Source organism: Camellia sinensis, chromosome 2, assembly GCF_055761805.1.
Source record: "Camellia sinensis isolate YWXY chromosome 2, ASM5576180v1, whole genome shotgun sequence".
In the NCBI taxonomy this organism is placed as follows: Eukaryota; Viridiplantae; Streptophyta; class Magnoliopsida; order Ericales; family Theaceae; genus Camellia; species Camellia sinensis.
Window position 1 is genome coordinate 65,105,722 of NC_138962.1, and position 72,089 is coordinate 65,177,810.

Genomic DNA, 72,089 nt, shown 5'->3' on the forward strand with positions numbered 1-72,089 from the left:
AGTCTTCGCTCGAGCGAGGACTTCTTCGCTCGAGCGAGCAAGGGCGGACAGGTAACTTTGAATGCAATTTTGCATTTTGCTTCGAGGGCGCTGCCCCTCGACCCCGCCGTGGCGCTACCCCGGACCCGCCAAGGGATGCTGCCCCTTGGACCCCCGCGAGCTGACCGGACAGCTCGATCATCGTCATAATCAGCGAAATGGCAATCTTGAAAGCACTGACATCACAAACTTCTCTGCAAGGCACAATTCTGGTTGGATTCGCATCTAAAAACTCATAGCCTCACTGAAATAAAAATGCGAAAACAAATACAACTGAAAGGAGTTTTGTCAAACAGGATTGCCAAGAATAAAAACCTAACAAGAACGAATTACATTAGAATAATTAATGTCAATTTGATTAGCTTAAGCCAAGTTTAATTAAACACCACACCACTAAGCAAGCCTATGTAAGGCTTAAGTTGATTATAAAACTTGACTCACACTCTCATTTTACCATCTTTGAGGCAACAAAACGTAGAGAGAGAGAGGGAGAGAGAGAGAAGAAGAAGAAGAAGAAGAAGAAGAAGAAGAAGAAGAAGAGATTGAGCTCAACTAGGGGAAATTCTTGGAGAATCAAGCTTGAACCCTTTGAATTCACACCTTAGGTATGAGCATTCCTCTTAATTCTTGGAAATAAGGTTCATATGAGGTGAATTCATGAGTCATGTAGGAATATTCACATGAAATTAAAGAGAATAAGTTAGAATGATGTCAATTAAGGAAGAAATGAGCTAATTAACGACATGCATGCATATTTCATGAATTTTGAGTTTGATTTCAACAAATTCTTACATGCAATATGGGAGCTTATTGTGGTTTTGCACCTTAACACTTCATTTGAACATGTTTTGAAAGCTTTAAAGTTGAGAACTTACATTCATGTTATGTTTTCAAAGATTTGAGTTTTGCTTTGCACAATTGACGTGCTTTTGGGCCTTGATTTTTGCGAAATGATCTTCAATTCATGATATTCTACAAGTTTCTAAGTGTTATCTTGAGTTTTGGCCCAGATGAGGAGTTTTGATATGTTAAATTCGAGTTTTAAGCTTGGGAGTACAATCTAGAAATTCTAAAATTCTGCTTCTCCGCTCGAGTGACAGATCTTGCGCTTGAGTGACCACCTTTATTGTTGCACTTCCGCTCGAGCGACCAAAAGTTGGCTCGAGCGTAAAATGCATACTCCTAGAAGTTTCTATATTTTGCAAATTGCTCGAGCTACAAGAGTTGCGCTCGAGCGAGGACCTCAATCTCACGCTCGAGCGAGCGTCAAGCGGAAAAAATCAAGCAACCGGTACTTTTGCAGAGTTTACGGATTGCTCGAGCGAAGGAAGCTACACTCGAGCGACCACTCACAATTTTGAAAGTCCACTCGAAGTTGCGCTCGAGTGAGGCTCATGTTTTCAGCATATTTTCCTAAGTGTTTTTAAATGCATTTTTGCATTCGCATTGCATCCTAGGCATTCCCAAGCCATGATTAAGACACAATAATGAGGATAAAGGCTAGATACACACTAAGAATGAAATGAAATAAGTTGTGTATGACCCGAATGTGTGTTCAATATGTATATCTATATTGTTTGTGTAGGTCACGCGCTGTGAGCTGTTGATCCATTGGTTGCTATCAAAGCTATTTGTGCAATTATCTGTGAGTAATGACTTAGTGAAGCTATGTTTAATATAATGTACTTTCTAAACATTATGATATGATATGAACTATTTTTGAAGGATACGAAAGGATAGGTTATGATTATATGAATGATGATCCACTTCTTTGAAATATATTTGTGGTATCCTTAGTAGAGGCCCTCGTCCAGGGGACATAATACTGTGGTTTATGGTCATGAGGCCCTCGCCCTGGGGAAAAATATCGTGGCATAGGCCCTCGCCCGGGGAAATAATACCGTGGTCCACGTATAAGATATGTTACCTGGTACCGGAGGTTCCTTTATGGAACTTGATACGCTTGACCAAAGAGATACGTTAATGCTAATGGATGTACCACGCATGATTTGAATGTGAATAAGAATATGATTCTGTTTTTGATACGAACATGAATATGATTCCGATTTGCTAAGAGATTTGAAAACTGTTCTAGACATCATTCATAAAACTCTTTACTCTGTTATTATTCACTGAGCTTCGCTCACTATTTATATAAATATGTAGGTGACCAGGCGCGTGACAAGACCTAGAGTTGATGACCTGGAGTCTCTGTTTTGTCAGCCAGCTGTTGTGCCTCCCGAAGAGGTTCCCTTTTGTGATTAAGTCAAGTTTTGTGAGTCATGTGAAAGATGTTTTTGTTTTATTTTTGTCTATCTATACATTGGGTTGAGTCCCTTATGTCACTATATGTATGGTGATGCTTGACGTATAGTAGTTTCACATTATATATATATTTAAGTTTTAAATTTTTCTTTTGTCTCATGTATGTTTACACAACTTTATGGACATCGTATTTTGTACATTTGCTTTCACAACCCCTTATATATTGATAATCTGTTCAGAGGCCTTTGGTAATCCACGGATTACTGGCCGGTTACGACGCTAAACCTATATGGGTGGGTTAGGGCCGTGACATCTGTGTAGCAAAATGGCTAAGGGAAGTTGCAGAGGCAACCCTTGAAGCGGTCAAGTTGTTCAGGTACTTTACTTCAGCGCCGCCATTTCCAGTATTGTCGAAGCCGTTATTTGAACTTGCCGAGAGAAAGAGCAATTGCTGCAACTATGAACCCTCTGCAAACTACTTGTTGAGGCAACACTTATAGCAGTCAAGTTGCTGAGGCATTTTACCTCAGCGCTGCCATTTCCAGTATTGTCGGCACCGCTATTTGAACTTGTCGAGGGAAAGAGCAGCCGCAACAATTACAACTACCGCAGCTACTGACCAAGGAAAGACTCCCTAAGGGTGATAGCATCCTTTGAGGGAGGCTTCCCCTCCACAAGTGGAGGCTCATGCTTGGCACTGATAGCAGGCTCCAAAACATTACCAACTTAGGGTTGATAACAGGCCCCAAGGCATTATTAGCTTGGCACTGATAGCAGGCTCCGAAACTCAATAGCTTGGCATTGATAATAGACCCCAATGCTTATTGATTGGAGTTAATAATAGGCTCAAAGATACCAATATACTGTGGCGACCCTACGAAGATGGAAGTAGGACTGCCTGAAAAGCAAGGGACTTCCTTTCTATTTACCTAGGTCATGAGTTTGCCTTGGTTGCATAGGCAGGACCAAGGAAGCCCCCTTGGGCTTGGTACGAGGCACAACCCTTGTTATGGCCCACGCCTTAGGAAGCTAGGTAATTTGTGATTAGGCGACTAAGGGTGGAGGAGTCGCTAATAATAGGCTATGAAGTCCTAAGAATGCATGTCTTGGCCAAACCGAACTGAGAATGTGTAACAGCAAGTACCACTACTACAAGTGCACCTGCTGAGATTCAAAATGGAAGTTGATGAGGTATGTACCAAGCAAAGAGTATAGTGGCACATGCTGAGGTATTTGTGCTAAATAGATAGTACATAGTACATGCAAAGGAACACGTGGTTACCTCAACATGGTGGTTTAAGACAAAATATTCCATATGATCCTCAAGGACACGTGTCATCACCTTATATGGCCACTTGGTTTGCTTTGGTACTAAGGAAAAACTTATAAATAAGACCCATTTCCCAAGGTTAAGGAGAGAACTTTTTAGGATTTAGGGGATATGCTGCTCATTTGCATATTGCTATTTCTTTCGTCTTGAATCACTTGCTCCACCCTCACCCTCTCATTCTCTGGTTAACCCAGATTTGTTGGCTCATTAATATAGATGGTTCATCAAAACCATTTATGAGTGAATGAGAAGTTAACGTCGTTTTTGGGTTCGTGGAATGAACAATTAAAGAAGTAAATGTGGGTTTCCTTGAAATGGGTTGTCCCACATTGAAACTTTAAGAGAGCTTCTGTGGATATATAAGCTGTTGGTGTACTAACTTGGGTTGGACCCCAAGGGGCACCTTAAGTTTGTAGAAGAAAGGAGTTATGGACAAATGAAACCTTGGCTCAAACCACCACACACACGCCCACGCGCCGCCGGCTGAGCCGTGCCAGGCGCGAGTGTGGGTTGTGGGTCGGGTCGGTTCTAATATTAGTTTTTTGGATAAAATTTATTTTAATTTTTTTTTCAGAAATTCTTAATGAAATTAAATTCCAATTTTGTGTCAAAATTGAAATTAATTTTCTGTCCAATTTTTACCACCTTCTGTCCGAAATTCCTAAACAGATTCAAACTATTTTACAGTTTTATAGCTGCCAGAAACCTGCTGCAATTAACAGATTTGAATCTGTACAGTTCAAATAGATCAATCTGTCCAGCAGATCTGTTAAAATTCAAACAGTACTTGTTCATTCATAAAACCCACCTATTCAGTTTGTTTTTCACACCTGTTCAGGTCTATATATATGAGATCTGTTCCAGCATTTTTTCAGTCCGAAAAATTCATTTCTTTTACCTTCTTTTTGCTCTCTTGCATAAATTATTCTTCATATAATTTTTTAGGAAAAAATTTAGAGAGTATAGAACACAAGTTCTAGTTCGCTGAACAAATTTGTTTGGAGTGCTTCTACAAATTTGTGAAGATTATTGTATCCTGGGAGATAGACGCCATTAGTCTGTAAGTACCGTAGCGGGGCAAATTTGTCTTAAGGACAGAGTGTCACACACTCGACTTGGTATTTTAATTTTTAATTCGGTTCGATAAATAAATTCAGTACGTTATTTATTTTATTTGTTTGGTTTTGTTTCAATTTTTTATTGTACACAAAAGATTGTTCCAACAATCTTAAGACAAATTCGAATTATTCTGTTTACAAAATTTTTCATTTGTTTCCCTTTCTCTTTCTTCTTCTTACAGAAATTATTTTTCTGTGATTTTACAAAAATAATATTCTGGTTGGAAAACAAATAGTAGTAATATACTGTTTGACAGATAGTAGTAATATATTGTCTATTTTCTTTGACAACTAGTAGTAATATACTGGTGTCATGAGCAATTCAGAATATTTATTTGTGAAGTTTGTCAGAAATTAATTTTGGTTTTCTTAAATAATTTCTGAGTGTTCATTAATTAAAAAAATTTATTTTAGTTTTTTAATTATCGAAGTGTTACAGAAATTTAATTTTCTGTGTGGAATTGATTTGGTTAAATAAAATTTTATTTTATTTCCAAATTAATTAAAAAGTAAAAGTTACATTTCTTGTTTCTTTTATTTTTACAGAATTTAATTTTGTGAATTTGGATTAATTTTCTGTGTAGTATAAAATTCTAAATATAATTTTGTTTTATAATTTAGAGTTTATGGCTACTGAAACAAATGCTCAAATGAGTACTGGAATGGTGGCTGCAATTGCGCTAACCCCCTCTCATGTTGTGACAGTACCAGTAAATCACGGTGAGAAGCCAGAGAAGTTCTCTGGAACTGATTTTAAAATATAGTAGCAGAAAATGTTGTTCTATCTTACAACTCTGAACCTGGCTCGTTTTCTCCGTGAGCATGCTCCTACTCTGAACGAGGATGAAACTGACCGGCAAGTGGTTGCTCCGGTCGATGCCTGGAAACATGCTGATTTACTTTGCTGGAACTACATCTTGAATGGACTTGACAACACATTATACAACGTCTACAGTCCTATCAAGACAACAAAGGAACTTTGGAAGTCTTTAGAGAAAAAGTACAAAGCAGAAAATGCTGGCTCAAAGAAATTTGTGGTTGGCAAATTCCTGGATTTTGTGATGGTTGATTCTAAGACGGTGACCAGCCAAGTTTAAGATCTCTAACTCATTCTGCATGACATTCATGCAGAAGGCATGTCTCTCAATGAATCCTTCCAAGTTGCAGCCTTAATTGAAAAATTACCACAAGGCTGGAAGGAATTCAAGAATTACCTCAAACACAAGCGCAAAGAAATGTCTTTAGAAGAATTGATTGTGCGTTTGAGGATTGAAAAGGATAACCGCGATTTTGAAAAGCGGGCTAGTAAGCATCCAATGGAGTCTAAGGCAAATGTGGTGGAACATGCTCCAAAAGCAAAGAAACGGAAGTTTTCTGGAGAAAGTTCATCACAAGGCTCTAAAGTGGGGGAAATTAAAAAGTACAAGTTTAATGGCAAGTGTTACATCTGTGACAAAGAGGGACATCGGGCCAAAGATTGTTGTAGCAAAGGCAAAAGCAAAAGAAGAACAAGCAAGAAGCCTGCTCAAGTCCATATGACCGAAGTGGACAATATTTCCAATGATGTAGCTGACATCAATCTTTCTGCAGTTGTTTCCGAGGCAAACCTTGTCGGAAATCCTAAAGAATGGTGGGTGGACACTGGTGCTACTCGCCATATTCGTGCCGACAAAAAGATGTTCACATCTTATTCTACAGTGGACAATGGTGAACAACTTTTTATGGGCAACTCCTCAACTTCCAAAGTTGAAGGACAAGGAAAGATTGTACTTAATATGACATCTGGAAAGGAACTCACTCTCAACAATGTGCTGCATGTACCAGACATTCGCAAGGATCTTGTTTCCGGATCTTTGTTGAGTAAGAATGGGTTTAGGCTAGTGTTTGAGAGTGATAAATTTGTACTTACTAAGAATGGGATGTATGTAGGAAAAGGTTACATGTTTGATGGCCTTTTCAAGATGAATGTAATGACCGTTGTATCCTCAGTTATTAATAAAAATACATCTTCTTCTTACTTGCTTGAGTCTTCAAATTTATGGCATGGTAGACTAGGACATGTTAATTATAGATCTTTACATAGATTAATTAATATGGAATGTTTACCAAAATTTGACATTGATTTAAATCATAAATGTGAAATTTGCATTGAGGCAAAATGATCCAAAACTCCTTTTTATTTAATTGAAAGAAGTACGGAACCACTTGAATTAATTCATAGTGATATTTGTGATTTTAAATCAATTCAAACTAGAGGTGGGAAAAAGTATTTTATCACTTTCATAGATGACTATACTAGATATAGTTATGTTTATTTAATTCGAACCAATGATGAAGCTTTGGAAACTTTCATTCAATACAAGAACGAAGTTGAAAATCAACTTGGTAAGAAAATTAAGAAACTTAGAAGTGATAGAGATGGTGAATATGAATCACGTTTTGGTGAGTTTTGTAAAGAACATGGAATAATTCATCAAGCCACCGCTCCTTACTCACCTCAGCAAAATGGAATTGCTGAAAGGAAAAATAAGACTTTAAAAGAAATGATGAATGCCATGTTAATAAGTTATGGATTACCTTAGAATTTATGGGGGGAAGCAATACTTTCTGCTAATTATATACTTAATAAAGTACCCCGAAAGAAAATGAATCAAACACCTTATGAAATGTGGCATGGGAGAGTACTATCCTACAAATACTTAAAAGTGTGGGGGTGTTTGGCTAAAGTAGCCATTCCTAGTCCTAAAAAGACTAAGATAGGTCCTAAAACCATTGATTGTATTTTCATTGGTTATGCCAAGAATAGTAGTGCATATCGGTTTTTGATTCATAAATCAGAACATTCTGAAATGCATATAAATATTATTATTGAATCTCGGAATGCATCATTTTTTGAACGTGTATTTCTAAATAAAACTGGACAAGAGACTAGTAATAATAAAAGATCTTTTGATGCTATTACTAGTCAAGATCAAGAACAAGAGCAAGAGTTAGATCAAATTGAGGAAGAAGAACCTAGGCGTAGTAAACGTGCTAGAACCTCAAAATCTTTTGGTCCAGATTTTCTAACATTTTTGTTAGAAAATGAACCTCTAACTTTTAAAGAAGCTATGTCCAGTCCTGAGGCTCCTTTATGGAAAGAAGCTATAAACAGTGAAGTTGAATCCATCTTGCAAAATCACACTTGGGAATTCGTGGATTTGCCACCAGGTTGTAACCCTCTTGGGTACAAGGGGATTTTCAAGAGAAAAATGAAAGCGAATGGATCTATTGACAAATACAAGGCAAGACTTGCAATCAAAGGGTTTAGACAAAAAGAAGGTCTTGATTACTTTGACACATACTCACCGGTTACTAAAATAACATCCATTAGAATGCTAATTGCTATTGCATCGTTGTACAATCTTGAAATTCATCAAATGGATGTGAAAACTGCTTTCTTAAATGGTGAGTTAGATGAAGAAATTTACATGGAACAACTAGAAGGTTTTTCTGTTCCAGGAAAAGAAAAGAAAGTGTGTAAATTGGTTAAATCATTACATGGTTTAAAACAAGCACCAAAACAATGGCATGAGAAATTTGACAAGGCAATGATGTCAAATGGATTTAAAATTAATGAGTGTGACAAATGTGTTTATATTAAAAACACAAACAAAGATTATGTCATTGTATGTCTTTATGTGGATGATATGCTCATCATAGGTAGTACTAATGATATGATTAAAACTACTAAGAAAATGTTGAATAAACATTTTGACATGAAGGACATGGGCATTGTTGATGTAATTCTTGGTATGAAAATTACCAAAACATCAGAAGGTTATGCTTTGTCATAATCTCATTACATTGAGAAAATACTTGACAAATTTAGCAAAGATGATGATAATCTTGCTAGAACACCTGTGGATGTTAACTTGTTTCTTTCTAAGAATGTACATGAAAGTATTTCTCAATTAGAGTATGCCCAAATTATTGGAAGCTGAATGTACTTGATAAACTGCACTCGCCCAGATATAGCTTATGCAGTAAGTAAATTAAGTAGATATACAAGTAATCCAGGAGTAGAATACTGGAAAGCAATTATAAGGGTTCTTAGATATCTCCAATTTACTCGTAACATTGGGCTTAATTATGCTAGATATCCAATAGTACTTGAAGGGTACTGTGATGCAAATTGGATATCGGATACTAGAGACTCAAAGTCCACCAGTGGGTATGTCTTTACTCTTAGTGGGATGGTTGTATCTTGGAAATCTTCCAAACAGACTTGCATTACTATGGAATCAGAATGCAGAGCTTTAGACAAAGCTGGAGAAGAAGCAGAATGGCTTCACCACTTCCTTGAAGATATTCCAATGTGGCCAAAACTAGTGTCTGCTATATGCATACATTATGATAGTCAATCAGCAATTGGTAGAGCACAGAGTCATATGTATAATGGTAAGTCACGACACATTCGTCGTCGACATAACACCGTGAGACAACTACTCTCTAATGGAATTATTTCCATTGAATATCTGAAGTCTAAAGACAACAAAGCAGATCCATTAACCAAAGGGTTAGCAAGAGAGTTAGTTGAAAATTCATCGAGGGGAATGGGACTTAAGCCTATTAAATAAGAGTTACCACAACGGCAACCCAACCTAGTTGACTGGAGATCCCAAGATTTAGGTTCAAAGGGACAACAGAGTTGTGAATGACTAAGAAGGAACACTGGGGAGTCAAACTCCTACCCATTTCTATGATGAAATAGTGATGTCTGTAGCGTTTTAGGTTAAGTAATACTTTTAATGATTCTTATATCTAGGTATACCTAGTGGAGTATGGCAGGATACTCTTTATAAGAATCACCTATGTGAGTGTGAACTGGGCCGGTTCTATGAGATTTGTGAAGGGCGACAATTCTCTAGAACACTCATGAAAGACCAAGTTGTTCAGGGCCAAAATGAACACAATAGTGAGAACTAAACTGTGTCTAGTAATATGCGCTGTGAGTTCCATTGTCTTGGTTTACACAAACGGCTGAACAGTTCAAGACATCATGTTTACTGGTTAGCTAGTAAATCTGATCTCACAAGGGAAGGTTCAAAGCCAAAACCTACCTATCATTTGCAGAAAATTTCCAATTTCTGTACTCTCTATAATTAGATCATGTTGTTGCATTTTCTCTCCGTCAAATTCCATTCATGTGGGGGATTGTTGGAAATTTTGGTTTTATAAGGCTTATTTTGGGCTAACTTTGAGCCCAAAATTGAGTGGGCCCCAAACGTCTTTTGGGGTGGGTCCGAAGAGGTGATGTATTCCTTGCCACATGGTAAGTCACACAGTAAAGATGGTTTGTCAAAACCATTTATGAGTGAATGGGAAGTTGATGTCATTTTCGGGTTCGTGGAATGAACAATTAAAGAAGTAAATGTGGGTTTCCTTGAAATGGGTTGTCTCATATTGAAACTTTAAGAGAACTTTTGTGGGTATATAACCTGTTGGTGTACTAACTTAGGTTGGGCCCCAAGGGGCACCCCAAGTTTGTAAAAGGGAGGAGTTATGGACAAATGGAACCTTGGCTCAAACCACCACACACGCGCTCACGCTACCGCCGCCGTCCGGCCGGCCGAGCCGTGCCGAGTCCGGGTATGGGTTGTGCGTCGGGTCGGTTCTAATATTAATTTTTTGGACAAAATTTATTTGAATTTTTTCTAGAAATTCGTAATGAAATTAAATTCTAATTTTGTGTCAAAATTGAAATTAATTTTCTATCTAATTTTTATCACCTTCTGTCCGAAATTCCTAAACAGATTCAAATTATTTTACAGTTTTATAACTGTAATAAACTGCTGTAGTTAACAGATTTGAATCTGTACAATTCAAACAAATCAATCTGTCCAGCATATCTGTTGAAATTCAAACAGTACATGTTCATTAAAAAAACCCACCTATTCAGTTTGTTTTTCACACCTGTTCGGGTCTATAAATACTAGATCTATTCCAGCATTTTTTCAGTCCGAAAAATTCATTTCTTTTGCATTCTTTTTGCTCTCTTGCATCAATTATTCTTCATTTAATTTTTTAGAAAAAAATTTAGAGAGAATAGAACATAGGTTCTAGTTCGCTGGACAAATTTGTTTGGAGTGCTACTACAAATTTTTGAAGATCATTGTATCCTGGGAGATAGACGCCATTAGTCCGAAAGCACCATAGCGGGGCGAATTTGTCTCAAGGACAGAGTGTCATCTTTTAATTTTTAATTCGATTCGATAAATAAATTTGGTACATTATTTATTTTATTAGTTTGGTTTTGTTTCAATTTATTTATTGTACACAGAGGATTGTTCCAAGAAAACTTACATGGATTTGGCGATGAAAAATCCTCTAGTATTATACTTAGAGCTCTGAACAAGATTTTAACAAATATATGTTGGTGTATATATACATAATACATATATATGTTCAGAAAATAAAAATAAAGAATTATATGATGATTATGATGATGATGATGATAGAATCATAGAATAGAAAAGGAAGCTTGTGACGACCCTAACCTCCAAACTAGTACATTATATAATTTTAATGAGTTTAATTGCATGATTATGTGCTTAATTGTGTGATTACATGTTTAATTCTATAATTATCTGTTGAAATATGGAATATCTGTTTAAATTGACAACTTAGAGTCGGAAATTGAAAGCCTAAACGCCTTCAGAAACTGAAATTGACTAGCCTAATAGGCTAATTAGAATATTTAGAATTTTATGGCAACTTTAATTGAAATTTGATTTGGATCAAAATAATTAGAATAAACTAATTGAATTAGTTAGAATTAAGCCTAATTAATTACTCTTAATCACATTTGATTAGGCTAACTTAATCACACCATATAAATAGCTTTAGATAGCTTATGAGCTCATTTTATACACACACTTAGCTGAGAATTGAGAGAGAGGAGATGAGAGTTCAACATTTAGAGAGAGAAAGAGGAGATTTGTAGAGAATTGGTAGAAGATTCAAAGATTGGAGCCATAACACACTTGAATTCACACATTAGGTATGTAATTCGTTCTAAATTCTTGGAATCAAGCTATGTAGAAGTTGTATTCACCAAGGTTTTGAGTTCATTTGCATTGGATTGTTAAATAGAAGTTTCTATCACCTTGAATTTGAAAGTTAAGAGTTAAACATGTACATGCATGCATAATTTGTGTTGGAATTCATGAAATTCATACATGCATGGCACAATTATACCTTAATCTGGAGAATCCTTCATGTTTTCATGCTCCTTATGTCACTTGATTATGTTTTGAATATGTTTTGAAGAAATATATGCTCAAATTGAATTAAACCTATTTTATAACTTGAAATTGAAGTTTTGGTTATGAATTTGCCATGGTTTCGAATAAATGGTTTCAAATTGGAAGTATTTTCATGTTATACAATGATTCTCCATGTTTTAGTACCAAAAGCACAACATTTGAAGCTTTGAATACCATGCTTGAACTTCAAACACAGTTATGAAAATTCTAGAATTCATGTTGTCCGCTCGAGCGAGGGAAGCCCCGCTTGAGCATGAAAATCGAGCTCCCAGAAGCCTTCTGAAATTTCACAGGTCGCTTGAGCGACCAAAGTGGCGCTCGAGTGAGGACCTTTTTTTTCTCAGTCTTTCGCTTGAGCGACCGTCAAGCGGGAATTTCATGTAACCAGTATTTTTACAGACCGCTCGAGCGACAGAAGTTACGCTCGAGCGACCACCTTTGTTTTTAAACCCTCGCTCGAGCGTAGGAAGTTGCGCTCGAGTGGAGACCCTGTTTTTAGCAAAATTTTACCAACTCTTTTAAGTGCATATTTGCATCCTCATGTCACTCAGAGCATTCTTAGGCACCATTTGAACTCCTATAATCATACAATAAGTTAGAAACACATAAAGAGAATTAAATTAAAATGAAATGGAGTTTCATTTGTACTTTGTTATGTGTTTCGTTTAGGTGGACGCCCGAGGCTTAGTGTCACCACAAACCACTGTGAGTAATAACTTTATAAAGATATGTTCAAGTGATATTTATTTTCAAAAATGTTATTGTTATCAAAATCGATACATGTTTGATTGATCGGATTTATCAAAGTACTACTTTTTACTAATGAATGAAGTTCATTTTTGAAAGTAAACTCGTGGCATCCTTTCGTGAGGCCCTCGCCCGGGGGAAATTAACACCGTGGCCCATTGTTAATAGGCCCTCGCCCGGGGGAAACAATACCGTGGCCCATTATTTAATAGGCCCTTGCCTGGGGGATATAATACCATGGCCCATTGGCCCTCGCCCAGGGGAAACAATACCGTGGCCCATTGGATAATTGAATATAATATATTGATTGACCCTCAAGGTCCCATTGCTACTGATTCATTGTTACTCTATTGGATGTACCATGTAATTTGTCATTGAATGAGAATTGTTATTGGGATAACACGGATCATTGAGAATTAAATTGAAATCAGAATTGTATCGAATATGCTATCGATCAATGGTTTTGTTTATCGTGAACGATTGACATGATGGCTAATGTAATTGATATTTGTACTGTTGTGGAACTTCATTCATATAATCTCTTTATCCTGTTATTGCTCATTGGGTATTAGCTCACTATTTATGTTTATATATATGTAGGTGAGCATGTTGAACATCAAGGATAGAGATTGCCTCAAAGTCACCCCATGGTTAGCCTTTTGTGGAGCTCTCGAGATGGAGCCACTTGGACTCATGACGAGCCAAGCAAGCCTAAACCCCTTTTGTTATGAACTCTTAGTTGAATTTTTGGTATAGGGGTTTTTGTATATGTCTTTTATCTAGTTGAATTGTGGTTGAACCTCTATTTGTTTTATTTTCCTTATTCTTTTGGAAGCTTTTGTAATGTACAAGTACCTACCTTTGGAATGGCTGAACAGTGCTATTGTAAACTTTTTTCATTTATGCACAGCTCGATGGACTTCTTCTATATTTAATTTGCTTCCGCTAAGCCCCGTATTTAATATTGGTTGGATATTTGTATAGAGGCCGTAGGTAATCCGTGATTACTGGCCGGTCATGACGCTAAACTTGTAGGGGCGGGTTTGGGTCTTGACAAAGCCGCTATTCCCACCCCACTTTATTCTAAATACATTTTTTTATTTGTCCTTAATATATATAGTTATTAATCTTACTACACTTTACTCTAAATACACTCACTTCTATGTATAATAAGGACAAAAAAAATGTATTGCTATTTCTTTCATCTTGAATCACTTGCTCCACCCTCACCCGGCTACTCATTCTCTGGTTAACCCAGATTTGTTGGCTCATTAATATAGTTTTCCCTCTCCGATTACTCTTATAATCACCATTTACTTTAGACCCCCTACAATATATATATATATATATATATATATAGAGAGAGAGAGAGAGAGAGAGAACTTACATGGATTTAGCGATGAAAAATCCTCCAGTATTAGCTCTGAACAAGATTTTAACAATTATATGTTGGTGTATATATACATAATATATATATATATGTGTTTAGAAAATAAAAATAAAGAATTATATGATGATGATGATGATGATGATGATAGAATCATAGAATAGAAAAGGAAGCCGCTATTCCCACCCCACTTTATTCTAAATACATTTTCTTATTTGTCCTTAATATATATAGTTACTATTCTTACTACACTTTACTCTAAATACACTCTCTTCTATGTATAATAAGGATAAATAAAAAATAAAAAAAAGGAGTATGTTTTAAGTAAAGTGGAATGAGAATAACGACTCCCATAGAAAAAGAGAAAAAAGAAGAGCACCAAGTCTGCGTCTCTCAATAATTCAAATGAATTTATTTTTTCTCAAAAAAAGTAAATAAAGGTAAGTTAACCTTTTCATAATTTTACTATAATTATATTGAATTTTTTTTAATATTTTAATTAGCATAACAATTAGGGTAAAACGCCAATAAATCTTAAATAGTAATCTTATGAACTATTTAGTCCTTCTTTTTTTTTTCCCCTTATGGATCCAAAAATCTCATTCTAATGTGAATTCCATAAAGGGCCAAGTATAAACACGCGTGTGTTATGTGTTGAGGGACAAATGTGGATTTTCTCATAATGTTGAAATTACTAAATGTAACACTTCAAAAAAACTCCCTAGTGTACTTTTCTCAAATGTAACACTCCGATGTAACATATTAAAAAACTTTTTAGTGTACTTTTCTCAAACATAACACTATAATGTAACATACTAAAAAACTCATTAGTATATTTTTTTCAAACGTAATAACGTAACATTATAAAAAGAACTCTTTAGTGTATTTTTCCCAAATGTAACACTCAAATCAATATAAACACACAAAAATTACTTAGTATACTTTTTTCAAATGTAATACACTAAAAAATTCTTTAGTGTACTTTTTTCAAACGTAACAACATAACATTCTAAAAAAACTCCTTAGTGTATTTTTTTCCAAACTCAACATTCTAATCAATGTAACACACAAAAATTTATTAGTGCACTTTTTCCAAATGTAGCACTCTAATGTAATACTCCAATGTAGCATCAAAAAACCACACTAACAAAAATGTAGATTTCAATACTCGACAACCAACACTTCAACCACCAATCCCTCCAAAAAGATTTTTCCACACCTCACCTTTTCATTCCTATCCCAAAAAGGAATCAGAAAATTAGAAAAATGAACCATAAAAGGACATTCACTAAACTCAAAGGGCACTAAATTGAATAAGAAAAATGCTTGGTAGCTCGAATTTGTGTGACTCAAATGACTCGAATTATAAAAATGATGTCGTTTTACCCGCAAAATAACGTCGTTTTACCCCCAAAATAATGTCGTTTTGAGACATTCGAGCCATTTGGGCTATGAAAATTTGGGCTTACATGCATTGTTGATTAAATAAATACAACTTTCCAAAACAAAAAGGACTAATTGGTTCATAAGAAAACTCTTAGAACTAAATGGATCAACATTCCCCATATGGGATTTATGGATAAATTTTCCTTACTAGTAATCTTATTTTTATTAAAAATTTGTTAGCCATAATATAAATTAAAAAATAATATTATTTCTTTTATACTTAAATGTAAATTTTTTTCTTATTTGTCGTTGTGTTTTTACACCATCTGTATTAGTATCGGTCTCTTTAATTTTACTAAAAAGAAAAGGGTAAATAAATGTAATTATCTCAAAATTGTAAAACTGATTATATATTCTTTAAAGGGTTCTTATTGATAAATCTCATTTAGAGGTGTTCTAACCCAATAAGTTCACTAAGAAAAATTATAACCTAATTAGTCACATATGTTTATATTTTTATTCCATGAGGTCCTTTTTTTCCTGATTTACATTATTTGTTGGACTATTATACCCTTATGTCTATTGTTGATATATATTACATAGAAAAAGGATATACACATTTCTTTTTTGTTACTACCTCTGTTTTGGTAGTTACCATTATTCACGTTTTTATTTTTGATCAGTTTTATTCACATTTATGGTATTGTTTCATTGTACTAGGGTTTCAAAACTCTCTATTGGTAGGGTTTAGAAACTTTAGTTTATACATGGTGGTGAAATAATATTATGTTCCTCCATTATTGTGGTGAAATTTTGTGTTCCTCCATTGTCACTTTCTGTTCGAAGTTCTGTGTTCGTCTATTGTTGCTTTGTGTTCGAAACTCTATATTTCTCCATTGTTGTAAGTCGAAACTCTATTTATATCCAATCAATTTTGTTACAAACATATTTGTCAAAGGTGGGTTTGGTTTGATTTGGATTGGTGGAATGGTGAAATTGCATAGATTGTTAATGATAGTGATAATGATAAAAATGACGATGACGATGAAGATGAGAATGTGGGTGATATTTTTTTGATTTTAGAGTGATTGAGTTTTTTTTTTTTTTTGGATTTTTAATTCTATTGATGCCATTATTTCTATTTTTTTGTCAATCAATGTGAATATTCATATTTCACATTGTTTGAAAGTCCGATAAATAAGTGTTGGAATATAGATATGAACATAGTTATATATTTTGAAGATGTGAATGTTCACATATCATTGGTTAATTGTTACTATACTTATTGTTTGAACAATTATTTTTTGTTACCATTAAACAATTGAAATAATCATTTTTTTTCCTTTCAATTTTGTTTCATGTTGCAGTGTGAATATTCACATTGGTATGAATTTAGTTTTTCTAAGGTTAGATGTATGTTAATTGTAAATTGTGAATATTCACATTATATTTTGGTATGAGTTTTTTTTTTTTTTTTTTATTTTTTCGAAAATAGTTGTATTTTGTTTTTCTTTTACTATACTTGTTGGTTGAACAATCATTTTTGTTACCATTGAACAATTAACATAATCGATTTTTACTTTTTTCAATTTTATTTTATATTTTCACGTTGCAGTGTAAATGTTCACATTGGTATGAGTTTATTTATTTTTTTAAAACTAGTTGTATATTAATTGTAAATTGTGAACATTCATATTGTATTTTAGTATAAGTTTTGTTTTTTCGAAAGTTAATTGTATGTTTGTTGTTTTTGTTACTATTTTTTAGTTGAATAATCATTTTTTGTTAACGTTGAACAATTGAAATAGTCAATTTTCTCTTCTTTTTTTTAATTTTGTTTTATGTTTTCACATTGCAGTGTAAATGTTTACATTGGTTTGAGTTTTTTTTTTAAGGCTAGTTGTATGTTAATTATAAATTGTGAACATTTACATTGTATTTTGGTATGAATTTTATTTTTTCAAAGGTTAGTTGTATGTTTGTTGTTTATTGTGAACATTCACATTGTATTTTAGTATGTGTTTTGTTTTTTCAAAAGTTAGTTGTATGTTTGTTGTTTACTGTGAATATTCACATTGTATTTTGATTTTCATTCATATTTTTTGTTGTGTTACTTTTAAAATTTTCAAATTATAAAAGGTTCAAAATTCATAATTTGATATTTTCTCTATGGAATGCGGAAGATATTTTTTCCTTAGAATAATGGAGAGATTTTTTTCATGGAATAAATGAGGGAGATATTTTCTCCATAAAATGAGGTACTATTATGTATTCGTTTCAAAATAGAAACATATGCAAAAAATTGAAGGATGATTTGGTCATATTACATTAAACACAACTTAGAATATGGTTTAGATGGAATAAAAAACTTAGAAAGAGAATTTATCAAAAAAATGACTCTATTTTAAATTTTAAGAAATAACCATGTAACTTACTGATAAATAAATAAAAGAAAATTTGAGTGATGAGTGACCACAAAAGTCTTTGTAAGCCAGAGCCAAATAAAAGTTATTTATTTGTTTTTATTTTGTAATTTATCCTTATAAAAAGTTAATTTAGTTATGTAAATTGATATGATTTTATCTTCTTTTATAAAGCTTAACCAAACAATATAAGAGAGAAATTATTATTATTATTATTTTCTCTCCTATTCACGCAAATAAGAAGAAGAGAAATCACAATCATTTCTCTTATTTTTTCTCCTAATTTATATAATTATTTATTTATTTTTCTCTCATGAGTTATCAAACATAGTATTAAAGGTAGAAAATTAAAATGCAATGAGACTCATATTTTGAGAACCATTGAGGAAATTAATGCTTTGTTATTATTATTTTTTGTACAATATATAGCATATTACATAAACGACACTGAGTTAGTCATAGTTTTTTCTTTTTAGTTAATAAAATGCAACATTTATAAAGACATTGACAGAATATATAAAAAAACAGTAACTTTAGAAAGTTAGTAATCCAGGATCAATGTATCTCACTACAAGAAATATGAGTTTTGACGATGTTTATTTAACGACGTTTTATTAAACGCCGCATTTTATAATATTTAACGACGTTTTTTAAACGTCGCTTTTTGTTTAAATCAAAATGGCACCATTTCATTAACCAAAGGCGTTTGAAAACGCCTTCGAATATCCTATCTCTCTCCCTCTCTTAAGTGGGCGAGCGGGTGAATATCAAATATAACATTTTGTAGCCCTAATCTCTCAGTCTCTCACCCTCTCATTCGCTCTCTCGCTCTCCTTCATCTCTCGCTGTAGCCCTAATCGAAGTTCTCTCTCTCGATTTCGATTTCAAAATCTATGTTTGGGTGATTCTTTCTCAATTTCGAAGCTTATTTTGAATCTGAGAATAATTGTTAAAGCCTTTGTAAACCCTTATTTTGAATCCTCACGGCTTCAAATCTCGCCTCTCTCTCAACCCTCTCTAAACCCTTATCATTCTCACGATGTTTCTCCAGAGCGGTGTCATCTTTCAGACCGATTTCAATTTCGAAGCTCCACCGCCACCACCGACGAGGTAGCGACCATCATCGGCGAGCGATTTCTATTTCGAAGCTCCAGAGCGGTGTCTCTCTCTCTCTCTAGATCTCTCTCTTCAGCTTTGAGATTTAGAGATTCAGATCGGTCTTAGTGATTTGATCTCAAAGTGATTTCGATTTTGAAGTTCTCTCTCTCGATTTCAAAGTTCTAGTGAGGTATCGATTTCTCTCTCTCTCTCTCTCAAGCCCTTCCTTCCCATCTCTCTCGATTTGGTATTATTTGCTTGGAAACTTGTTCAATTTCTTCTTTTGTTTGCTTTGTCATTCTTCCTTAATATGTTGTTTTTTGTTTTCAGAAAATGCCAGATGTGCTTGTGATTATGAAATTTGTTGGATTCGAGATCATTTACACTCGTATGGTTAAAATCTGGCCGGTAGCTTAGCCAAACTGTGGGAATTTGTTGCGGGAAGATTAGATTTCTGATAACTAGTTGAATTTCAGTTGTGCAGTTAGCATTATTAAACTGAATTTATCTTCTTACTGAGTCAATGGCCTGTTCTGAATAATATTTTTTTGACTCATTTTGTATTTTGTTATCATTTTCATTTTTCATTTTGCATTAATTGCCTAATTTAATGTCTGGACTTTTACTAGTAAATGCAAAAAATCATCTACCACTCTTTCAAATACTGTTAGGTATTTGACATCTCAACTCTACAAATAGAAATAGAACAAATATAGGTGCTGCATACTACATACTCATCAAGTGTGCAACTCATCCCATTGCCTAGTTTAATTGAAGCACTTGAGGAATTGGATTTAAACAACGCACCTAGAGGCCTTTAAACAATGAACGTTTTATATTAGAATAACTCATAAAATAATCATTATTTAGAACGGAGGGAGGAATGAGCTAGGGTTGAAATGTCCTCATATTAGAATGACTGATGGGGATTTATTTTGGTTTTGTAGCGTTTTTCCCCCTCTTTCCTTATGACCTACTATTGGCTAGGGCCTTGTTTTATGAACATTCCTCAAATTTTTGTATCCGTGTTGGGTTTAGCAATGCAATGCAAGTAAGGTCAGCAGTAGTAAAAAGCTATCTAGATGGAGAACTCCACATATACGTTGCCTAAACATATAAACATCATATTAAGGCTCTGTTTTTTCGACTAAAAAAGCCACTTTTTGGCTATTTAAGAAAAAAAAAAAAGAGTTTGTTTTTCAGCTTAAAAAGCTAACAATTGAAAAGAAAGAAGCATCTAAGAGACTTTTCTACTTCAGCAATGCTTCAGGTAAGTTGTCCTTATATGCAGAATTCAATGTGTCATCTTTTCTACTTCAGGACTTTGCAATTACTTACAATAGATTCTTATTCCAGGGAATTGACATTAAAGAAATGCTTGCTGGTGCATCATTGATGGATGAGGCAAATAGGACCACCGTGGTAAAGATTTATTATTCATTCTCTTATTATTATTACTATTATTTTTAAGTCATTGTTGTCTTCTGATAGTAGTTTTGTTACTTGAGTAGCCAAACTATTCTCGTCTTCTCAAGCAACTGAATAATGGACTTTCTACAATTGTGGGAAATGCATTTTCATCTTCTTCACTTTCTTCATCTTCTCATTCTTCTCCTCCATATTTCTTTTTTCTAGCCTTGCAAAGGATGGTCCATCTCTTTCTCGCTATACAAAGGTATTGTTATATTTTGAGGTGTGTGTCTCCCACAATAGTTGCGTATCTTTTGTGTGGTCTATTGAAATTAAATATTATATACAAGAAAAAAATAGGTGAGAATTTGGTGTATTTGCAAAGGTTATTTTTCTTGCATAGTCAATGAAATGGGAGTGGGTGGAGATGTTCATTGGTGTAAACTAATCATGAGGGGGGAAATTAAAGTTAAAAATTGGTTGGTTCTATTTTAAAAAATGATTAATCAAGTCAGTTTAGATTTACTTATTCATTATGAGAAAGCTGTTCGATTAGACCATTATCAAAATTGCACAACCCACTCAAATCTTTCACTGAACTACGAGTTTTGTTTTTCTGTTTCATTCAGAATCTTAAATCCTATGATAACTTGGTCTTTTTTTATTTTGACAAATTGGATTCATTGTATAACTTGGAAAATTAGTGGGGCGTAATGCATTTTCACAAATTTTATGTCATTCCTAGATAGTTGGCCCTTGTTTCTGTGTCATTCTTATAATTGAATGATGAAATTCTAGAAGTTTCATATCTTACAAAGCCATAAGATATGTATCTAGTTCAAAATGCAAAGTTTAGTTTGCTTATCCCTCCATGGCTTCTGGTTAGTTCAAGTGTTCTTTGCATAGTTTTTGTAGTACTTGGACTCTAGGTATTAAAGGCACCGTTATGCACATTCCCCTAGTGTTAGTATTCTTTTTCATATATGAATTGTAGAGACTGTTGGTCACTGCTGCATGTACAAAATTTTGGGATGATGCTCTTCAATCTTTTTGTTCTTTTAACGTTCTAAATTATACATTCTATTTTTAAGCTTATATTGACTATCTTATGCATTTGATATGCTTTGCAGTCATGCAATTCTTAGGTATCTTGCTTGTGCATTTCCTGGAGTAGTTGATCACTGGTGAGAATTGTTGCTTCTTTTTTGCAATTAGTTTGCCTATAAGGTCCTGTGTTATAGCATTGAAATGACAATTCTAGTTGGGCCAAATGGTTCTATTGAAATGACAATTCTAGAAGCTTAAATTTGTTCACTTTAATTTGCACAAATCCCTCCAAAAAATCTGTTGTTGTGTGTACAATATAACATGAGTCTACCATTTGATCAACATATAGGCTATAGTTTGAAAACATCACAATACAAGCTTGTTGTAATACTTTAACTTGAATTGCACATACCCTTCCAAATCGGTTTTTTTTTTTTTTTTTTGGGGGAAAGTTGGGGGTTTTGTTAATTGTGTGATATTGATTGTCTTGTTGTAAGGAGGAATTTTTGGCTTTTGGGTCATACACCCACCCATGTTTCTGATGGCTGAAACTGTTGTGTTGATATGATGAACATGCGTTCTTATGCGGAATTTGAAGATGAATTATTGTGATTTTCAGCACAGCAATGCCTTTATGTCTCCTAATCAGGAGATTATAGGCTCTGTTTCTGTTCCTGATTAGAAGGGTTCGGTTGTTTGTCCAATACCTCGGCGAGTTGCGCTCTTGACTAACAATCCTATGAGGCCTTTGAGATGTCATGTGAGGTTGGATTCAAGTTGTCTGGAAAATTAAACTTTAGTATTATTTCTTGTATATACATATTACAAGAATTATTTCTTGATAATTAAACTTTACTTAATTATCATATTCTCTATCACTTTAGTTTTATTTCTTGTATACATATTACATGCTTAAATAAGAATTATTTAGTCACATATGACAGCCAATGAGTATGGTGTTACCTGGTGTAGTTGGATTCAAGTTGTCTAGAAAATTAAACAATGGTGTCACGGCTACTGATTTGGTTTTAACTGTGACCCAAATGCTAAGGAAGCATGGTGTTGTTGGTAAATTTGTTGAGTTCTATGGTAATAAAAATTTAAGCCTCAGTAATTTTCAACTGCCATGATTTCGTCCACAACAGGTCTAACTCACTAATATGTCCTTCATATAGGAGAAGGCGTGGGTAAAATATCATAAGTTGACAGGGCCACTATTGCCAATATGTCTCCTAAGTATGGTGCAACAATGGGGTTCTTTCCTGTTGACATGGTTACTTTGCAATATCTGAAATTGACTGGAAGAAGTGATGAAACTGTAAGTATTTTCAACCTTCATGTGTGTACATAAATCTAATGACCATGATGTTTGATGTATGTCTCATCTTATTGCTTTTATTTAAATTTTCACGAGGTTGTACTTATCTGTGTTAAAATTCAGGTGGCAATGATTAAAGCATATTTGCGTGCAAATAACATGTTTGTTGGCTATAATGAGGTAAGACTTTCTCCCTTTCTCTTCTCATAATTTACTCCTGTAAGTTCCATTTGGGATATAACTATTTGCCTCTATTTAGCTTTTACGAAATTTTTAACTTACATTGGTTTTAGTAGTATTTCCTAGAATTAAACAAATTTATATTGACTGTAGACTCATGTATATATCAACCGTCACAGGGAAATCTTATTTCGACTCCACCAACCAGTGGGACTATTCTTCTAGGGATCACACGAAAAACTGTCATCGATATTGCCCGTGATCATGGGTTCTAGGTTGTTACTTGCACATAGGCTTGGTTATGTTGTGCTAAAATATGTTCTTTAGATTGGAATTTGGCTCGTAAGAAACTAAATACTCTCTCTGTGTTTGTAATTTGTTATGTCAATTTCTTGAATATGGTATTAAAGCTCATTAAGAATGTACATGAATGAGGCGTGTGGTTGTCTAACATGGTGAGGCAATTTTTGACCTGGTTCTCATTAAGAATGTACATGCCATTAGATTTGTATTTGCATTCATGTTAACATAGTAAATGTGTGTTTTAGTTGCCTTTGTTACTGATGGTGTGACGTGTGTACCTACTTTTCTCTTTGTGCTTTGGCATTAATATTCTTAGTAATTTTTTGTAGTTTATTTTTCTTTTTTCAGAGAAACATTACGTTGAGTATGACATGGGATTGTGTACTTTCTAGTAGTTTGAAATATCCAAGGTTAATTTGACCTAATGTGACTATTTAACATAACATTCAGTAGCTTGAACTTCTCATATATATTTTTGTTATCTATTTACTGCACATCTTTTATTGGCTTTGTTTTTATTATTATTATGTTTTACGATTGGCAGAGACCAAGAGGATTGAAGGTCATGGGAAGCAGCATGGAAAGCGATTTAGAACGACGGTGAAGGATGGATGGGGGTTGGGTGTTTTGGTTCACTTTTTTCTTATTTTTTGTGTTAAAATCCTTTGGATTTTTATTTCTCTTCTTTTTTTTCCTCTGATCTGACTGGGAGATTGGGTGTTTTGCTTTACTTTCTTTTTATTTTTTGTGTTAAATGAAGGAGTGGTGAGAGAGAGATTGAAAGAGAGAGAGAGAAGAGGGTAATGTTATTTTGTGGCTTTGTATATAAGGTAGTAATTTTTTGATTGAGAATTGTGAATTCAATTTTTGAATGTGTTATTTTGTGGGTAATGGTGATTGGATATTAAATTGAATGGGAAAATGAATTAATGTTGTATTTGCTATTTGAATGGGAGTTATTATTTCATATTAGTGTTATTTAGTTTTATTACAGGTGTTCTTTTAGTTTAATCACATAAAATTAGCACAGTTTCAACAAACAAAAAAAAAAGGATAAGACGACATTTTTAAAACGCCACTATAAGGGTTGAAATTTTTAAAATTAAAAAAACCTATGACGGTGTTTTAAAAACATCGCTAAAACAATAGTGACGTCACAGTACCGTTAAGGTAGGACATTTGGCGGCGTTTTTAAAAATGTCGTCTATACTAATACAGCGACGTTTTCCAAACGTCATAAAGCTATAGCGATGGCCGTGTAGTCGACGTTTGGTACTAAACGCCACAAAAAGAATTAGTGACGTTTATAGTACCTATAGTGGCGTTTTTTAAACGCCGCTAAAAGTCTAATTTCCAACAGTGTCTGAATAGTTGGTTTGTACAAAATGACCTACCCAACTTTGTCTGCTTCTCCGATCTTTAAAATAATAATAATAATAAATAAATAAATAACACTTTGTGTACTTCTAGTTCTGCAACCAGTGAAATAAAATGAAGTTGAGGCCAAAAATATAAAAATTATAAAAGAAGAGAAGTGATGATCAGGAGTATTTGTTTAATATTTATGAAGGACGGACATAAACAATAATCGTCCAAAAAAAAAAAAACAATAGGATAAGAATATAGTAAGGATACTATAAAAATATATATATATTATATTATAAGGTGTTTTGGGAAGATGGTTAAAAGCTGGTTTTTGGATTTTAACTAAGCTTTTTGGTTTTTTCAGAAAGTCATTTGGGAAGTTGGTAAAAAAACTATTTTTTTTGGATTTTTTTAATTAATATTTATTTGTGCTGTCACTTCATAATCAAATGACTAAAATACCTCCACCCATTTTAGAAAATAACCACTTTCACCCATGTGGCTCATTTAAACAATATGGAGGGTATAACTGTAATTTCACTGGTAGCTTTTAGCTACCTAGCCAAATGGTTGGGAAATTCTATTTCCACACGCTTACTTACCTTAGTGCACATTATTTCTTAGTATACACATCATGATTAGTAGAGACCGATCTTTGATCGGATGAGTGGGGTGCTCAATTCATGACCTTCCCCTCTCGTACCTAAGTTCCCGAGCCAAGACACTTTGGTGATGACGGACTAATAGCCTTTGGCACGAGTCTTAGGTTTCCTAAATTTTCCAAAAATATTTAGGTGGCGACTCTGAAATCTGGCAAAGCAGTCCATTTTTGGCATTTGATTCAAACATTGATTTTCTAAAAGAATTGCTAGATTTGGACTCTTTTTGTCTTTTCACTGTTTCACATTGCACTTGTGAAATCAGATTCAGAACCACGGTAGTCTGAACTGTGAGGCTATTTATCTTCCAAAAGGAGTACGAAAAGTCGAACCACACTATAGCCTATACCAAACACCCTTGGAGGTGTTCTTCTTCGTGCCTAAACATCGTGATCAGGATAGATCACTTGTTCGGTTGCTTCTTGAGACCTTTGCCATGGAATCAAAAGACGTAGTTATGGTTTCAAGAAGCTGGAAATTTCCATCTCCTCTTTTTGCCGAGGGTGCTGCTACTGTGCCTTGGGTGCTGGTGAGCATCAAAGATTTTTATGGTTTAATAATTTTTGCAGTTCATATGCACTATATTGATCACAAAGCCTTTACTTCTTATGTTCTACAAATCATCGCTCCATAAATACAGATCAACATAACGAGTCTTAGTGCGTGAACCTGCAAGCTCCACAAATAGTTTGTAGGTGTACTGTCGCTGCCTCCTGATCGGCCGAAGTATTGATAGATCAATTTCTCCCATGTGTAACTGTTGTTCCATTGCCGCTTCCTGCCCCCTATGTTGCCTCTGAAGCTCTCGAAGAAGCTTAGGAGATAGGGCCATTGCTGTCCTTAGTACTTGAAGAGGTGAACCAGGAAGGAGTTTGTCAACTAGAGACGATCCTTGTGCGAACTAAATCGTCGGAGTCTTCTGTGCCCGAAATGACTAGGAGACATCGTTTGACCAGGTAATCTGAAGTTATGCGAAGGGTTAGCCATGAGGCCAGTGCACATGGTCAACGCAGATTGGTTGATCGACCACCTGGTGGTGCACTTCCGTCATCAAGTCGCCAATGTATACAAGCTAGCAAGGAGGAGACCGGGGACACAAGAGAAGGTTCTATTGAGTATATTTCAACTAATGGTAGGAGATTGAGCATTGAACACTCATGACTCTATATTCTCCGATGCTGGGGTTACCCTTGCCATGGCGCAAGGTATGCATATTCTCGAAGATATTCACCGCCTGAAGGGACAATCCAATCAACAAATTTTGGGCCATGGAATTCAGAACTTAGTAATGGTAAGACAGTCATGATTTCGAATTTTGATTATGATTATTATGATGATCTAACACTTATGTATGATAATGCAAGTCGTCAACCAATTCATGGAGGCGGGAGTTCGGTTGACTAAAGAGAGAGATCGGTAAGATGAGGAAAAGAGAAAAATGGAGGAGGAGAGAAGGTTAATTATCGATGAAAGAAGCATATAGCGATCGAACAACATAGTTCACGAAAGGAGCTAGTGCTGGCTTAAAGTCGAGTTACCACAGCTGAGTTGGCCCAAATGACGGCCAAATAAAATTTCGAAGTTGCCACCCAGCTGTTTGACAGGCTGATATCGGACCATGAAGCTTTGAAAATCACTATAGAAGAGATTAAGGACCAGCGAGACATTGAATTGAAGGCAAATGCTGAAGCCACATGAAATAAAACAAATGCCGCCTATCTCGATCAAATGAATAAGCTGGAGAATTTCTTTTTTAAAGAGGGCTGGATGGCGACAATAAAGAAAGTGGGAATAGCCAAATCATCTGAGCTATACTCCCAGGTACCTCTATTGAATCCTGAAGTCCCAATTTCGCCTGAATTAGATAGTTTGTAGTGGCACTAGGCATATCCTAGTTTTTGTTTTGTTTTGTTTTTTTTTTTTTTTTTTTTTTCGTTTTGTGTTATGTCCATTACTTGTATTTACTGTAAAGTGTTAATGAACTAAGAACTTATTTTGTGCCTTTTTATATGAGAAATATATAATGCAACCTTGTTTATTCATTATGTATTCTATCCAAGCATTATTACATAATAGCTACAAGGTTAATGGTAATATTTTCTTAAATGCATTGCATTCGATGGCCTTGGAAGTACGTTCCCCTGCTGGTCGGCAATCTCATATGCTCCTTCCCCAGCCAGATCACTGACTTGATATGGTTCGCTCTAATTGGGCCCAGGTTTCCCATATGCAACCTTACAGTCATTTGGGAGGACCTTCTTTAAGACTAGGTCGCCGATCAGATACCGTCAAAGTTTTACGCATTTGTTATATGCCCGAGTTATTTTTTGCTGCTACTTCGCTAGTCGGAGTGACGCTCTTTCACGTTTTTCTTCAACTAGGTCAAGTTCTTTCAAGTTCAAATCTTCGTTAATGCCATTCTCTACCAAATAAGACCTCTCTATTAGAAAGTCCATTTCTAGTGGGATGACGACCTCCATCCCTAACGCAAGGGAGAATGGCGTCTCGCTGGTTGCGAGTCGAGGAGTAGTTCAGTATGACCAAAGGACCATCGGGAGCTCCTCGGTCCATCTTTCCTTAGATGCTTCCAACCGTTTCTTAATCCCATTCAAGATGGTGTTATTTGAAGCTTCGGCTTGCCCGTTTAAGGTTTAGCCGGGGTGGAGTAATAGGCTTTGATTCCATGCCGATCACATAGGTCCTTATACATCCGACAATGAAATTGTGAGTTGTTATCGGACACGAGTGCTCTTGGAATTCTGAACCTGGTGATGATGTTGCGCCACAAAAATTGTCTGATATCAATATCCTTGATATTGGCCATAGGTTCGGCCTCAATCCATTTTGTGAAATAATCAGTTGCTATTATCAGCCACTTCATATTTCCTAGTGCTCGAGGTAGTGGTCCGACCAGATCCATTCCCCACTGTGCAAATGGCTAGGGACTAGCAATGGGATTAAGTTTTTCGGACGGTTGTCATATAATCGGCGTGAACCTTTGACATGTCGAACATTGTTGCACAAATTGTTGGGCATCATGGTGCATACGGGGCCACCAATTCCCCTGGGTAAGGATTCGATATGCTCGTGATCTGCCCCCAATGTGAGCCTCGCATGATCCAGCATGTACTTCTTCCAATATGCTTGCTACCTCATTAGGGTGAACGCATTTGAGATAGGGACCAGAATAAGACCTTCTGAACACTTGTTTCGAGTCATTTAACCAAAAATGCATAGCCCAAAGCCGTATCCAATGTGCCTCTTTTTTGTCGATGGGTACTATTCGATCAGACAAATATAGGACACGAGGGGTCATCTAGCTTTCACCTTGCTGAATGTGGCATATGTTCTCCCTCGTGATGCTAGAAGAAGATATGGTCTCGACCTCAATTACTCGGTCTTTTTTTTGTTGGACTGCCGTTGCCAAGCTAGCTAATGCATCTACATGACTGTTCTAGTCCTGCTCTATCTGCTGAATCCTAAATGAAGAAAATTGCTTTGCTATGGTTTTGGCTACTGCCAAGTACCATTCTTTCGTCTCAAGCTGTATATTCCCCGTTCATTTGCCTGGTGACCAATTGTGAGTCGCATTGAACACTTATGGAATCAGCCTCTAATGTCTTTGCGGTGTTAAGACCATTGATGAGAGCTTCATATTCACATTCATTATTGGTGATCGAGAAGCCTAATGGAACATAGAATTCTATTGCCTCTTTGTCGAGCATGACTAGTACGAATCCTATCTATGCACTTTTATTGTTTGAGGCCCTGTCGCAGCGTAAAGTCCATGCTCCGTTGGCTAAGGGCTTTTTCCCTACTTTCGCCGCCTTCTTCGAGGAGAATTCTGCTACAAAATCTGCTAGGACATGTGCCTTAATTACATTTCTTAGTTTGAATTGCATGTCATATTGCCCAAGCTCAACAGCCTATTTGGAAATTCGACTCGATGAATTTGGTTTATGCAGGACTTGCTTAATGGGGTATTCCAAATAAACAACAATGAGGTGACCCAGGAAGTAATGTTGTAGCTTTCTGGATGAAACAACAAGTGCTAAGAGGAGTTTCTCAAACGGCAGATATCTGGCTTCCACATCAAGTAATGTTTTACTCATGTAGAAGACCAGTGTTTGTACTCTTGAAGATTCCCTAATGAACACCAAGCTTACAGCATGATCGGAGACAGCCAAACATACATACAACTTTTCTCTGACGTCAGGGCTGGTTAACAATGGTGGTTTGGCCAAGTAGGCTTCTAACTATTGTAATGCGAGGTTGCACTCTGGGGTCCTTTCAAATTGAGATTTCTTTTTTGTCATCTAAAAGAATGTTCGGCATCGATCTGATGATCGACTGATGAACTTGTTGAGTGCTACTACCATTCTAGTAAGCGTCTGGATCCCTTTCACGGTCGTGGGTGAGGTCAGGTTGAGTAGTGCTTGAATCTGATCCGGGTTGGTTTCTATGCCTCGATAGGTAACAATGTATCCGAGAAACTTCCCAAATACAACTTCGAAGGAGCATTTGACCGCATTAAGCTTCATCCTATACTTCTGAAGTACTCCAAATGTCTCACAGAGGTCATCTGGACGATGCTTAGCTTCTTTCGATTTGACTACCATATCATCGGTATAAACTTTAAGATTTCGACCAATTTGTTTGCTAAACATTTTCATGACCAGTTGTTGATATGTCGCCCCAGTATTTTCAACCCGAAAGGCATCACCTTATAACAGAACAGCCCAACAGAAGTAATGAAGGACGTCTTCTCCTAATCTTCTGGATGCATAGCTATCTAGTGATAACCTTTATACGCATCTAAAAAACTCATCCTTCCATGTCCGGATGTCGCATCTCCTAGTTGATCAATTTTTGGCAAGAGTAAACTATCCTTAGGACATGCCTTATTCAGATCGGTGAAATCCACACATACTCTTCATTTTTCGTTCTTTTTCTTTATAACGACAATGTTAGACAGCCATTCTGTGTATTGAACTTCATGAATGGCATCTACTTCGAGCAATTTCATGACTTCCTCCTTGACAGCTTTCCACGTGTTGTGGTGCTGATCTTCTACTTCTCTGTATTACCGGTAGTGAGTTCGGGTTCACGTTGAGCTTGTGACTCATCACCCTCAGATCAATACCTTCCATTTCGTATGGACTCCATGCGAAGACATCCTGGTAACGAAGTAAAAAATCAATCAATTGTCATTTTTTTTCAGCGGTGAGATTCTTTTCCACAAGGAAGACTATTTCTTCATCTGTCGGATCGATTTGTTCTTTTTCAAATTCTTCGGCACTCTTGTTACCAGGCTGCAGTTTAGCTTCCTCTTTTGATTTGCATGTTCAAACTTCCTATATTCATGGTCTTGTGGATGATATCACTATGCACCATTTTGCTGTTGTCTGATCTCCTCTTATCGTCCTTATGGTGTTTTCTTCCGAGAAGCGTAGGACCTGGTGGAACGTAGATGGGACTACCCCCATTTGATGGAGCCATGTTCTCCCAATTATGGCCTTATATGGGGATGGTACATTAACTACTTGGAATTCGACTTGTTGAACCATTCCTCCAGCCTTTACTGGCAAAATGATTTTTCCCAAAGGAAAGACTAGACTTGAATTAAAGCCATACAGTGGCGAATCTACTGTGAGTAGGGCTTCAGAGGGTAAGCCTAGCTTTTTGTAGAGCCCATAGTACATGATTTCCGCAGAGCTTCATTGATTTATCAATATCATTTTCACGACGAATTCCCCGATCTGCAATGTTACCATTAAGGCATCGCTGTAGGGATAATGGATCCATGCTAGATCTTCGTCGGAAAAAGCGATCATTGACGAGCGCATTCTTTTCGTGGATACCTCCAACAAAGCCATTACCTCCTTGCAGGGTGTAGACATTGTTTCTTTGTTTTGGCTCACCTGTCTTTTTGTGGGGACGGAGGATATCATGTTGATAGTTGCCGTCGGCTTCTCCTTCTGATCTAGAGAGGAATCAATATATGATCGTAGATGCCCGTTTTGTACCAATTGTTCTAAAAATTGTTTCAATGCTTTGCAATCTTTTGTGAGGTGTCCGTAATCCTTGTGGTAGGAACACCGTAATCTTAGAATTCGAAGGTATGGATCTCCCATCATCTTGGATGGCCAAGAGAAGTATGACTCATTTTGGATTTTCGCCATCAGACGATATATTGGCTCGATGAAAATGGTGATGATTGCTCAGAAGGCTTCCTTCCTGATTTTCGGCTGATCGGCAATTGCATTTGACTTATTTCTTTTGCCGACTTCTTGTTAAGCAGGTTTTGGTTCCTCGGTGCCTCATATGCCGTCTTCGATCTTGCAATGTTGTTCTACTCGCCTCATCAAACTCCCCACATCGGTGGGTGGTTTCTTCATTAAGGATTGTCGGAGCTTACTTATTATTACTCTTATTAATTTGTATAATATTACGTTAAATAGAATATCATCTTTGTTGGGTCCAATTACTATATACACTCTCTATCATAAGAAAGTTACAAATTTTTGTAATGTATAGTTATAAAAAGACATGATAAACACTTTTTAAAGATATGTATAATATAATTTTCCTTTTCTCTATTTCTTAGTTTTTCTTTCTATGTTATTACTATCAACCGTACGATGCTGTGAAAATCTTAATACATAAAAATCTTAAAAGACAAGCTTGTAATTAAAATTATATTGAGAACATTTGAGTTGATTACCATTAGGTGAGTATTCGTATAAATAACAAAATATGTTGATTGAGAATAGATACTGAACCTAGATTATAACTTCTTTTTTTTTTTTGGTACATCAAAAACAGAAGGAAGCAACAATAGTTAGCTATAGTTAGCTATTATGTACATACAAATTTTTGACTCACACACATATGGAAACCAAGGGAACAAGTCATTGAACTCTTGAATGATGGACCAAGAGCGAACAGCCCCTTTCGAGGACTAATTGAAGACGCTAGAGTAATTACCAGAGGCTGCGAGTGCTCAGTCCAACTCACCCTCCGTGGGGGAAATGCTTGTATGGATGCTATGGAAAAGTTTGGAGCGGAACAACCAAATGAGCTCCTAGTGGTGAATGACCCACCTGCAAAACTGAGAAGCCTCTTGGTGCCGATATGTTAGGACTCTCTAGAGAGAGTGCAACTGTTGTTGTTTCCTTTTGTTTCCAATGTACCCATAAAAAAAAAAGAGGTTACAATTAGGGCTTTAGTATTTATTCTCAATCAACATATTTTGTTATTTATACGAATACTCACCTAATGGTAATCACTCAAATGTTCTCAATATAATTTTAATTACAAGCTTGTCTTTTTAAGATTGATGGATACCACCCAAGAGGGCCCAACTCGTAATCTGCAGGGGCCGCTCGAATAACTATTTGATTAATTATCACCATAAGGCCCAATAGTTGGCTCAATCAGAGAACCCATGGTAGTCACACCCAACTACCAACTAGGTATATGTCAAGCAGAGAATAGGCCACGTGACAAACAAAAATCTTACAAGCCATTGGGCCCACATGCCAAGCATTAAATGAAGCATTAAATAAGACTGTCAAGCATTAAATGTAATAAGGCCATCTACCTCTGTGGCGTAGTGAAGCCACCATGGTCGGCAACAAGTAGGCCATAGACTTTCGGCCAATAGGACAATGTGAATGGGCAAAGAAATGATTGGTAAGAGATATAAGGAAGTTGAAGGCCATTTGGTAACAAATTACTCACCCATTGGTGGTGTTTGTTCAAGATTATTTTACCCAACTTCTAGCTTTTAGCTTTAAAAAAGCAGATTCAAACTGTTTGGCAGACTTCAATTAGCTTCAGCTTAAACTTCTACAGCTTATGCGGAAGGTAAGAAAAGCTAAATTTCAGAAGTTGCTTGGAGCTGCTTCAGATTCTCTCGGGGTTTATGCATAGGGTAAAAATACTTAAATGCCCTTGGTGTTTTGAATTATTTACTCTTATACCACCTATATATATTCTTTTTTGCCCTAATCTTTCTCTTTGACAAGAGATATATAGCAGCAAGCAGCAACATAGCAGCACACCTACGACTCTGGTTCGCTTCCGGTGCTGGTTCACTTCCAGCGACGTGTGGCTCTGGTTTGTTTCCGGCTTTGGTTCGCTTCCAGTGACGTGTGGGTCTAGTTCATTTCTGGCGCTGGATCTCTTTCTCTCTTTCCGGCTCTGGTTCGCTTGCGGCTTTGGTTTGTTTTGTTTATATTTGATTTTTCCTTTTCTCTCTTGCTCGGCATGCATGTGTATATATATATGCATGTATTGTTTTGGTTATTTGCGATTTTGTCTACTTCAAATTTGTTCAAATTGGGGAAAATAAGAATAGTTGGGGTTTAGGAAAAATTTAGGGAAATTTTATTCATGCTTTGATGTTAAAAATTTGTGTAGGAGTTGACCGCCATTGCATTGATTTTTGGTTTATTAATGGTTTGTTTGTGTTTTTTGTGTTTTTCCTTTTCTCTCTTCTTGATTTATTTTTTTTATTTTTTTTGAGTTTTTGTTGTTAAAATTCATATTTAGAGCTCCACAATTTAAAATTTTAGGGTTGCTCTGTTGCAATTAGTATTTGGTTGCCCAAAAATTTCTAGAGATAAAAGATGTGCAAAAGAAGGTTCTTGGGCCCATTTGACAGTAGCAATGGCTGCTGCTATGTGAGTACAAGGCCTTTGAATAATAATTTTCTTGAATAAAAAGTCCACAGGACAATAACAACGTTTGAACACAACACCAATCCCCACTGCTAGGTCATTATTGCTGAAGACAACTCCAGAGTGAATGTGAAGGACAGCCAAATTAGACTCTTTACAAGTTGCATTGGTTTCAAAGATGTTAAAGGTTTTTGGTGGTGGTGCAAGAAAGAGTTGAATGCGAGCTTCAACTAAAAGTTGGTGAGCAGAGGGAATGTGAACGGAGACAGACAGTGAGTGCATGTGAAAGGGAAGAGTATAGGATTTTGGCTTGAAGCAAGGTTCAACTAATTTTATCAACAAAAAAAAAAAGGCAAAAACAAAAAAACTAATTTATGGTTTGTTAGTTCAATGAGTGTGGAATTGCAATATAGGGATGGCAAGGGGCTATAGTTTGTAGTATACTGTTCTTGCCCCATATTTTGTACCTTTAGAAATCCACCATCACAATCTCCAACAACTACAAAGAGCAAGGGAAAAGCTTCCCAAAACTCCCAACCCTCACAAGGTTTAAAGGCACATTGGGACACAAAATCCAATGAAATTTTTGTCAAATGTTGTGTGGAGCAAGTGAAAGCAGGTCACAGACCTGGTGCGCACTTAGATAGGATTGGTTGGGAAGCAGTTATTAACAAGTTCAAAATTGCAACTGGAAAGTCATATGTTCGCATTCAGCTTAAAAATCGTTGGGATACCTTAAAAAAGGAGTGGGGTCTTTGGAAAAATCTATTGAAAGGTGAGATTGGGCTGGGGGTTAGATCCCTTGACTACAGCTATCATGGCATTTGATGATTAGTGGAATTTGAAGCTGCAGGTCAGTGAATTATGTTAAAAAAAAAAAACTTCTTGGTCACTTGTACTTGAGCTTTATGATTTATATATTTGTAATTATTTGTCCGTATTTTGTTATAGAGGTATCCTGATGCGGCCAAATTTCGTGAGAAACCATTGACATTGGCCGATGACATGGACATACTATTCTTTGATGTTTCTGCAACTGGTGAGTGGGCATACACCCTAAGCTTTGGAGTGTTTCTTGACACTGAGGGATCTCACACCCCACTTGGTGATGATACTGATACAGAAATCCATCCGTCTGAATTGAGCAACCAATGTCATCGCCAAAAAGAGGACAGAAGCAAAAAAGGACAAAAAACAATTGGTTGTCGGTGAGTTGAGTAAGACACTTAATTGCATTGTCGATGTTATGGAGGCATCATCTTCAACTAGTACACAGAATGCTACTATGCAAAATCCGCACACAATAATTGAGTGTTTGGCTAAGATTAGCACAATCTCTGGCATTAGTGAAGACGATGACCTTTTAGTTTCGGCTACAAGGTTGTTCATGAAACCCTCACTTCGTGAGTCTTTCATGGCTTTGCCTAATGATGTTTTGCGTTTGAAGTTTATTAATCTTGAAATTGCTTTGGAAAAGGCTCACATTCCTAGTTTGCGTGATTAGTTCATTGTGCGATTTTTTTTTTATTTAAAAAAAAAGAAAGACATTAGGACTATCTTCAATTAATTTGGTTTGATGTTGTATTTATGTTTGCCTCAGTGGCAGATTTGATTTGTGCTCTCACGGATGGAATAGGAAATATTATTGCAAGTTGTATTTGCCCACTTGTGTGCCATGTGATTTTGTCCTTGCAATTTCAGGTCACAAGCTTTAGCTATTATTTGTCCATTTGCCTGTAAGATTGGAAAGCAATTTTAAAAAAATATTATTTTAAATGATGGACATTGCAATGACACTGACTATATATACTCTCATGGTGAACTTGTTTGCCATTCCAAATTGTTAAACAACCAAGAGGCATTCCAATCTTTGCAGGTATTCTGTTGATGTTTTTCTAATTTTATTTTTTGTCTATATCCTCTAATTTTATGTGTTCAATTAATTTCTTATTGTTAAATTAATTTATTTTATCTATATTCTCTAATTTTATATTTATTTTATATGTTAAATTAATTTCTTATTGAATAAATGTGGTACGTGACCCCAATTTCTATACAGTATAAAAAGATGGACAATTTCAATTATGATGGTGATTATGATAATGATCACAATGTCACTGGATCTTCACAACAACCAAATCACTTGTATGGCAATCCCTACCTAATGGCAGTAACAGTGGCAGGAACAATTTATGCAGAAAATTACCTAAATAAACAACCATGTAGGACATCTGCCCTCACAGGACATCAATGGATGTTAGAATTGCAACATGGTAATGCTACAAGAATATATAAAAAATTTAGAATGGACGGGGATGTTTTTTTTTATCAATTGTGCAATTTATTAGAGACTAAGGCCCCGTTTGTTTTCAGAGGTAGAATGGAGGGATTCATAGTGAAGGGATTGTTAGTGAGGGGATTGATAGTGAGGGGATTAAGGAAAATTGTGTTTGTTTTAATGATAGTTGTTAGTGTAGGAATTGTTAAATTATTTTTATATAAAATAATAAAACAAATAAAAAAAATATAAAAAATTAAACATTAATATTTTAAAAAAAATCCCAATATATAAAAAATTAAAAAATTTAAAAAATTTCTAATCCTCTCACTATTTTTCTAATACCATCTCCACCTCCTCCATCTCAATCCCCCTTCCAACCTCCATCTATATCACCTCCTCCATCCTAATCTCCTCCCAAACTCTATAAACAAACACAACACTAAATAACCCCACCTCCATCCCAATCCCCTCTCATCTATTTAACCTCAAAACAAACGGGGCCTAACTATGAACTACAAAGTGGGAAAAAAGTTGGGGTTCAACAAGAAGTCATTATTTTTTTATATATTGTTGCTCAACATGCAAACAATAGAAATGCTCAAGAAAGATTTCAATCATTCGGTGAAACTATTTCAAAATACTTCCACTCTGTTTTAAAAGTGTGTGTGAAAATGTCCGTGGATTGGGTGAAGCCTTGGCAGAGAAATAGGGTCCATCCGTACATAAAGAATAGCCAAAAATATTACCCTCATTTTAAGGTAACTAGAAATACTCTCTCTCTCTCTCTCTCTCTCTCTCTCTCTCTCTCTTAAAAAAAATATTTTATGATATTTTTTGTATGTAGAATTGCACAGGGACAATTGATGGAACACATATCAAAGCTCATGTGGAAGCAAAATACTTACCCCGTTTCATAGGTAGGAAGAGATATGCTACACAAAACATATTGGCAGTGTGTGACTTTGATATGTATTTCACCTTTTGCTTGCCTAGTTAGGAGGGAAGTGCACATGACACGCAAATTTTTTGGGATACAATTAGGAATCCAAACAATAATTTTCATATCCAAAAGGAGGTATGCATGTAACACAAATTAAGATTTATTCGTTTATTCTATATTAGTTATATTTATAATTAGTTCATATTTTACTTTGTAGATGAGTATTATTTGGTTGATTCTGGCTATCCAAACACAAAGGGTTATCTTGTGCCGTGCAAATGGGAGAGATATTATTTAGCCCAATTTGACCATCGGCCTCCTCAAACTGCACATGAAAGATTCAACAAAACACATTCATCACTCAGGAGCGTAATAGAAAGATCATTTGGTGTTTGGACAGCACGATGGCCTTTTATGAAAGATATTCCATGAAATTACAATTTTGTTTGTCAACGGCAACTTGTTTGTGCTACTATGGCGATCCATAACTTCATTAAACGAACTAATTTAAGGGATATTGCATTTGACTCTTATGATAAACATATTGAGTATGTCTCTGTTGACGAGAAAGCAATGGTAAGGAAAGACCAACATAGGCATCCGGTTCGTAATGATGATTATGAGATGGATTCAAGAAGATATGAGATTTTAATGTCAATTTCTCAAGGAAATAATTATTAAAATATAATAAATTTATTTTTGTGTAATATTTATTTCATTGTTATTATTATCTAAAAATAATATCATTATGTTAATTTGGTGTTGGAATGATCTCTTAATATGTAATTAATAGCAAAAAGTCTAGATAAATTCAATTACAACTAACAAGGGTAAAAAAGGCATTTACACAGCAAAAAGCTACTTCATAGCTTATTTAACAAATACTACTTAGCGACTTAAATTTATAATCCAACAGTTACACCAAACAGATTAACAGCTTCTGATTAAAGTCATAATCTATAATTTATAAAGCTATAATCTATAATCTGTTTTAATAGCTACTCCAAACGGCCACATTATCTCATTCTACTCTCAATTTTCTCATTTCTCTCTAAGTCTCTTCCCTTTTTCCATATACTTCACTAACTTGATTGTCGGAGGGTCCTTAGGAAGGAATCACCCCTATTTGGGAACCTTTTTGCTAGACTTGTTGCAGGTGCTGCTGGGAAGACGGAGGCCAACCGACCTGTGGAGCTTCTAGATCCTGTTCGACTCATCTCCTGCAGACCAAACTACATCATCAAAGATTTTTATGTATCAAGATTTTCACAACATCGTACGGTTGATAATAATAAAATAGAAAGGAAAACTAAGAAACAGAGAAGGAAAATTCTATTGTACCTCTTTTTTTTAGGTACACCTATTGTACACATCTTTAAAAAGTGTTTATCATGTCTTTTCATAACTATGCATTACAAAAACTTGTAACTTTCTTATGATAGAGAGTGCATATAGTAATTGGACCCAACAAAGATGATATTTTATTTAACGTAATATTATACAAATTAATAAGAGTAATAATATATAAGAAAAATTATTCATCCCCCTAATTTTGCCCCCTCTCAATTCCACCTCCAATGATGTGGAATTAAGGGCTAAAGATGAGAGAGAGAGAGAGAGAAGTGAGATCTCTTCACATTGGTCTTAGTTACATCACTGGGAGTGCAGTTGGGAGTCTCAATTAAGCGATATAACGAGACTATACATAAATAGAAAAGGATATTCAGTCCATAAATACAATTTTGATTTTTCTTTGTCCAAATGTTCATACTCTAAGGCCATGTTTGATTCACAATACTAATAATGAAAGTATTAATAATCCCATCAAATTAGTGTGGTATTCACTGTCTAATTGGATTAGTAGGATAAATTATCCTCTTGTCCATTGTTTGATTTGTATTGGATAAGAAAACATATGAATGTAGGATTATAATTTTATTTATCTTCTTTTTCCATCTTACCCTCCATCAATGTTTCTTCACAATTTTTACTTTTTCAAAATTTCTTCATAGACGTGGTTTTGAAAAAAATTATAAATAAATAAACAAAATCAAAATAAAAATACAAAAGAAGAAAAAGGCCATATTTGGTTTGTTTTTTAAATTTTTTTTGAAAAAAATATAAACTAATTTGATAAAATAAATATCAAAAAATATTTTTAAATTTTTAAAAATTATTTTTAGCCTTCTAAAATATAAAATTATATAAAAATAATAAGTGTTTTAATTCTTAGTCAACGGTAAAAGAGTCTTTTTATTTTGTTTCCCAACTCAGGATATATTATCTCACTCTACCTCATTACTAATAATTCTACAAATTTGTTGGATTAATTATCCACTGGATTAATAATCCTAAAATAAAATCTCAAAACAAACACATGATTATTGGGCTCACGGATTAATAATCTCAATCCTATACTATAATCTTGTCAATCAAACATACTCTAAAATACTTTGTCCAAGAGGTAAAGAATGACCAAATATATATATATATATATATACTATTATATATAAGAGCACATGACTTGGTGTCTAATAGTGTGGTAATTTTTCTTTTAATTTTTTTATCCTAAAATAAAAAAAAATATTATTCAAAAGTGTAAGTAAGATTTAAATTTGAACCAGACCTTATATTTTATTAAAAACATTCTTACTATTTAGACAATATCGTATTATGATATTAATTTTTTTATTATTTATTTTTATACTCACTTATTTGAGAGGTGGTTTAAGATGTTCTAAATAAGTGTATTTTTTGATTTTTTATGAAATATGGGTTATGTATGAGTTAGGTTTGAAGTGATGTGATAAAGAGGAAGTGATGTGGTAAAGAGCTGGTGTGATTTAAATAAGATGATATGAGTTAAATAAGAGAGTCCCTTTTTGAATTTTTTTTTTTGAATTTTTTAAGTATATGCGTAACAAGGCTGAATTACAAACCTCGCCGCCGATCTGAGTAGATTTGTGACTGATCTTCACCGATCGTCCATTGAATCAACTCCTTCTCTCTCATTTCTCTATCTTCACCTTCTTCATCTCCGATGCCGACCAACCACCACCTCCGTGGCCTCTGACGATCTCGCCGTCGTGGTGCTTCGATTACATGCTCTGCAGCAACCACACGTTGGTGCTCAATTTCACATCGGAAGCAAAATCCAGAGGCGATCTGTACGTTTTCTTACTGAGCCTCGACTTCGCCATTCCCAGAACCATAGGTTGCTTGATAATCTAGTGGTGATCGTGAAGCCCTAAACCAACCACATCAACGGGAGTATTGAACACCCAATTGTGCATGTGCTTCATTAATTTCCCAAGATCTGTCCGCGAGATTTGGATTTGGACTCCATGAAACAGGAACAAAGATCTTCTCTTTCCATAATTATATGTATCTATATGTATATATATGTCTATGGATTCCTTGTCTATGTCTTGTTCCGATCCTATTTTCTGGTGACTTTCTTCGTATAATCTGTTTGGTTGCTCGAAAAATTGCTGCAAAATTCTGGGAATTTGTTTTTGATTTTGATACTCTTCACTCTTCGTTCTAACAGAGAATGTAAAGTGTTTGTTTGTTGCTAGCGATTGTGTTTCCCTTTTCAGTTTCTTTGTTTGGATTGACCGTTATTTAATGTCTCATTCCAACGTGAGTTACCTAGTAGGAAATCTTCCAGATTTGATTCGATTGTATTGAATAGTGATTTAGTTTATCTGTAGATTTCATGACTATGATGATTTTTTTTCCAGATTTTCTCGGCAACCAAGCAGATCGGTCTGTGGAAAAATTGAACAGTTTTTTCTCAGCAACTAAACAGATTTTTTTTTCCCAGAGTTGTTCAGCAAATCAGTATGCTAGATTGGGATCACAGATGGTGAGGAGAGCACATATAGAGATTGTTGTTATTGTTGTTGATTGCAACAGATAAAAATAAAAAGTTTGGACAAATATAGATAAAAAAATTTGAGATTGAAGGAAATTTTTTTTTTTTGTTGTTGTTGTTGAACAGATCTGTAGTGGAGATCAAAATCCAGCAACGTCAACATTTGGGATTTTTGCTTGCCTCCTCTTCTAGCTTTTGAGGTAGGGATTTTCTAAACATTTGTGTATGTGTTTTAGCATTATTATGTACTATTTTGATAGTATAACACTTGAAGAGATTAGGATTTTTATTAAAGATGTAGTTATTGTATGAAAAGGGGAAAGTTCTCAAATTCTTTTTAAAAATTTCCTGTTAGTTGAGTATGGTTATTTTTTGACTCATGGAATTAATAAATGTATTTTTAAAATGAGAAATCCCCAAATTTTGAAACTTATGTTTTATGAATAATGTAAAATTGAAAGTGTGTATTCGAAAGGATGAGATTGAGGAAAATGCTGTTGAGAACATTGGAAAATTTGGATTTCTTTTAAACATTTATTAAATTGAAAACATTAACCTCTTTAGAGAGGATAAGAATTATTTATTATGTCGATATTGATGGGAATTGTTGACTATTCTTGTTTACATTTTGAATAGAGATAATTGTTTTGACAACTGGTGGAGGATTATGTTGATATTGATAGGAAGTTAACAAAGGTTCTTATACAAGATCATCATCTTACCGTTTTCTTTTTTTGATATTTCTTATCCACCATTATAAATATAATAACCAAATAGATAAACTATTAATTTTCAAAGTAAACAATAATTAACAATGAGATATTTGGACAATAATCATACATCTTTTTCTAAGTAGCAGTGAGCAAATTATAAGAAAGAATTATTTAGATTATTTTATTTTAAACATTTTAAAAGGTATAACTGACCTCACACATGTAATATTCAATTTAATAAAATAGCAATAGATAATTTATAGTATAACTTTAATATTAAACATATTTAGAAGAGAAGATTTATTAAAGGGAAAAAAATGAGAAGAAATGTTAAAAATATGTTGGACCTGACTGAATTTGATTGGATTCTATTAAAAACTTCATGATCACTAAAATAACTACAAATCATGTATATATGTTGGTTATTTTGGTACTAAACGCTATTAGAAGTTGTATGCTATTTTTACTAAAAAAATGGTGAAGAAAAGAGTTGACAATATGTCTGACAAAATAATTTGAAAAATTACATGAATCGTAAAAAGTGAATCGAATCGTGAATCGATTGTGAATCGTGTGATTCATTAGAGATTCACTTCCAAAATAGATTCACCTATAGATTCATATTGATTTTGCAAAAATTGCGAATCGAATTGCGAATCGTAAGATTCTGATAATAGAGATGAAAAATTGGAAGTAAAAGAAAACAAGTTACATTTGATTGTTGGGAAGAGAGTACAATTGAATCCTAAATAAACTAAAAAACATAGCTTCTGTTTTAAGTGGTATTTTGGGAAGTTGGTAAAAAGATAATTTTTTAGTTTTTTAGATTTTTTGTGTTAAAAAGCTGTCTTTGTTGTGGCTTTTTTGTAGTTTTTTTTTTGTGTAAAAAAGCTAAAAAGCTTTTTAGCTTCTTCCCAAATTGCCCCTAAAGGGTTTTTCATTTTATTTCTCTCTTCATTTTCGCAGAGAACCAAATAAAAAGGATAAAGGGAACAATATCAGGAATTCTTTTAGAATCAACAAAGAAGAGAAACTTTTTTAAATCAAGCAAAAAAAAAAAAAATGCAACCGCTATACAACATTGACAGTTTATACCCATCTAAATCAAAAGAATTATCCAAACTTGAGATTTGTTTTTAGGATTTGGGACAAATCAAAATACAAAGTTAAGAGTAAGAATGAGATTAATTGCAAGATTAAACAAACTCCCAAGCCAAATTACTATTAACAATCAAAAAAAATAAAAAAGAATACAATCAGCAAATAGATGTCTTTAAATTGAAAATTGCATTCATTAAACAATCAAATCAAATTAAGGTTCGAATTTTTTCATCTGGTGGATTAGATGTTATTTTACCTTGGCCCGTTTAGCAGACCAACCCACCCTTTGGAAACACTGCCAAAATGAACATGATTGGTGGCAAGTGTAGGACTGGAACTAGGGTTTTGAAATGAATGTGAGAGAGACTAATGAGGCTTGAGTCATCCAAAACAAGTGCCGTTGTGATGATTACAAGTTACAGCGTTTTGAATTGTGATGTTAGGACTGAGAAACTATAAGGCCTTGTTTGGCAAAGGTTCTTTTTTTTTAATTTTTGGGTAAATTACACTTACATCACTGAGGTTTGAGTTTAATTCATATCACCCTGATGTTTGAAAAATTACACTAACCCCCTGTCATTGTAATTATTTAGACGAAATGAAGATATTGAACTCATGCACTCTCTTTTCTTGCTTCGCTTTACTTCCTCAGTTTTTTTCCCTTTTCTTTGCTTTACTTTTTTTTCAATGTAATTTCCTTTGTTTTTCTATTAAGAGTTATTGTTTTTTATATAAACAACGGGTTTATGAAATAAAACTATTAATCACAAGGTGAGAATGTAATTTTCAGAATGTCAAGGGTGAAATGTAATTGAACCAAACCTCAGGAGTGTCAGTGTAATTTACTTTTTCTTTTTTTTGCTTTTTGGACTAAAATTTACAAAAAGGTAAAATAAGTTAAAATAAGACAAAATGTCATATCAAATGTATAATTATTTCACTTTTTTTCTCTTACAAACATCACATTCAATTACAAAATATCCAACCGTCTTCCAAAATACAAATATTTTAGCCTATTAAAATAGTGAAAAACTAAAATAGCCAACTTCCTAAACGAGGTCAAATTTGTACGCAAAACAGATCAGGTTTGGATCAAATTTGGCAAAATCTGATCCGATCCGTTTTACATTAACCCGAATCAAAATCTGAATTTGAATTGCAAAATCCAGTAGTAAGTAGCCCGAATCCGATTCTATATGGATATCCAACAACAAATCCAATTTGATCCGTTTATTCATTTATATTAATACCATCCAAGTACACCCACGAAGACTGTGTTAAGACTCCATTGATTGAAACCTGAGCTTAGTTCATTGCTAGACTCCATTGATTGAAATGAAAATATCATCAAAGGGTAAATGTTGCCTTCATCTTCATCAAATTAGAAAATCTTAATCTGAAATCCAGATCTAATCTCATACCCAAATTTTAATGTTTCATAGTATTTCTGTAAATTAGAGCAAAAATACAAGTTTGAAATATAGATTTGAGTGTGTATAATATTATGAAATTGAACGTGCCTATATTATATATATATATATAGAGAGAGAGAGAGTTGTAGGGAGAGAAGAGAGGCGCACAATAGAGAAGCAGCAAGAGGAGAAGACATTTAGAGCTGACCTTGTTATGTTGGATTGGAGAAGCAAGATCGTCACCGTTGCCAACAATGGATTCGATGGTGAGAAAAATCGCATATGTTCATATCAACATATTCTAGGTAAAATAAAACAAAGAGTTATATTAGCGAACCAAATAATTTATCCAACTTTTTACCAAATTTTTGACTTACTCTTGGATTTGTATTATCTATAGTTAGCTATTATGCACATATAAATAAATTTGGCTATTATTTACATTTACCTTATTTAAATTTATAAATAACATTTTATTGTTTATATATATTTTTGTCATTTAATATATAAATAATATATTTATTTTATTATTTAAATAAATATTAAACGAGTCAAGCTAATGAGCCGAATTTTAGTATGTTTGGATTTGTTTATTAAGATTTTAACAAGTTCAAGTTCGAACGCCATAAAAATTTAACAAACTGAGTTCAAAAGAATTCTTACCAAGCTTGGCGTGAGTCTGTTCACGAACGATTCTATTCATTTGCAGCTATAGGTGGAGGTGGTGGCATGGTGGTGCGGCAACGGCGGCAATGATGGCAACGATGATGGTGGTGTGAAGGTGAGAGTGGTGGTGGTGGTGGTGACATTGTTAAAATTTTAGTCTAGAAAACGTTTTCAGCCTTTTAAAAGTAAAAATATTTTGTCCAAATAGGTTTATTTTTCCATGAAAACTATTACGTCAATTAATAATTCATATATTCTTATTGTTGTATAGAAGATTAGTTAGAAATTTTATTTTATTTTTTTGTTAATTCTGTTAAAAATTTTTTTTTTGATAATAGGGGTATTTATAATTTTTGAAATAACAAGCAACAATATGTATTTTAAATAAATATCAAAAAATATATTTATAATTTATTTATTTATTTATTTTATGTCACCAAAATGACGTCTGTTCTGTTTGATACTGTTATGATCCTTTAATATCTGTGATCAGCCTAATTTTTAGGGCCTAGTGTGAAGTTTGGTAAAAATATGATTCAGAACGAATTAATTAGCTTTAATTAAATAAATCTTGAATCAATTAGCTTTAGTTTGGATTCATTAAGACTTACTCTTAATTAAGCAACCTAATCACTCTTGATTAAGACAGGTTCACAAAAGTAGGTCTTGGGGTTGACCCTAAGGCTGTTCTCCTTGCTGTTCACCTACATACATATAACATAAGAAGTGAGCGAAGCTCAGCGAATAGTAGTAAAGTGGAGAGACAAATAAATAGCTTTGTATTTAAAGAAAGCACACTAATGAAATACAACACTTTTCAAGTTGAAGCATTCATCATATTTACAGAACGGCCTTGGGTCCACAACTAATAGAACGGCCTCAGGCCCAACATGGAAGAGAACAACCTCAAGCCTACATATAATAGAACGGCCTTGGGCCCACATATAACACAATTAAGCATGCAATTTCACACCAAACATATAATCACACATATAATAAAAGAATTAAAGCAAAAAATCACACATATAATAAAAGAATTAAGGCAAAATATGGGGTAAGGTTGTCACAGATATAGTACAAAATTGGATGCAGACTCCAATGGTTGGGCCAAAAAGGGAAATAGAAGGTCGATCCAGTTTTGAATCTTCACCTTTGCGTCACATAGTGGTGAGTATTGTTTGGATTGATTTGGTTTAATCGTAAATGAAGACCAATTTATTACTGAATGGTGCATCAAATTTGAAACCAAATCAATTTATGAAAATCTTAAAATCAATCTGAACCAAGTACTAAACTACGGTTCGATTTGGTTCAATTTGGAACAACGAATTTTAAAAATATTATCATTATCCATAATATGATTACAAAATATTATTCGCAATCTAATAATTGTTTAAAACAAGTTATATCACTATACAAAAATATAGTTATAATAGTAGAGAGTTATAATATTTATATATATATTTGATACTAATAAAATATTTAAGTATTTACATTAAATTATATATATAATTTAAATGGTTTGTTTCGGTTCTAACTGGATTCATAACTATAAAATCATGGATCGAATCGTAAATATTTTAAAAGGAATGGCTTGTCTCATTAAAATTTTACTTGGACCAGACAGTTGAGGTCTTCCGCTCAAAAACTTCAATTGTTTAGTCCAATTCAAAGACCAGCCAAATTCTATTTGAAAAATCAAAATCATCAGGCAAAACCTAAATTTGATCTGATTATCTGAATTCGAATGCTCTATTAATTTGAATCCGCAAAACCCAAATTAAAATGGAGCAAATTCGGATATATCTGATCCGGTCTGATGGTTTATCCGATTCGATTACATTGTTTTATGAAAAATGTTATGGACCTTAAATAGTTTATCAAATTTTCTACTAAACTTTTCACATATGTGGTTCTCACATAAATCTATGTATGTGTGAGTCCCACTCCTATATAAGAGATTTGGTAGAAAATTTGGATTTGGGTCGCTAGCATAGCTCTTTGTTTTATTTTACATAGTATTGATAGCAGGGAAGAGGAATATTGTATATTAAATTAATCAATCAAAAGCTGAGTACAGAATATATAATCTAATAGAATAAAACCCTACTAACCCAGAAGACTAAACTCCCTTAACGAATAATATAAAATACAATTCACACCCCCCCTCAAACTGAGGATGTGAGCACAGAAAGCATTGAAAGTTTGCCAAGAAGAAAACGAAAACGAAAACGAAAACAAAAACGAGCAACAGTGTGAGTCTTCGTAAAAAAATGGGCCAACTGAAGAGAGGAGTGAACAAAAGGGAGAGTAATAGTGCCAGCCTGAAGATGCTGTCTAACAAAGTGCCAATTTATTTCAACATGCTTTGTCTGCTCATAGAAGACTGAATTATGGGTAATCTGGATAGCACTCTGATTATCACAATACAACGGAGTCCGATCAAAAAGAGAGACCCATATCAGAAAGAAGCCACTGAAGCCAAACAATCTCGGAAGTAGCATGAGCCATGGCATGATACTCAGCCTCAGCGGTGGAATGAGCAACAACAGACTGTTTCTTACTCTTCCAAGAGATGAGAGAATCTCCAAGAAAAACACAAACCAGAAGTGGATATGCGATCAGAGACGTCACCTACCCAATCATCATCAGCATAAGCATTGGCACGAAGAGTCAAGTCCGAAGAGGCAGATAACAGCAGGCATTGCAACAAAGTGCCACGAAGGTAGCGCAAAGTACGAAGTAAGGCAGCCTAGTGTGCAGAACGAGGAGCAGAAACAAACTAACTGAGAATGTGCACAACATAGGAGATATTCGGACGAGTAACGGTGAGATAAACAAGGCACCTAACCAACTCACGATATAAAGTGGGATCCTCAAGAGGAATCAAAAGCAGAAAACTTAGCATGCAACTCAATAGGAGTGTCGACAATTTTGTCATTAATGAGATTGGCATGAGAAAGAATATCACGGGCATATTTAGTCAGAGGGAGAAGATACCCAGTAGGAGAAATAGCAACCTCAATACCAAGAAAATATCGAAGAGACCCCAAATCCTTCATTTCGAACTCCTGAAAAAACTGATGCTTAACCTTCTCAATTGTACTATAATCAGAGCCAATGATGATCATATCATCCACATATAAGAGAAGGAGAACAAGGCCAACAGAAGTGCGTCGAAATGCAATTTTCAATTTAAAGACATCTATTTGCTGATTGTATTTTTTTTTTTTTTTTGGTTGATGGTAATTTGGCTTGGGAGTTTGTTTAATCTTGCAGTTAATCTCATTCTTACTCTTAACTTTGTATTTTGATTTGTCCCAAATCTTAAAAACAAACCTCAAGTTTGGATAATTCTTTTTATTTAGATGGGTATAAACTATCAATGTTGTATAGGGGTTGCATTTTTTTTTTTTTGGTATTGATTTAAAAAAGTTTCTCTTCTTTGTTGATTCTAAAAGAATTCATTCTATTGTTCCCTTTATCCTTTCTATTTGGTTCTCTGGGAAAATGAGGAGAGAGATAAAATGAAAAACCCTTTAAAACAGAAGCTATGTTTTTCAGTTTATTTAAGATTCAATTGTACTCTCTTTCCAACAATCAAATGTAGCTTGTTTTCTTTTACTTACCGCATCTCCAACCCTTCACCAATTTTTCATCTCTATTATCAGAATCTTATGATTCGCAATTCGATTCACAATTTTTGCAAAATCGATACGAATTTATAGGTGAATCTATTTTGAAAGTGAATCGCATGATTTACGATTCGATTAACTTTTTACAATTTTTGAAATTATTGTGTCCGACATATTTTCGACTATTTTCTTCTCTATCTTTTTAGTAAAAATGACATAATACAACTTCTAATAGCGTTTACTACCATAATAACCAACATAGACACATGATTTGTTGTTATTTTAGTGATCATGGAGTTTTTAATATGATCCAATCAGATTTAGTCAGGCCCAACACATTTTTAACCTTTCTTCTCATTTTTTTTTTCCCTTTAAAAAATTATAATATATCTTCTAAAGATGTTTAAAATTAAAGTTATACTATGAATTATCTATTACTGTTTTATTAAATTGAATATTACATGTGTGAGGTCAGTTATGCCTTTTAAAATGTTTTAAGCTTTAAAATAAAAGAATCTAAATAATTCTTTCTTATGATTTGCTCACTGTTACTTAGAAAAATATGTAGGATTATTGTCCAAATATCAATATCGTTGTTAATTATTGTTTATTTTGAAAATTGATAGTTTGTCTATTTGGTTATTACATTTATCAAGAATGATTGATAAGAAATATCTAAAAAAGAAAAAGGTAAGATGATGGTCTTACATAGGAACTTTTGTTTACTTCTTACCTATTAAACTACGTGATTATCATTAAAAATGATATTTTCATTGATTTAAGTCTAAATATTTTATATTCATAGGATATATTTAATATGTAGATATATTCGGTATGAGGCCAATTCGTTTCAAGATACGAATCCCAATTTGACAACTATGAGTAAAAGGTTTGATTTGATATGAACTACTCCAATATTTTGCATCAAAATCTTTTTAAAAATTCTTCTCTTATCCCAAATTTCCCTTTTTATCAAATTTGATGGAAAAAATCATCCCCAATGCTTCATCTTTTTAAATTTTCATCAAATTCAAATTTGATGAAGGATTTGACGAGTTCTCAATTTTATGAAGGAAAAAAAAAAATGATTCTCCCTTGATTTTGGAGATGGTCTTATGAGTATGAAATATGATGAATTATTGTAACATGGTGTGGTTTAATGCCTTTTCTAGTGGGAAGATATAAAATGTACTTTATTCATGATCTGCCTTTGCTTATTGTGTGGTTGCTTTTGCAGGGTGGGAAACAAAATGAAAGTTAAACTCTTACGTATCCTTCTTATGATAATTTATTTTTCCTCTATGAAATAAATGCATGCATCTCCTTATGTGTCATTCTTCCGATTAACTTCTCTTGTGTATAAAAACTCTTGCAGATTAATATTGTTGAAAGGAAGACAATTTATATGCATAAATTAGATACCTTGTTTGATATAAATATGATGGATCATGTCGATAAATCCTTTAACATAGGTTTATTCATGAATTTCGATAATGAGCTTACTTTCGAAAATCAAGAGAATATAGAAAAGTGGTTTTTGCAAAATTGTGAAGGCGAACGACTACACATGTGAGCTCATGGAACTGGGGGTCTTTATTAAAATTGATGATTGCTGAAAAAATTTGGCAATGTTTAAGACCTATGTTACACGGACTCTGGTGCGGGTACCGGGTGTGTATAAGGGTCAGACACCTCAAAACTAAAAATGAAGGATATGTGGATATGGATCCAAATTTGGATACGGATACGGGGTTACGTCAAATAATTATTTCTTAAATATATATTTTTTATAAACATGAGTTAAAAAGTTGACCCAATAATTTTTTTTATATAATTTATAGACCAAACATATAAATTAGCTATATAATAGCCCATGGTATTAAAAGATTTGTTGACCAAAATTTTAATAGGCTCAAAGTTTGGTAGGCCCAAAATTTTACTTATCTAGTTCAACCCAATTATATTTTTATAAAAAGAATAAAATAGAGAGATGAAATATAATAAATAAAGAATAAGAGAGAGAGAGAGAGAGAGGGGCAGATCAAAAGGCAGATCTGGAATAGAAGAGAGAGAGAGAGAGAGAGAGAGAGAGAGAGAGACGTGACAGAGAAAGAGAGAGGGGCTTACAGTCATGCTCTTTGAAGACGAAGACGAAGTCGAAGCCAAATGGTGCCAGACGAAGTCGAAGGACGCGAGCTGGGGGATCGAAGTCGGCGACAGAGGGATCGATGTCTTGCCCTTTCGAAGTCGGCGACAGGTTCTCTCCTTACTCTCTTCTCTTTCGTTTCTTCTCCTGTATCCATTTGTACAGAGCCGTATCCCGCACCTATACCCGTACCCGTGTTGTGTCGTGTCGTGTCGACATGGGTACCTCTCAAAAAATGAAGAGTCGTGTAAATGTAGGTTACTTGGGGTCTTTCTTCATCTTGGAAATGAAATATGATTCATCACCCAACAACTTACCCTTTTAAGTAATATATCTAAATTTTGAGTGTGGAAATTGAGAACTTTTCTATAAGTTGTAACCACCCTGACCAGCATACTTTTTCCCATTCCCTAGCTACCATGAGTCCTTGTCATCTTCTAAGCCCCCATAACCATAAGTAATTTCTGAAGATTAGTCATCTTGTCCTACTCTCCAGCATCTTATCCTACTCCCCAATCTTGCAAATTCATTGTTGACCCAATATCCCAAAATATAACCTGAAGCTGTAAATAATTGGCTGCCGTTGCCTCTCTATTCACAGCATGGAGAAAGATGGCTAGGAAAGCTGTCTCCAATACCTCATCTCCTCACCATGCATGCCACCAAAAAGTCACCCTATCCCCTCTACCTACCCAAAATCTTACCAACTTCACGAAATCCTCCCAAACAAGCCAGATACACTTCCACAAGCCCCTCCCATGAGACATAGACAGCTCCGAGGAAGTCTAGTCACCCCATTTACTTCCATATTTTGCCATCACCATCCTCCGATTTCTTTCCCTCTCACAAGCAAATTTCCACAACCATTTACCCAAGAGAGCTACTGAAAATACGTAACCTCGGGAACCCTAACCCGTCTTCCTTCACTAAGGTGCACAATATCCCAATCCACAAGATAGTAATTAAACTCCTCTCGCATACTTTTTATTATACATTTTTTTATTGTGTATTATTTAATTTGCAGTTTGTTTTGCAATTGTCCTTTCTTTGTAATGATATAGCATGAGTGGTTTATTGTGTTTAAGGAATTTCATTCTTTAATCTACCAACCAGTTTTGTGCTAATAAGTTGGTATAGATTTTGTTTAATTCAACAATTAAAACTTTTTGCCATCATCACATATTTTGAGCTATTTGCAATATCAGTTTTCTCTTGACCTATTCCTTCGTGAAACACTATTGGGGGCTCATGAATAGAGTAAGTTCTCTTTAGCGATTTTCATGTTACTTGTTGTATGAACTTAATATGGTAAGGGTTGTAATGGTTTCACTTCTCTATTAATTGCAGGTGGCATGCTGTTGCGTCATGGACTTGGGATGCACAAGATGAAACATGTGGAATATGTAGATTGGCCTTTGATGGTTGTTGTCCTGACTGTAAACACCCAGGGGATGATTGCCCACTAAGTAAGTCAATGCATTTAGTTAAATCATTCCCTGCACTATTTTTTCATTATTTGCAGATAATTTCTCATTTATGTGACTGGGATCTAGGAATTTAGTGGCTTCTTTAATGGTTTTCGGCCTCTCTGTGCATCAACCAATGAATCAAATTAATTTTCTGTAGACTGCATCTAGCTGAGGCCTTGTGCATGCTTGCTTGGACCTTGAACCTACTGGGATACAGTTAATGCCATTTTCTCAATGGTTGTGTGAGACATCAGAAAATTCTTTGAGGTTCAATTTTAGTGCAAGTTACGCGATGATTAGTGAATTATGCTTGAGGTGTGCTAATTGTCAAGATTAATTGTGAAGTGTTATTTTCCCATCACTTAAAATAAAGTAAGGAAATTAATTCACTATTTTCTTTCTTTTTAATAAATTCTTTTGGACTTGATGCTTATTCATATGGACAATACTTGAAAGTCATCTTGTTATCTAGAATTTTCCTAGCAGATGTATTGCTGATTTGAGAATGTTGGCCTGTAATATAGTTTTTCCTGACATCTTCAGCACTTTTTGTTGATATTGGATGAGGATGCATTATTTGTTATCTTTACCTTTTCAGCTTGGCGATTAAAGCAACGGACATGGACATAGACATGGGGCATGTTGATTACAAAAAAGGGGGGGGGGGGAAATAATTTTTTTTTACATTATTATTTTGCTATTACAATCACAAACAATCAAAATTAACAAAAACTAACCCTAATTCAATATATATAACCCACTTCTAAGAATCATGGACATAAACATGTGACATGACACGGACATGTGGACACAAATTTTCAAAAAATGCAAGATACGACAAGTTGGAGACATGTGCAAAATATATAATTTTAGGAGAACTTGCGTGTAGGTCCTAATAGGTGAACTTATTGTCCAATAGGTCCTATGAGAATCAATGGCTTTTTTTATCAAACACCATTAAAAACGTCACTAATTGTTAATTTTCAATGGTAGTTTGAAAATTGTCACTAATTATAAGTTTTAGCAACCGTTTAAAAAAATCATCACAAAACAAATTTTTAACTTTCAGCAACAGTTTGAAGAATTTGTCATAGAAAAACGTCACTAATTGTAAGTTTTAGTGACAAGAAATTATAAAAATTGTGACAAAAAAAGTCACTAATAGTCAATTTTTAGCGACATGCAAAAATTCGTCAAAAAAAAAAAAAAAAATTTGACGACGATTTTACTAGGACTTATTTTCAATAGGACTTGATGGGCATTAAGTTCAATTATTAGAACCTATTGGTAGTTTCTCCGTAATTATTATTTTTATATATTTGTTATATGTAATATTTTTAAATATTTAATATGTATTTTATGTCAAATATTTAATTTTATCAAATTTATCAACCTAAAAATATTAAAAATTTTAATTTAAAAAATAAAAATAAATAGTCCTTAGCATGTCCTTAACGTGTCCCTAGGGTGTCATCAGCGTGTCTGTCGTGTGTCTATTTCCAACACGTGTTGGACACTTGTACGTAACTTCTGGAGAGATGTCCATGCTTTGTAGGCCCACTCTTAGGTTGACTCTTATTGGTTATATATTTTCTATAGATGATCTATTAACTATGTAAATCTAAGCAAATGTAATAAACTTTCAATATCCAACATTCATACAAAGCACTAAAGAAGAGAGGAAAAAAAAAACTAGTTGGCCTATCCCCGGCATGTCACCATGTCCGACACCGCTACATCACCTGTTTTGGAGTGCCGGTGCCTCATAGATGGTAATGTGAACATAGGCTATACTTTTTGTGCATATATGTGTTGGGTGAGTGGGCAAGTGCTGCATGCTTGTGTGAGCAAGTTCTTGTGTGCATAAACACTCTTATGCAGTATGATAGTTCATGAGCCCATGCAAAACTAACAGGGATTTTTGTCCCATTGTCTCAGTCTGATGTTTGAGTGTCTTTGGTAAGCCAAGCCATGAGTGTGTCTTCTATTCTTGCTCTTCGTTGTTTGGCTGGACAATCCTTGAGTAAGGATAGATTGTGTATTTCTTATGGCCAGCCATGATTTAAATAGAGTCTTTGAGGATGGGCTTAGGCGAATACCTGTATGCCTGAAATTTGGAAGGCGTGCCAGAACCACAGAAGGATGCTGGATTCATTGGTCGTGTGACAAAGGTCACTTCTAATGCAGACATGGAAGCTGATTGCTATGACTCCACAAACTAATCCAAGCTTGAGCCACAGATGCTTGAGAGTTAAGAGCCTTTTTACATTGCTAATGTCACAAGGTCACACATAAGCACAAAGGCTTGTCACCCACAAACTCAATTGATTAAAATTATAAAATATTAAAAATCTGCTACTTTTAAGGTGATATGCTAGATCTAAGCGCTGAAGATTGATATTTCTAAGTTATCAAATGGAGACACTTGGATTCCTCCAAATTTTATAGGCACCCACAAGTGGGTAACTTTGCAGAATATGCCTACAAGAAGGGAGCAAAGCACCCAATTTACAGAGGCAGGCATAAGTAATGTTTCCTTGAGTGGAGCTGAGCTTTATTCGTTCACTTATGCCATGTTTGGATGGCAGGCATTAAAGACAATGAATGAGAATCTCATTACTATTAATATAATTACTGTGTTATTCGAATGAAAGTTGTTACCTTAATTTTGTACAATCATATCTGACAAAGTAAAAAGTATACCATATACGACGATATAAGGTGAAACCTTCACTTATAAGGGACAGATATTTACTCCTAGTTCTCTTTCCATTACAGTTGTTAACATTTGGCAAATATTGATAAAACTTTTGTGCTAATTTATATGAACCTGCTAAATTCAGAGGTGAAAAATTGCATGTAAGATATAGTGGTCATTATTCTGATTAGATGTTGGACATTTTTCTTTTCAGTACTTTTACTTGATTAAGAGTATGTCCTTGTACGGTTGTACCAGGTGGTTTTTAGGTGGTAGATTGGGACTGCAATTGAGTTTTTTTTAGTATTAGTGAAGTTTGTTGATCAAATTAATACTTCAATAATTATGGTTTGTTTTGCAGTATGGGGTGAATGCAACCATGCGTTTCATCTTCATTGCATCTTAAAATGGGTGAATTCACAGACTCCTCAAGCACATTGCCCTATGTGCCGTAGAGAATGGCAGTTTAAAGGATGAAATCAAACTGTTGAATTTCTTTTTCCCCAGCCTCTCTCTCTCTCTCTCTCTCGCGTGTTCCTTTAATTACTTTTTCTCTGTGGATCATGTTAAAGAAGCGTGACTTGGAGATGATTAGTGATTTACTGATCTTGAAAGTTGATTTCGTACTCTTTTGCACCAACTTGTAGTGTTATGCCAATGTTCTATATTAGCTGGTGGGCTTAGCTCATAACTGCTACCCCAAAAAAGCTGAAAGTTGTGTATTTTCCGGCTACACAGATATGTGTTTGTTTCAAATTAGAAAAGCTTACACGTGTGCACACAATTGTGGTTGTTTAGACATTTTGCTTAAGCATTTGGAAATTTTCTAAATCAACTGCTTGTTTTAGATGGTGATGTAAGCAAGGTTTTTGTGTTTGTGCTCGTGTTGCCTCCACATAATATTCTGGATATGGATATAGATATGGATATGACTTCAAGCGCTAAAGGAAGCCCCCCATAGTGGTATGTCATCTTCTTTGCGTGCTGCATGTATGCTTCAATAGGATGGTTTTCTCCGAAGGCATGCCAGCTGAAGAGACGAAGCGCTTCAACATCATTAAACTCCTTAACCATGGATACCTCACAAACTTCGTGAGGCTTTAGCAATCGGTCATGCCTAGTTGTAATGATAATTTTACTTGCAGGATGAAACCAGTGTCGCATTCCAAATGTTGCATGTACTTGGTCCAATTCATCCACATCATCTAGAACGACGAGAATATTTTTACAGCTTATAGCATCTTTAATCTTAATGATTCCCTCATCAACATTGTGTTTTTTCTACTTTCCGCTTAAAATTATCAGAAAGAAGCTGTCTTTGTAAACGAACCAAACCATTGAATTGTTTTGTAGTTTCTCTAACATTTGCAAGAAAGTTGCTACCTTCAAATCTATCAAAGTTTCGATTATAAACAATTTTTGTAATGGTTGTCTTCCCTATTCCACCCATTCCACATATCATCATTATTCCAACATTGTTTGACCTATCTTGTAACCATGAATTAATGTCTTTTACACGAGTTTCTATTCCTGTTAGGTAGGGAGTGGCACTCAAGACTGTACCATCCAATTTATTAGCAATCTCTTGAACAATTATCTGGATAAACTGTGACTCATGCCTATGAATCATGAAAAAGATACAAAATGGAACACAGTAACCATGTTATGAGATCAAATGAGACAATAACTTGCATGAAAAATTATATGACTTGATTTTAAACATTGGTATAATATAATCTCTAGAATGTTATATGAGATTGATATGAAACTGGAAAAATTACATAATTAGAACATTTGAAAAAAGAAAAGAAAGAACCAATATCAATAGACTGATGTTGCAACTCCAACTTGCATCAGCAATAACTATAATTTTCATTAGGATGTGTTGTTTTAGTCAGCTCTAAAATGAAAAATAAAATTCAATAACACAAAGTGTTACAGTACTTACTGTTTAACATTTTTTGTAGACAAAATAGGACTCCGTAGTAATGGGTTGACATGTCAGGTTGAGTATCAATGTTGTGATTTTGAAGATCAACAAGAAGCCAATAAAATCATTGCTGCATACTCACAATCTTGCATAGGTGTATATGAGCTTATTGTATCAGTGTTTGGACACAGTTTTAAATTTCAAAAAAATTACCTATTTAATGATTTATCATTCTTGGATGGTTTTGTGTTTGAAAACACATGAAAAATAGGACCAAGAGCCAAATTCTGAGGGCCTCACTCGAATCCCACTCAAGCAGAGCACATGAGTTGCAGAGGAGAAATCCGATCGAGGTTCTTGTTCTAACTTCTAAGGCCTTGTTCGTTGTTGTAAAAGTAAAATGGCATTTCATAAAAAACTGTCTAACTATTTTAAAGAAAAGCATTTATGCTTATTGCCTAAGTAACAAAAATAGGAAATTTACCCATCAGCTAGATTTTGTAGGACCAAACCTCCGAGATCTGCAACTTCTCTGAGTGCTGTCCTCCACCCTTCCACCTTCTCTATCCCATGTTTCCCTTTTCTTTCATCAATTTCCACCCCAAATTGAGCTTCATGCCGGGAAAATGCTTCACCAACACTTCCAGTTTGCTTCCTAACATGGGATGGATCTATACCATAGAAAACTGGTAAAATTACATGTTTGAAGCCCCTCCGGCACTCGAGGATCAGCACAAGTTCATCAAGGCACTATTGCGAAGAAGCATAGTCTATTGAGAATACAATTATTGAACTCCTTAACTCTTTGATTGCCTTAATAGCATCATCAGATTCATCACCATGATCATCATCTCTAAACGTGTGAAAACCTGTACCAACCAAGGCCGTATAGAGGTGGTCTGAAAAAGTCTTAAAGGTGTCTTCAGCAAAACTCAAGAACACATGATAAGAACACCGAGGGGTGGAAGAGGATGCCTCGGCAGCCATTGAACAGAGCTATTAATTCCCAACTCTTGTGACAAATATGAAATGATCACTCTTGCTGGATTCTTTGAACTAGCACTTATGTGTTTCACACAAGGAGAAGACAAGAAGGCGGGAACAAAACATTGAAATAAAAAAGAATAATTGGAAATCAATGGGAACAAGTGAAAACAAATGTAAAAAAATAGAGATGCAAATGAACATAACATTCTATTAATACAACAAGAATTGCAAATTAGCGAGAACAAGTGAAAATAATTGAAAAAACATGGGAGTGCAAGTGAAGTCTGTGTTCACAATGACAACTATCATTAGAAATAGAATATCCAATGCACGAGGCTCCTATTAAAACGGGAATTGGAAAAAGTATGTACACATCCTTTAATTGTTTTTACCAAATATTAGTTGTTTTAAAACAGAATTCTCAAACCCAAGCAATTTTAAACTTAATTTTCTCAAACGCAAGTTTTTTTATGATAAAAGGGCCTAGACACCATTTCAGCTTTTTCAACCAATTTATTTTTCCATTTAGTATAGAAATTCATGTCAGAATCTTTTTCTTTGAATTGCTTTTGAGATAAAGCTAAGTTTGACCTTCACATTTTAGCCCACTAATTTTATGAATTACCCAATCTACCCCTCTTCCCATAACTCCATCTAATGGTGATTAAAATGGGTGTATTTTTTTTAAAGCTTGTGCAAGCCAGCACTCAACTTGATGTTAGGAATCAGTAACACCTCACTAGAATCGATTAGAAACAAACAAATGCACAAGAAAGATAAATCACACATACTAACCTAAACTAGGGCTGCATCCACAGTTGTTATGGTCAGGGATGGATCCAAAATTCAAGTTTTGTGGGGGCAAAAATACATGTAACGTCTAATCGAGAAGTTTTCATGAAAAAGTGCAAAACACAATATCTATTTCTACAACATGAAAAATTGAATAATTTTACCCTTATTAGATATTCTTTGTCAACATAGTTAAATACAAAAATATTATCGTATGGTTGATCATATTCTTTTCTCTACAATAACTCAAAAAAATAGTAACCAATGTTATATGTCCGTCTCTACTAAAATTAGGCATCTTTGACACTTTTTCGTGATATAAATAAGAAAAGTATCAAATTCAATAAACTTAATTTCACGAATGTCATGTCAAATGCATACAACATGCCCATTGTCAAAGGATGAACAAATAAGAATGGATGATAAAACAAGGGGTATCAGTAAATTAAAAAAATTATTATAATAAATTTTATTAGTTGTTTCTGTTCTTGTATCTAAAATTAAATTTAAAGATTTCACTCGAAGAGTAGTTCTCACTTTGATTAAATCAACGATCTCTTTTTTTCTTTGGTTCAATCCCTTTGAAAATAGTATTATTTTAAGAAGAAATCTCACTACTCAAACACAAAAGATATTTTCATATAACTAATATCACACACATTAATTACACAAGCATATCCTAAGGCAAAAATAAACAAACACGAGGACTAATATTACATAAAACTCAATTAGAAAATCATTTTTAAAGTTGCCATATAGTTAATTCGGGGCACGAAAGCTTATAATTGTGAACTATTTTACAAATTACCAGTACAATCTACGAGTTTTTTTTCCCTCAAAATTTTTGAGGGTGTACACCCCTCTCTAGATCCGTCCTTGGTTGTGGTTTTCATTATGAACAAAAGAGATGACCACCTCTTCTCAACTATAAATGCATTGAAAATAAGGACAAACAAATCACATACGCAAAATTCCAAAAATACTTCATTTCGAAATTTGATTAAGGATGGGTTAGTGTCCAATAGTTATCAGGATCTACTCTACCCCACCTCCATTTATTCATAATTCATTGACTAGTATATATAAAAACATATGAGTAACCCATACCATTTAAAATATTTTATCATCAAATGTTTATTGCAACATCAACGGAGAGAGTAAATTTTTACTAAATCCCTATCAATTGAAGCTCAGATCAAGGTAGAGAAAAATAAGCAATTAATATGCCAAGTCAAGATGGGTCAACTCAAGAAGAGCAAACAAATAACCAATCAGATGAAATTAGGCTATACTAGTATTTTATTTTATTATTATTATTATTTTTTTTTTTTTTGTATCTCAAATATATGTAGCTTCAAAATGTATAAGATAAACTGTTTCATCTCTCTCTCTCTCTCTCTAAAAACCTCCTCACCGGGCCTCTATTTGGGCCAGCCGGCCGTCTCCTTTGGCTATGGCAGTCGGCTGGGCTAGCTTCTTCCGTGTTTGTCTGTTGTTTTTCCTTTAATAAACTTGATTCCCCTATTATTTTCCCACCTAGGAGTGTTTTGTGTGCTGCGGTAAATGTTATTTGTTGGTGATTCCGGGCCGTTATAACTGATTCTTTGGGGGTAGTGGTGTGTTGTTTTTAGCAGGGGACGTCCAAGATCTTCACTCGAGCGCTCTTTCGCGAGTAGGAGCTTGAGGGGTGAACTCTGGTTCAGATTATTGGAGAAGTATCGATGCTTTGTTTGGGTGAAAACATGGGTGTCGGAGTCGATCCAGATCTGTCTGGTTTTCATTCGAGCGCTCCTCTTCGTGTGAGAGTTTGAGGGGTGAAAGAAGAAGAACTGGAGAAGGAAGAAGAACTGCTGGTTGGTCGGTGAGAGGGTAATTTATATATATAAATTGGGCCGAGCTGGGTAATGGGCCGTTGTGAGCCACAGTAAGAAGGGCGGAGTAAAAAAGGCCCTAGCGTTAGCCCGGTCCCCAAAAAGGCCTTGTTGTTATCCCGGTCCAAGAGAGTGTTACAGACAGCCCGATCACCACACTCAGAGTTAGCCCGGTCGTGGCATGTTGCGGTTAGCTCGGTCAAAACCTTGCTATTTCTTAGCTCGGTCTAAACACACCATGGTTTGTAGAGGAGAAGTCGAGGTAAGAGTATTGAATGGAGGAAACCGTACTGGCTTTAGTTCGGTCTGCTCTGCGGCTTAGCATTGCCATGCTTACCTCAGTTATATTGGGATCCGACCATGGTAAAACCATCTCACTTGGTTTAAGCAGTGAGGGAGGTGTTGAAGGATAAGCATTATCTTTCAGGAATGTGATTCCTATGAGGACTCTACAGGGATGAGTAAGAGTCCTACTAGGATTGTGCCACACGGAACCTATAAAAGCTCACAACATCACCTATGGAGAGGTACCGCAACTTTGATTCCCGAACACACAGAGCTTTTGTCTATTTGTCTATTTTGCTGACTTAGGCATCGGAGAGGTATTCGGCACACACCCACTGGCTAGCTTACGTTTGTGTTTTCAGCGAGTAAAGCGACGACGTACAGAGGAGCGCAGACTTGATCAACAGGATTATACGAGAAGGTTTATTTCTTTCCCGTACAATTGGCGCCGTCTGTGGGAATATCAGACAAAGAACAAAACCTCTTGATCAAGTTTTCCTCATTGAATGGCGCACAATAAAGATTTGCCACAATCTGCTATCGACGGACAAACCCCAGAGGGGGGTGGGAGGCGCGAAGGATTGCCCTTTATCCCTCCCATGGCAGACTTAGAGCCCCAGCGATAGAATCCCCGGAGGGATGCAAGGGGGAGGCGGAACAACAGCCCCCGTCGCTCTCACTCACAAAGTCCTGAAAGGCAAAGGCGAAGAGTTGACCCTCAAGCTCTGGAGGATCGCGTAAAAGAGCAAGATGAACTAATAAGGAATATGGCGGCGGACATGGAGGCCATGAAGCGCCAGATCAAGGAAAAATGGGTGGCAACAGGAGAGGGGCGCAAAGGCAATACGCCTCCTCGCCACTCAGAAGATCATGGTAGACATAATACGCCATCGCAAGCAGAGAGTAGAAGCCTCAGGACAGGCGACACTCAGTCAAGGACTTCCAGAACTCATTACTCCAGGTCTGAGAGAACGAAATCATTGAGATCTTACACTGAGGGAAGTACTTATCGGCCATCACATACGCACCAGACGTCATCCAGGCAAACGGAGTTGCCTAGATCGTCCGATTTACGGACAATGCTTGAAGAAAGGGCGCGACAGAAGGAAGATGCCAAGGCGCGCAACCCGCACAGAGTTTCAGCCCTTCAACGGTTGGCTCCTAGGACGCATGGAAGCGTCGAGGTTGGAATGCCAATACCGCACCTACGAACCAACAGATAAAGCATTGGCAAGACTACATAGCTTGCCGTTCGTTCCGGCGATTGAGAACGCACCATTACCCTCAGGCTTTATCCAGCCTAAATTTACCACGTACGAAGGGAAGACAGATCCTTACATGCACATAAGCCACTTTCACCAGGTTATGGCAGTATACCGGCGGAACGAAGCTTTGATGTGCATCCTATTCCCATCCATCCTTGGCGACCTAGGTTTAACCTGGTTCGAAAGGCTACCAGAAGGCAGTATAGCCTCTTGGGCGCAATTAGCGGAAGGCGTTCGTGACAAGATTCAGAACGAACACCAAGATGCCAATGGAGATTGATCGGCTACTCTCCATTGACATGGGCAACAAAGAAATATTGAGGTCCTACAATAGTCGCTACTGGGAGATGTTCAACTAGATAGGGGACCGCCCCATCAATCTCGCCATCGCACAATACAAAAGAGGACTTCCAGTCGGAAACAAATTGAGGGATTCGATTATAATGACTCCACCCCTCACGATGGAAGCCTTGATGGAGAGAGTGCACCAACATATTCGGATGGAGGAGGATAGCGCCTGTGCCAAGGCAAAATCTGGTGCGACAGCAACACCAGACAAGAAGACTATGGCGAAGGTCAATACAGTAGAACGTCCAAGCAAGAATGGATGAGACAGGTGAGACAACGAAGAGGATCGAGATAAAAGATGGTTAAGAGTTCACACTGCCATTACCACGGTATTCAAGAAACCAATCTACCGAATTCTCAGTGAGATACGTGATGAACCTTTTGTCAAATGGCCAGCTAAATTGGGAGAGGCACAGAAGGACTACGACGAAAGATCTCGGTGCACCTTCCATAAGGAAAAGGGGCACCGCACTGAAAAATGCACGCCATTGAGACAGCATCTGGAGGAATTAGTGGCAGCTGGTCACCTAGACCGGTACATAGAAGGAGGGACGCAGCCAGCCCCCCAAAACCACGACCACGCAGACGGAACACCGAACGACGCCCCACCTCAAGGCGTGATAAACGTAATACATGGGGTATTCGAACCTGAGCAAGTATGTGAGCTGAGGGGCATGATAAAGAAGTCTGAGCACTTAAGGGAGGTATTAAGTGCGCAACCCACCATTAAAAAGGGGAAAACAGAGGCCACGAACGTCATGTCTTTTTCAGACAAGGACTTAGAAAGGATATATTACCCTCACAACGATGCACTGGTCGTCACTATCCGCATCAAGGATTGCGATGTCAAGAGAATTTTGATTGACCAAGAAGCTCATGTGAGATAATGTACTACGAAACTTTCAAACAGTTGAAATTGAAGGACAAAGACTTGGCACCCGCCGTATCTCCCCTGATCGGGTTCAACTCAATGCCAGAATGGCCAGTCGGCAAGATAATCCTCCCAGCCAGAGCTGGATACATGACTAAACAAGTGGAATTCTGGGTATTAAAAGTGCCCTCCACTTACAACATAATCTTGGGAAGGACATGACTGCATGCCATGAGAGCGGTAGCGTCAACAGACCATCAAGTCATGCGGTTCCCCAACGAAGCCGGAGTAATTGAAGAGGTCTATGGAGACCAAATTATGTCCAAGCAATGCTTCATCACAGTAAATGGCAGCCGAGCTGCCAAGGGGTTTGTTCAGATGGTAAAGAGCTCGAAAATAATGAATTATTTGCGAATGTTGGCAAAGTCGCTGAACAGAAGGTAGTAGAAGACTTAGTACAAGTAAGAATAGATGAAAAGAACCCAGATAAGTTCTTTTTTCTTGGCTCATCTATGTCCAGCACTGAGAGAATAGAGGTCATGGAATTCTTAACCTCTAGCATCAAAGTGTTTGCCTAGACGCCGTATGACATGTCTGGCATTGACCCAAGCTTCATCTGTCACCAATTGAATGTCTACCCAACTGCCAGACCAATTATACAGCGCACTCGCAGATCGGCACTCTACCATGCCGAGATAGTGGCGAAGGAAGTAGAAAACCTGCTAGAAGCAGAAGCTATCAGAGAGGTGCACTACCCTAGATGGATCTCCAATACAGTGGTAGTGCCTAAGAAGAATGGAAAATGGTGTGTCTGTATGGACTACAAAACGGTCAACAAAGCATGCCCAAAAGACAGTTTTCCTCTTCCACGGATAAACCAACGGTAGATCTGACGGCAGGACACAACCGTCTTAGCTTCTTCGATACGTACAGAGGCTACCATCAGATCGCTATGTATGAACCAGACCAAAAGGTCACATCTTTTACAACGCCAAGAGGACTGTACTGCTACAAGGTCATACCCTTTGGCCTAAAGAACGCAGGGGCAATATTCCAACGGATGGTCACCAAAATGTTCGAACCATTGTTAGGCAGAACCATGGAGGCTTACATCGACGACGTGGTGGTCAAGAGCAAGGACAAGAGTGACCATCTCAAGGACCTAGGTGAGATGTTTCAGATCCTGAAAAAACACAAGTTACGCCTTAATGCATCTAAGTGTGCGTTCGGCGTAGGATCTGGCAAATTCCTAGGCTTCCTGGTAACCAACCGTGGCATCGAGGCAGACCCTTCTCAGATCAAAGCAATCCAGGATCTAGAGAGGCCCAACTCAGTAAAAGAAGTACAGTATCACACCGATATGGCAGCCGCACTAAACCAATTCATAAGTCGGTCGTCAGATAGATGTCGACCATTCTTTCAAACATTGAAGGCCAAGTTTCAGTGGGATGAAGAATGCGATCGTGCCCTTGAAAGTTTGAAAGAATACCTGTCTTCTCCACCGCTACTAGTAACCCCAATACCTGGAGAAGAACTATTTTTGTACCTGGCAGTCTCACAGCACACAATTAGCGCAGTGTTGGTTCGAGCGGAAGAAATCCAACATCTACCCATCTTTTATGTTAGTAAGACATTGCTGGGCGCGGAAACCAGGTACTTACCATTGGAAAAATTAGCCTTAGCCTTGATGATGGCATCAAGGAAGTTGTCGCATTACTTTCACGCCCACATCATAATCGTCCTCACAACTTTCCCATTAAAAGCTCTGTTTGAGAGAGAAAACTTTTCTGGGCGAATCTTGAAGTGGGCAGTGGAGCTGGGACAATTTGACATCAAGTTCCAACCCAGGACCGCGATAAAAGCGCAAGCCTTGGCAGACTTTGTCGCAGAATTCACCCCAGGAAGTTATCATATCTACCCAGTCGACCTGACTGATACAACCAAACTAGGGTTAGAAGTTGACGTCCGAATAGCGCAACCCCTGGTATAGGATACCCAGTCAGACCAGAGTAAAGTAAGGGAGAAAGAAGCAAACCATGCTACACTAAGAAAAGATTCACCAGCAAATAAAAACTTGGTACAATTAGATAACGAGGGGTAAACAGCAAGCATGGACTTGGAAGAAAACACTAGCAACACTCAGGATCCCAAGGCATCATCCGATCCCTCTACCTGCTGGAAGTTATTCATAGGAGAGATGTGAAAGCTCTTTGTGGATGGAGCATCCAACAGGCACAGAGCAGGACTCGGCATAGTCCTCTTCTCACCAGATGGCCTAGTAGTGGAACAAGCAGTCAACCTTGGCTTCCCAGCATCAAACAACGAGGCGGAATATGAAGCACTTTTAGCAGGACTGAAATCAACATCCTACATGAAGGCCACCGAGCTAATGGTTTACAGTGACTCACAGCTGGTGATAAACCAAATTTCAGGTGACTACGAGGCAAAAGACGACAGGATGGCTAAGTACCAAGAATTAGTCAGAAAAGAGATCAAGAAATTTGAAGTAATGCGGATAGAACAGATTGGTAGGGAAGAAAACAGTAGAGCGGACGAACTAGGAGGCTTTGCTTCAATGGCAGATACATCCGTCCCACATCCGTTACTGATTGACTACTTACCAAGACCAAGCATTGAAGAACCTGAAGTAGAAGAAGTATGTTGCGTCGATCTAGGCCCTTCATGGATGGATCCCATCATAGCATTCTTAAAAGACGGCGTCCTACCCGAAGAGAAGAAAGAGGCCAACAAAATAAGAGCAAAGTCGCAGCGATTTTGGCTCTCCCCATCAATGGCCTTGTACAAGAAATCCTACACAGGACCTTATCTAAAGTGTGTCCATCCCAGCAAAGTTGAAGCGTTCTTGTTCGAGATACATGAAGGCGTATGCGGAAGCCACCAAGGAGGAAGATCATTAGCTTACAGAGCCATTTCGCAAGGATATTGGTGGCCATACATGCAAACAGATTCAGAGAAGTATGTAAAGAGGTGCGAGAAATGTCAAAAGTTCGCACACCAAATACATCAGCCAGCCAAAGAACTTCTACCATTAACTAGCCCATGGCCTTTCGCAATGTGGGGCTTGGACATAGTAGGGCCACTCCTAATAGCACCAGACAATAGGAAGTTCTTCTAGCAGCAACAGACTACTTCACAAAGTGGGTAGAGGCAGAAGCACTAGCATCAATAAAGGAGAAAGATGTGAAGAAGTTCGTCTGGCAGAATATCATTACTCGGTTCGACATACCAAAAGCTCTAATATCAGACAATGGCACCTAGTTTGACGGCAAAATTTTTAGAGGCTTTTGTGAAGAGTACAAAATAGAGTTCTACAATTCTACACCGACTTACCCCCAAGCAAACGGCCAAGCAGAAGCATCAAACAAAGTTGTCTTGGATGGATTGAAGAAAATGCTAGAAAAAACAAAGGACAAGTGGGCTGAAGAGCTCCCTCATGTTTTATAGGCTTACCGTATCACACCTCGTCGATCTACTGGGGAAATTCCTTTTTCCTTGGCTTATGGAATGGAAGCAGTAATCCCATTGGAAGTCAGCCTCCCTACAATCAGAAGTGAAAATTTTGATCTAGACCTAAATGCAGAAGCCATCACCTTGGAGCTCAACCTTGTGGAAGAAAGAAGAAAAATAACACTGGTTCACATCGCCTCCTACCAGCAAGAGTTATCAAAGAAATACAACAAGACAGTGCATCCAAGACAGTTCAAGATTGGAGATTGGGTACTTCGCAAAGTAATGGGAAACACTTTGGTACTCAGAGATGGCAAGTTAGGGCCCAATTGGGAAGGACTATACAAAGTGGTTGGATTAGCAGGAAAAGGGGCATTCCACTTGGAAGATGAAGACAGCAAAGCCATTCCAAGGCCGTGGAACACTGCCAATCTCAAGTTATTTTATTTTTAGCTTTTCTTCCAAGTATTTGTAGTTTTTTCCTTTCTTAAAAAAACAAGCAGTTTCTTTTCAGTATAGTTGTTTCCTCTGTAAAAGATTATTTTAGTGAGTTATTAAAATTGAAAGCATAATTGGCCGGAATAACCAACTGTGCATCCCTCCTAAGCCCAGGATAAGGATCTGGGCTGCAGGACGTTTGGCTGGAAAAACCAAACACTTTATTCTAGGTTGGCTGGAAAAATTAACTTAGAGGTTGGCTGGAATAATCAACACCCCTTCTAAGCCCATGATAAGGATCCAGGCTGCAGGACATTTGGCTGAAAAAACCAAACACTTTACTTTAGGTTGACTGGAAAAACTGACTTAGAGGTTGGCTGGAATAACCAACACCCCTCCTAAGCCCATGATAAGGATCCAGGCTGCAGGAAGTTTGGTTGGAAAAACCAACACTTAGTCCTCTTCAGCAGAGATAAGGATTCAGGCTGAAGAGTGGTTGGCTGGAAAAACCAACACTTAGTCCTCTTCAGCCGAGATCAGGATTCAGGCTGAAGAGTGGTTGGCTCGAAAAACCAACACTTTGTACTCTTCAACTGAGATGAGGATCTAGGTTGAAGAGTGGTCGGCTAGAAAAACCAACACTTATTGTTCTTCAGCCGAGATAATAATCTAGGCTGAAGAGGTTGGCAACTATGGCTTGATAGATTGGAAAGCTAAAGACCGGGATAAAGTATCTCGGCAAGAAAAGGTTATAATTCATTCAGATTACAGTTAGAAAGCAAGTACCAGCATGGAAGTAAACTGAGATAACAGTTGGAACAAAAAAGGATTTCATTAAGTGCAAATTGAATACACAAGGTGGGACCTCAGTCCGGTTACAACTTCTTGTCCAAAAGTAAAAAGATGAAAATACAAAGATTAAGCAAAAAGGTCATCTATTTCCACGTCAAGATCAACTCGGAGCCCGGTCTCATTTGGTAGCCCGGTCTCATCTGGTAGTTCGGTCATTAGATCTTCAACCAGTGGCTCCAACTAAGCTAATTGAACAGCAGGTTCATTAACAATCGGGGTATTGTTTGGCTCAGTCTCTTCTTCGTCATCCTCAGCTTGAAGAAATTATTATTGAATGGCAGCAGCATACTCCGTCATCGAACCCGGGATAAAATACGGAGGAGGGTTGAAGACCTTGGTCTCTGGCCCATGACCGAGCTGTGCCACAGCCACCTTTCATCCGCATTTAAAGAATAAGTCTTTGGCCGCCTCGCATTGCTTAATGTAAAGAGCCTCTCCTTCCTTGAAACCACGGTCCTCCGCATCTTCCAGCTTCTTCTCAAGCTTGGTTATCTTGGTGTTCTTTTTTCCCTCAAGCTTGGCGAGCTCGCGCAGATACTTATCTTTTACCACGGCCACTGCCTTTTGCTTGTCTACTTCAGCCGAGCTAACAGGACCGGTCAGACGACCATTCTCGGTTTTCAGCTCGGCTATTTGTTTCCTGGCCACTTCTAGTTCGGCCGTTCTTTCATTAACCTCGGCCATGGCCTGCCTGGTGGTTTTTCGAAGTTCCAACACTCGCTTGTGAGCAATATGGTTCTTCTGTATGGCCTACAAAAGGATGGAAAGAAACTTTTTAAGTACGACCGAGCAGAAAATTGTAAGAATTTGAAAGATAAGCAAGAGAGCTACTTACCAGCACCATGGATTTTGTGGATGAGCAAAGTGCCTTTAGCTCGGTTAAGTGGTCGTGGTGCTCCATGTCAGGTGGAAGGCAAACACTTTTGGCCAGATTGAAGGCCATTAGGTGATCTTTTTCAGAGACCACTGAATCAGTATCCCGTATAGCACGGTTCTGAAAAGTGATCTTTGGAGCCCACTTGGAAGAACTAGCCCGGTCAGAGCACTCCGGTTGTGGGCTTCGTGAAGGGCTTTGTGAAGGAATGGTATCCTCATCATCAACAAGGCGTTGCTCGGTTGTGGAAATCCGAGCACGCTTGTTTGGACGAGATGAAGAGGGTTGATGGGACGGTAAGGCCACCACGGTCTCTTATGGTTAGCTTGCTGGTGGTACCTCAGCTTGGTTTGTTTCGGTTAGAAGGGCCCTCACAGCTCATTTTTTGGCCATCTTTTGCTCAGCGGTTAGAGGGATCAATCTGATTTAGGACAAGTTTGGGTCCGGTTCAGGAGAGGCTTCCAATAAGAGGTCAGTTACCTTGGTCTTCCGTTTGCCACTATATCGGTAGGTCGGCTGAAAGTCCAATAGCTCAATCCAACTTCGGTTGGGATATCGCAGGGCGGCGCGAAGTATATTCAAGTTAGGGTAGCTGTATTGGGACTTGAGGAAGTTCAAATCTGCATAAAAGAAGATAACAGTTAGAGCGGTTTAAGATGGGAAAATCGAAGTAAAGAAAGGCATAGTATGAAGCCGAGGTAACTCTACCGGTCACACCCTTGTTCCAATTTATTCTGTGACCAGGGATCTGGGCCTGTTGGTCCTCAAAATTTCCAGATACCCAAAGGAAGTCATCATCATTTACGTCTTTATCCGGGGTATCCTTTATTATTTTTTTACGCCGGCGTCTTATTCTTAAATAATAGACCCATCCATCTTCGGCGGAGCCTATAGAATAATGATGGAAGAGCTCGGCTAAACCAAGATTAAGGCCAGCCCGGCGGTTTAGCTCGGCAATACCATTTATTATACGATAAGAATTGGTGGAAAGTTGGGTTGGGCAAAGGTTGGTCTGCCTAAGGAATTCGCAGAGAAGAGGTTGTACAAGGAATCTTAGTCCGGTCTCTACTATAGACAGCAGGGTAAAGGGAGCGAAGCCGTGTTTTTCCCATGGTATGATATCCAGGTCGACTAGGGTGAGATGGACATCATTAGGGATGTTATAATCTTTTCAGAATTCGGCCATGGCACCTGGTGAGTTAACTAAGAACCTATACTTTTCCATTTGTGGTTTAAGTTATGAATAAATTAAACTGGAGTGTTAGCTCGGTCGAAGAATGATGTTGAGTAGCTCGGTTGAGCACTCAAAGGAGTGCCTGGGCAACCTAAGTCTGCAAAGCGAAAAACAAAGGTGTTAAGTACAGATCGTTGGACCGTGCTAAAAGAAATAAAGCCAAGATAAATGAAGTCCTAGCTCGGCTATGTGAGATGCTACGGGTCTTAGCTCGGTTTGAGCAAGGTGTTTGTTAGCCCTGTTGAGCCTCTAGGGGCAGCGTTCTTAGTTCGGTCTGGACTAAGAGGGCTGGTTTAGCTCCATGCTGCAGCTCGGTCGTGGTTGAGGCTTTGAAGCGCGCTATTACGCAGACCTAGTACGGTTCGATAGCTCAGCTAATTGAATCAAAAGGTGGTTTGACTTATTAAAACTACTAGAATAGCATGAAGTGTTAGTTCGGTTGGTTAGTTTGGCTAGACTGATATCAACTACAAACAACTTCCTAGTTCGGTTACATTGTGATTTTGGATCAGATGCAGTGTTCTACAGATTGTTTCATGAATACTAGTGGTTCTTACAAGGTTTTTCCCAGAAAACGCAAGGCAAAGCAAAAAATGGAGAAAATGTGTTTTACAAAAACACACAAACAATATGTTATGGATTGTAAAAAACAAGTGCGAAAATAACAAAAAGAGAACAGATGTAGCTTACCAGGTCGAAGAGGAAGGAACTGGAAAATGGGAATGGCACCAGAAGCAAGAACACGAAGCTTTTTTCAGTTGCAGGTCGAAAAACAATGATAGCTCAGGAGGAAGAGGGAGGAGAGGGTGAATAGTAAAGTGATGGATTCAAAACCTTAGGGTTTGTTTTGGTAAAAGACCCAAACTTTGGGCGGGACTGTTCAAAAAACACAGAGTACGAAGGCGGTGTGACAGCTACATTAGGCCAATCAGAATGTGCCACGTGTCCTTGGAATGAGAAGCGATTTAGTTGCTGCGATTGAAGAGACGTTTTTGACCGGACAGTGTTCTAGCTCGGTTGAAAAACTAAAGTTTTTTAGCTCGGTTGGGAGGCTAAAATTTTTTGGCTCGGCTGGTAACGGGTAATCCCTATCATGCTGTGCAGATGGAATTAAGGGGCAATTGAGAGGGTAATATATATATATATAAATTGGGCCGAGCTGGGTAATGGGCCGTTGTGAGCCGCAGTAAGAAGGGCGAAGTAAAAAGGGCGCGTTAGCCCGGTCCCTAAAAAGGCCTTGTTGTTATCCTGGTCCAAGAGAATGTTACAGATAGCCCGGTCACCACACTCAGAGTTAGCCCGGTCATGGCATGTTGCGGTTAGCTCGGTCAAAACCTTGCTATTTCTTAGCTCGGTCTAAACACACCATGGTTTGTAGAGGAGAAGCCGAGGTAAGAGTAGTGAATGGAAGAAACCGAACTGGCTTTAGTTCGGTTTACTCTGCGGCTTAGCATTGTCATGCTTACCTCGGTTATATTGGGATCCGACCATGGTAAAACCATCTCACTTGGTTTAAGCAGTGAGGGGGGTGTTGAAAGATAAGCATTATCTTTCAGGAATGTGATTCCTAGGAGGACTCTACAGGGAGGAGTAAGAGTCCTACTAGGATTATGCCACACGGAACCTATAAAAGCTCACAACATCACCTATGGAGAGGTACCGCAACTTTGATTCCCGAACACACAGAGCTTTTGTCTATTTGTCTATTTTGCTGACTTAGGCATCGGAGAGGTATCCGGCACACACTCGCCGGCTAGCTCACGTTTGTGTTTTCAGGGAGTAAAGCGACGACGTACAGAGGAGCGCAGACTTGATCAACAGGATTATACGAGAAGGTTTATTTCTTTCCCGTACAGTCAGTGTTTGGATC

General features: G+C 36.3%; 2 long non-coding RNA genes and 1 pseudogene across 4 annotated transcripts; 2 read left to right on the top strand and 1 right to left on the bottom strand.

Annotated features, from left to right (window-relative positions):
* The first annotated feature begins 33,419 nt into the window (after positions 1-33,419).
* LOC145820083 (uncharacterized) lies at positions 33,420-38,633 on the top strand. 2 transcript variants are annotated; one of them, XR_014361021.1, is made up of 5 exons: positions 33,420-34,919; positions 35,018-37,105; positions 37,192-37,264; positions 37,341-37,422; positions 37,505-38,632. It is a non-coding gene; the product is annotated as an uncharacterized LOC145820083 (long non-coding RNA). The 2 variants fall into 2 exon arrangements; XR_014361020.1 differs by having other exon boundaries at positions 35,018-37,422; positions 37,505-38,633.
* A 1,552-nt stretch (positions 38,634-40,185) lies between these two features.
* On the top strand, positions 40,186-49,754 carry LOC145820084 (uncharacterized). Its single transcript, XR_014361022.1, has 4 exons — positions 40,186-40,929; positions 41,031-41,155; positions 41,291-41,364; positions 49,515-49,754. It is a non-coding gene; the product is annotated as an uncharacterized LOC145820084 (long non-coding RNA).
* A 5,611-nt stretch (positions 49,755-55,365) lies between these two features.
* LOC114289435 (disease resistance protein RUN1-like) lies at positions 55,366-57,921 on the bottom strand (annotated as a pseudogene). Its single transcript, XR_014357410.1, has 3 exons — positions 57,748-57,921; positions 57,419-57,684; positions 55,366-56,623 (listed from the first exon to the last, which is right to left on the bottom strand). The product of XR_014357410.1 is annotated as a disease resistance protein RUN1-like (transcript).
* Between the last annotated feature and the right edge of the window lie 14,168 nt (positions 57,922-72,089).